The sequence below is a fragment of the Sipha flava genome, unplaced genomic scaffold, assembly GCF_003268045.1.
Source record: "Sipha flava isolate LNK unplaced genomic scaffold, YSA_version1 290_pilon_pilon, whole genome shotgun sequence".
Lineage (NCBI taxonomy): Eukaryota > Metazoa > Arthropoda > Insecta > Hemiptera > Aphididae > Sipha > Sipha flava.
In genome coordinates this window covers 1-57,553 of record NW_020272961.1, presented here as the reverse complement: position 1 = coordinate 57,553, position 57,553 = coordinate 1, and the positions used below count along the sequence as shown (strand labels likewise).

Below are 57,553 nucleotides of genomic sequence, written 5' to 3'. Positions count from 1 at the left end.
CCGGCGGACGGCGGTCGGCCCACCCACGGTGGCCACACAAGTAGACGACACCGGGGACCACACGCGAGCCGCGCCACGCCAACAGCGACGTCGTCCCGTGCGTGCGTGCGTGCGTGCGTGCGTGCGTGCGGTGTGCGCGCGCGCGCACACCGAACACACCGTACACTAAGCCGCCCGATGGGGGCACCGACTGACGGAATAATAATATAACGTACACCGCGTTCCACCGCAACATTATTATTTCGTACGTGTTGCGTATGTTACACGGTAACGCCAACGTTATGGTTATGTGTCAACTCGGCTAAACGACGACCGTTCGCCCGTCCGTCGTGCCACAGATAGGGTTATGAAATATTGGTCATCACCACTACTATTACTGCTGTCATACGATCGTCGTGTGACGCGGTTCGCGGGAAGGGATGAGATGAATTCTGCCGGTTTGATCCTTTTACCGTCCACCGCGCTTTTCTCCGTTCCGATAAAAATCGACCCGTCGATCTGTTGTACGCGTTGTATACTACACCGCTTACTAGATGGGTGTTAGCGGGTCGCAACTAGAAATTGTGTCACCGTGTGTACGTCTTAAACGACTTCACCGCTGACCGTTTATACTTGCTTAACAACGATTTCATGACCATATATTTATATTTTTGTTCCAGATAAATGATCTACCGCGGTGCAACTACTATTGTATCGGTACATACTATACGGAATCGTTCTCTGGCTCGCGCTCCGAATTTCATGTTTTCAGAGAGTAATACGAACAGATTGAGGGATGAAAAACGTGAACCGAAAACGTTCATCCTGTCTCATCGGTTTCGACTGTTACACATGTGACGTATATACATTTATTACCTGTACGTACAATATAGATGTGTATATTTACATATTATATACTATACATTGCTGTTGCACCACGTTTATATGTTACCGCTTCTACGTGTATATATGAAACCGTATTTAGGCTCGAGCCCAGGATCACAAGGTTCGAAGTGGTGGCGACGAAAAGGATAAACCGTCTTCGCGGTACGTTTTCCGATCGTTACATTAAAGTATAATATCACAATGCAAAACTAAAAAAATCCTTTCGAAATATTCTAAAAGGAAATCACTATAGTGTGTATACACGTCATGTAATAGTAATGTTACGCGTATAATTGCATTGTGTGTGCGGTACGTTGGGAACGGTCGCATCATAAAATTCGACGTGTCCCCACGCATACCGTGTACCGCAGTGTACTGGGCCGACGAGATACCGAGAGATTTCCCGGAGAGCCTTTATTAAAATGATTTAGTCAATTAATTGCATTTGATTATTTTTATGTTGAAATATTGTTTGGCAAATAATTGATAAATAATGAAAAAATGTAACACAAAAGACAAAGTATAGTTGGTGTGGAAAGATTAAGAAAAAAAAACAAAAAGTCGCACCGCGCATCTAGAAATTAATATCGGGTATGGCTTAACAATAAACATTTAAATGGGATAATTTATTTTCAAAAAAAAGTAATTTTAATGCACACTTAGTACGTTGATATATGATATTAGACTGAAATGCTGTTTACTACTTCTGAAATTCTTTGATTTATTTTGGAAATTCATTTGAAAAACAGTTATGCGATTAAAGACTTGCGGATTTGATTGGTTTTGAAGTTGGGGTGATTGAGTCGGGGATTCGAAATTTGCCGTATTAACTTAATAATTAACCGTTGAAATTAATTGTAAACATACATTTCAATAAAAAAAAAAAAAATATAAAAATCCTGGTTGATTTTTTCCCTCAGTCCGCCACCGGCACTAGTTGAAAATAATTGGTATATTCGCCAATAATAATAATAATAATAATAGTAATTACTACAATGACAGACGTAATATCCGAACGATCGTGTGCATAACTCCATGTATGTCATAGGACGTGTTCGTGACGTTTGCGTGTACGACGCGCGGGTCATTAGCGGTGGGCCATTACGCCAAAGGCGGACCTCGCGGACGTTTTTTCTTTCATTTCTAATCGCAGTCGCACGCGAAAAATAATAACGACCACGAGCAGTGTAATAAATAATAATCGCGTACGTGCGCGTCCGCTGTCGGCCGAACGCATGTCCGTGTCGCATGCAGAACCTTGTGGTAGTCGTGTACTGCACATAAGCGTGCGCAGAGTTCTCAATCAGCACCGAGGAACACTTTCGGCAAATCGTTCGCCAATGGATACGCCAATGTATGTTTGTCAGCGCTAAAAATTTCCAACATACAACCGTAAGAGGGGCATTGGATGCTATTTGAAATCAGCAGTTTAATGAGAACCTAAATTTGTCATTAAAGAATCATAATCACACTCAAAAATCGATTACGAACCATACATATATGCAAAACACATAATATGTAACATATATCTATGTTACGAGCATACTTTTACAACACAGTCAGGGTCGTATTTAGACTTACTTCTAGGGGAGGGGGGAGGGGGCGACTCAAAATCAGGCTCAAAATTTACAAGTACTATTTTTAGTAAAATTTAAATATGGTGAATCCTTAATATTTGTGGTTTTTTTTTTTAATCTAATGCTGGATCCGCTTAGAATCGACTTTTGTGTAGTTCTTTTTTAACACCTGTCTGTGTTTTGAAAGTTACGCTTGTGATTTATTTGATTTTTCGTTAAGTATGGACTCGACAAAAAGCCCAATTCAGTATTCACAGCCACGCGTAATTTGATTTCGTTATAAAATGATCCACATTAAAAAAATTTGAAATGTCACATATAATCGATTTCTTAAATACAGATTCAGAGGGGTTCGATCGCCCTTTCGCCCCTCCTAAAAGACTCTCCTGAATCGTAACGAGGTTAATTGATAATCTATTAAACTTGTAATCGTATCAAGAATATGTAAAAAAACAAATTTGGTCGTCTGTCGAGAGAATTGAGTCTGTAAATGTAAGTCCTTAAAACAATCTGGCATCTCAGAAAGAGCAGATGCAATCCAGGTTGCATATGCTGCACCCGTGAGCACACCTATGGTACTGCACGTATGTAAACGGAATACGTATTATTTTATTACCTACTTATACCCGTATATATTTATAGGTTTACTGCAGCCGCGGAACTTGTAAAGTTGTAAAAAACTTGTAAACGTGTACGCGTGACTGTTCCGACGTCTGACGGAAGGTTTGGTCGTCTCTTACTGAATCCTACACATCGTTATATCGATTTTTCAAGTCGCCCACTAGAATATTTTTTTCCTCATTTACAAAGAGGGATAAGAAACGAAAAATAAGGAAATAACCGACTGTAGTATATGCATAAACGCTCGGATTACAGGTGAAAGATCTCGTGGATTAATATAATAATATTTCCTTTTTCGGATATTCCTATCATATACAATGCTAGACTACTTGAGGCCTGTGTGCAAATCAAAATCTTGAGGCCCCTTTATAAGTTGTTCAATAGCAAGTAAAAAAATTAAATTTTTAGAGGGGGAGAAATTTTCAGATTTAAAAGTTCGAATAAAATATGATACTAAATACCTAAATAAATATTATAGTTTATTATTGAAATAAATAATTTACTCTAAACTATTACACCAAAGGAGTATTAAAAAATTTAACATAGTTAATCTAAAAGGATGCGGGGACATTGGTATTGGTGAAGTTAGTAAATAACATTGGTTTCATTCAAATAAATTATACATTGATATTTTCGTGTCAGTCATTGGACCTTTTAAGGCCCCCTATTATAGTATGAGGCTTGGGGCCTGTATGCAATGCTCACTCTGCACACTCGGTTTTTACGGTATTGATCATATATTGAAGACGAGGAAATATTGTTGTAATACATCCAAGTTATTTTCTATCTTCGTAATAGTTCATAATATTTTTATCGTACATTTAATTCACTGATAATTTATCATTATTCATTAAAGTTCATGGACTATACGCGTAATCGCATTATTATATTCATTATAAAATGAATCATGAACATGTGTATACATGGCAGATACCATCAATACCGACAAACTATAACTACTATACCGATAATATACTACGTGTTTATATCAATATATGTAACAGTCTTAATTACATATATCTACCACCCTAATTATAAAGCATAAAATCCACGTAGTGTATATTTTGCAGACCCAGTTCATTGTTTAGTACTTGACTAATATGGTTGTCATAATATCTTGAATTACAATATCTATTATTACACCTATTATTAATAGTTATAATACATTTGATGTACTATCACTATCTCTTTATCTCTTTCTCAATCTGTAAATGTACAGTTTTACAAATGTTCACATGAATACCTACAATATAATTTGATTCAAAAAATAGTCCTATCGTGTTTAGTAAACGTAAAATAATGTTATTATACCTTTTCGCGTGTTTTGGTTTCAAACGACAAATTAAAACTACCTTTCTTGTCAACATACATTCATTAAACAAATTGCTTTGGCCATATGATTACTTTTATATATGCATACTTAAGATATTTGAAATTGTTCAACTATAATATATCATGTCAGTATTATTTTTCGACGGACATTCGTCCTACTATATTTCCACTAAACCGGTCTCTTAACATCCTAATTTGACATAAAAACAATTAATTACTCATAAAGTCGAAAAAATAAAAAAGATACCGATTATTAATTATTATAAGATTTAAGATTTAAGATTTTTAATTATTATATGATACGTATTTTTAAGTAAATGCTTGTAGTAATTACATATTTTCATACCGGTAATGAGTGTTTATTTGTACATGCATAGGCAGACATTTGGTTGAATTTTTGGGGCGCTATAATAATTCAATGTAAAATAACCCACAGGGGCTTCGCCCCCACATCTCCTTCTCATGCACAAGTAAAACTTATTACTATTAAAAATATAGATATGTTTAAATTGTATTAAAAAAAATACTAAATAACGTATATTTAAAAATAATTAATATTTTATTTTAATAACAAATATCTAGTTGAATCAGCAAAGATATTAAAAATATTATCGCTTTTTATATTTTACGATATATCTTTTTCAATATATATTATTGAAAGATCGCTGAACCTTAGCCAAGTTTTATTTTTTTCATTGCACTGAAACTTCATTCGCAAGTAGCCGAACTAATTGGTATTGTTAATGCTATTGTAAATAGTTTTTTTATTATTTCTTATTTTACGATTTTCAAAAAAAAAAAAACAGATAATTATAAAAACAATGAATAACATTTCTAACAAAGTTTCGATTTTGGAGGAGCTATTAAAATATTAGGGAGCTAAACACACAACCCCCCCCCCCCCCCCCCCCCCCGATATCCGCCTATGTGTACGTGTATGTATATATATTATCTACCGCGATAAAAACGTTTTAATAACCAATCGAACACATGATGAAAAATTCATCTTTTTATTTAATAAAATATATGAATGATAACTCTGTAAATACGAACAAGTGCTTTTACATTAATCGAACGCTTCAAATTGTGTAGCGTAGAGAAAGAGAGAGTGTATAATTGGTAGTTTATATTAACTCCAACAGCTCATACTGCTGTCTTAAATCAGTACATTATTCTTCACTATGTCCATGTAAAATGTTATTCCATATTAGTCTATTATTGTAAAAATGTTATGATTGTTCAAACATATTACGTATTAATGCCGAAAAATCGTTACAGACAATTTTTTTATTTTTTATTTGCCAATAAATCAATAAAAAATGTCATATTTTAATAACCGTTTTCTAAAACGTATGACGTGATTATTGTACTGTTTAAATGACGACGATTTACACGTAATGCACGTATTCGTTTATGCCGATTGTAAAAAATTAATTCTTCTGAAAAGAAAAAAAATTAATAATCCGCATAATAATTGTGACCTCAGGCGTCGTCCCGTGAGCGTTCGGAAGTCACTAAATTTTCCCAGAAATATATTTAGCGTACGTTTTTCTTAAAACTTATCAAATTTAAATAATGCATAACGATACTCCTGCAGATGTCAATATCTAAATTGTTTCGTACGGATCGAAATCGAATCGCACAGAACAATAATGAAACATATCATACTTTGTAGTTCATACCCGCGTGAATTACAGCTGGTACGTATTATATGTACGTATACCCGTAAATGTACGAGACATTAACAACTATAGATGTACCACTGGTGCGTATACAATATGCATTGTAATAAAAGGTAATACATAATAACGCGTATACAGTGTATACTGCACCTATATAATATTATATATATATATATATATATATATATTTGGTCCGAAATATCCATCATTTTAGAATCAATTCATCATATTTTGTAAATTAACTCTTTTAATACCCCGCGGTGTTTGTACACGGCACGGCACATGACATTATTCGGTATGTTAAAAAAAATAAAAAAGTAATAATAATAAAATGAAAAGAAAAAATTAGAGATCGTCGTATATATATACACATACAATCGGTTCCATTTACGGACGATCCAACCGAATAGAAGAAACTAGTCTTAACGCCGTCTAAGTGAAATGATCGACCACCCACCTCCAAATGTGTACGTGTACGTGTACGTGTGTGTGTATGATGTGTGTATGATGTGTTTATGGTGTATGTGTGCCCTGAGTTGGGCTCGTGGAGACATAGGGAGTGAAATATGTTGGAATAACATAAACTTTCTTTCTCTTACTCTCTGTATGCGTGCATGGATTATGTGCATCACTCTTTTTTACTGTACGTAAATGTCTGTATAAAAAAACGCGTGATAATTACTGTACATACGAGCAGTGTACATCCATAAAGCCATCGTTCGCCTGCATCAATGTCGCCTATTGTCCAACTGCAGCACCGCACCACCAGATTCCTCCATATAATGTTAATGTGTAACACGTGTATGTATACGACAAATGCACCGGTGTGCATTTATCATCATCACTCAAGTACACGGTTTTCTAATGGACGCGTATAAATATCGTATGCGTGCACGACCCACATGCATACGTATACACGTATTGTACCATCTCAAGATGCGGAACCCAAAATTAATGACATTTACGCTACACACTATTTTACATTTTTATAACTCCGCCTGTACATGGATAAAATACATGGGTGTGCGCGTACGACTACTATTTCCCATCGTCGATATATGAATTTAAAAAACTCGTCAGAAATGAACGTTTCAAGCGCGTATATTATGTATCATCACGCCTCGATGAAATAATTTTAAAATAATTGAACTCGAAAATCCCATTAAATTGAAAAACCGTTTTGAAACGGATATTATGAACGGAGTGGAAGAGAATATGTTAATCTTAGAAAAGGACCGTTTGGTTTTTCTATTTTAATTTTTACACCAAACGTCTTACATATATGCACGGAGAACAGGAACTATAATCACATTATTGAAAATCTGTCCCGAATTGTACTTCGGAGCCGTCAGTTGTCGATTAGTGATCGACGAAAAACTATCTTGCGAGATAATTTATTATTATTGTTTTATTTCATTGTTCATTACTCATAGATATTTTTAATTATTCTTACACTTTTTACTTTGTGCCATTACCTTTGTTTTTTTTTCACATACACTTTCTTGTTTTGTTAAAGGGTTTACGCCCGTTGAATATTCAAATAAATAAATAAATAAATGAATGCACGCAATACCCAATTACGAGAACTAACAAATTGTGCAATAATTATCGTGTGATTTAATGTTAATCAAACCATGCGTTACAGAATACTGAAATTATCCGCGGACTTTTTCGTTTCGTGGTGCACTGCAATGCGATTTTATACTACACTATTATAGCATGTCACGCACTAACCTGACGAGAAGAGGAGGAAGGGATGATACCCCCGGGCCCGGAAATTAGGGATTACAAATTATTAAAAATTAAACGCAATTAATGATAAAAATTTAATGAACACTAGAAAAAATTAAGATGTACCCCCGGGCCCGGATTTCTCTCTCCACGGCCCTGTTTGGGGGGGAAACCGATATAGGATTTTGTTTTAAGTCTTGCGCCGCGGGTATGAGCGTATTACGGACGCGCATTGTGAGCAGATCGCGCGTGCGTTCAATACGGTGTTGCAACGGTGACATCCGAACACATTTTTATTTTATTCTATTCGTCAATTTTTTTAATTCGCAACTCTCCGATTACGTTCGGGAACTATTATTTTATTGTTCTGGGTAGAACGGTCTCGGAGCGTTACGCACACGGACATGGTTATCCTGTGTACTCATACGCCGTTTATGTGTAAAATTTTCCGCGTAATAATCGCGTATTGATAATTTTATGTAGTAGAGCTTTAAATATACACATGTGAAGACATTATACGTGTATAGTAGCGGCAACGATGCGCGTAAAAGACTTCAGTTGTGCAGTAATACACAACGACGCGTTATTCAAATCTCATTCAGAACTGTTCAGGAATCGGCAATCTCACGGATTCGGTGTAACATATTAATGTCGTCATTCATTTATTGGATTTCTTACTGATGCTGAATACGGCTTGTAAGCATATGTTACCATTAACAATATATTACGTACGTGTATTTCTTTGGACTTCACCAGGAATAAGATTCTATTAATATTCTGCAATAAAGATATTACTGACACTTTAAAGTATACGCTAAAGTATATCCTAAAAATATAGCCTCTGAAATGACTTATAGATGATTTATATATAATTGTCTTGTAACAATATATATAATAACACGTACCTATTAGATATATTTTTGTTGTTTTTTATTTTTCGGGATACGTCCTCTTCATTAATAGTTAAATAATAGTTAAATAGTTTTCCTAGGACTAATTAATCATTTAAATAGTATACGTATGAATACAACTTTTTCAATGCATGTACTATATTATGTTGAACTTATTAGTTTATTTAGAAATTATTTTAAAATGACTTTAAAATTATAAGATGTATTAATAATATAATATGACTTTTCAGTTGAAAACTGAAGTGTTGATTTTTTGCGTGCATGATTATACACGTGCGTGTGATTGAATATATTATTTTCATACTGTTAAGGAATGATGGATCACATAATCAAGCTTTAAATATAAAGGAACTACGTCTTAAAATTATTGGTTTATTCGAAAAATTATAATATATTCATATACTCGTATTATACCATTTTATGTATACGTATAAGTTATAATATATATGGACATTATGTATGATAAATAGTTTGTATTAACGATATAAATATCTTCCATCGGGTAAATCCAATGTAAATAATTATTGAACAGTCGCAAAATATTTATGCACACCTGTAAAATGCATTTACTGAAGTAAAAGATTTGTGACCGCACCTTACAAGAAAATTAATCAACATATTGTAAAACAAGTCATAATGGATACCGAAATTATCGTTAAGCAAGGAAGAAAAAACACCATGCACCAAAAAAGGAAACCGGCTGCTTTTAGTGTAAAATTATTAGTCATTATAGTAACTGCAATACTACTTTTTTATATAATTTTTTTCTTTTAAAAAAAGTTTGGCACACAAAGATAATATGTAAACGGTTATATGTTATTTTCGGGAGTCACTAAGTTTGAAAAAAATGCATGAAAATCAATTAAAATTGTTTTAAAATATTTCATGCGTTATTATACATGTTACGGTACACTTTATGAAATCTACCTATTACAGTAGTATTTTTGATTTCCGTAAAAATATTAGTAGTGAATTGTTTGCAATTTCTAAAGAAACAATATAAATTTCTAACGTTAGTATTATTTTTCTCTGTATATCGTACGTAACTGTCAATTCGATAACTTACTGCTAATTAATATTATTTAGCCGGTCTAGGATTCAAAACTACAAAACCGATTCGAAAAATAAAACTGAATTATTCTCCCAACGGAATCGTATTGAATTATCCTACCAAAATTTATTCAAATAAATACATATCAAATGGGCTTGATTAAAATTCTTCTTAACTCATTCGGAGGCTCACGCAATGGTTATATAACTTTCTTTTACGGTGCACCGATAAAATAACTCGCAAAACACCTATCATTATATATTACACCTTCACATTGCACATACGGTTTTCGTTTAAGACGGTTCGACGGTTTTCAATTGAATCGTCGTCGATTTCATGTATTGATACGTATGTGCATCAAGACAATGGTGCGCACGCATACGTAAACAAATTGCTATTTCATCGATATAGAACAATGCTGCTCGAAGTGACCTTTAGAGGAATTCCCGAGCCTGTTTTTTCGTTTATTTTTATTATTATAATGTTGTTTTTTTAATTGATTAATCATCGCCGACGTGACCGATACGTATCCCCATATTGTATACCGTTGTTCGCGTCGTTCGCGAACATAATATAATATAGTAAATAGTATAGATTGTTGTGTTGGATGCGTGCGTGGTGTAACGGCGCGAATCGTTTCTTTTTATTACGATTTAAAATCGCAAAAAAAAAAAGGAGATGTGGCGGCGGCGTCGACGGTATATATCGAAGAATAAAAAAAAAAAAGAGAGTGGTGGAAAAGAATAATAAGAAAATAAACATGGATCGAACGTCAAAATTGTCTGGCCATTTGTACATAAAATACCATTGTGATACCATCGTTTTGTCCTCAAACTTTATTATGCTGTTTTCCATGCAGATGGCTCCGAACAAATGACATGTTTATTTATGCAAACTGTTCGATCGTCTTTTACGAGGGAATAATACTCCCGCCGGTCGAGGAATATATTACTATTAAAATATATGCCCCGTACGTTCGCCAGCGGTTTCTAGAAAACGAATACACACGACCGGCTGAAAGCTTGATTCGATAGTATTTATGTTTATTATACGTGTATTTTTATTTTTTTTATTTTATATTTATATTTATTTTACTGCAGCGTATTATAGCGTTATTATTATTGGTTTCGTGCGCGACGATGAAATCTAATATCCCGCGTCGAGAAGTAAACGTAAAAAATAATAATTATTATTACAATTATACAACGTCGTCGTCGGCTTTTCTAGTAATCCAGAAACTAATTGTACAATTCCGCAGACACTCATCCGCCGCAGCAATATTTGTATTCGAAGTATTTGCGCGCATGGCAACCCGCGTATCTATACGTGCTACATTTATGTCAAGCTAAATTATTCTCAATGCACGAAGCACCTCCCAAGTAGCGTTACATTATTCAACAAACGTAATATTGAAAAAAATAACACAATAATTGTTATTATGTTGCGCTGCGAAACGTTGACTAATAAAGTTCCATGCCAGTGGTCCTTGTACACAATTTAAACCACCAACATCGCAATATCAATAAGAAGAAATCGCTGTTGCTAAAATCCGAAGAATAAAATTGTTATTTTGATAAGATCAACTACTGTTGATCAAAATCCAATCGTAGAAATAACCGTAGGTGAATAAATTATTAAACAACGTATGCGAACAACATCAAGGATCGAAAAACGTCATTGATTTTCTTCGTCGAGATACACCGTACACATTTTATGATGACCATGATACTCGAATATAACACATAATTAGTCTCATAAATTTCAATAACAATCTAAAAATGAATAATTACATAAATAAATAAAGCGTAAACGTTTCAGCGGTGCGCATATGGTTGAGTTTGGCATATGCATGCATAATTGAGTACGTTTTGCAAAAGTGATACTAAAATTATAATTTAATATTAAGCTGTATTTAAAATATTAACATAAAATTTTCATTCTGCCTTAAGGATCTTATACACTCGATAGGACTTGGCACATACCGACCAAATTTCGTGTGTTCCCAACAATATTATAAATATTAAAAACATGTGTTTTTTTTCTTGTCCAGATTTGTTAAGACGAAAAATACGCGTAGGTAATAAACCGTGTTGAACATTTATACCTATGTATACACTATCGTAAATGCCGTTTTATGGGAATTCCGTTGTTTGAAATTTGAGTGGATCTTTTGACAGTAATCGCAAAGATTTGTTAGCGAATTTATAGCGGTTGAAATTTCTCCGTCCATTGTATCATATTCACCATAATAATAATATACACTTGAGTTCTTATACTAAAACGCATAAATATATTGAAAACGTATTAATATTAATATAACCATTTGGTCTAAGACATTTATTAGTATTATTTTTTTTTCTTCCATAATAAATACATATATTTGTATAAAATTGAAATAACCGTAGAATATAATGTTAAAATTACTATGGATTGAAATGTAATCCTACATCGTTTAAGTTTACAAAATCTGTATAAACGCCCATTTACATTATATTATTATGATTTTTTCTTTACATTATTTTTAAAACAATATAAGGTTAGATTTATTTATTAAAATTTATTTCATTTTATTGTATAATAATGTGTACAATAGTAACAAATCGTGTTAAAATATAAACGCCGCAAATTAATGTTTTTTTCTTAAATAAGAATACCTAACATGATTGTCTGCGACCTAGTGATAATAATATTTTCGAAATACATACATATTTATTTTTTCTATCGACTGTAATATACAATATACTATAAGTATTATTATCACTAGCAGTGAAGCAACTATGAGGGGGAAGACAAGAGGGGTGCTTAAGTATTCCCAACTTAATTTAAAGTACTGCATGTTCCAAGTCGTTGTAAATTAAAAATATCCATAGTTAATGACATTGTTCCAGATGCGACGGAAAGTTTACGTTTGTCAACTAATGTGTACAGAAATGCTATTATGTAACTAACATATGTTTTTGAGTGGCATAAACTGTTTCTTGAAGGTCGTAATGAAGTTAAAAACAAACAAAGTGTTGCCTGTCCATGCTCATCAAAACATTTCAAAATTAATGATATCATATGAAAAATGGCGATGAACATTAGAGTAATAGCTGAAATGGTTAATATTGACAAGGAGACCGTTAGACAAATAATTTGTTTAATAAAATTATTAAATTATTATTTATTTTGACATGACAAAAGTCTGTGTTGAAATGGTTTCTAAAATCTCTCTTAGGAACAAAAAACAGTCGGCAACAAATTTGCATAGACATTCTCCAACAGATGCGAAATGAGCCAAACTTGTTGAAAAGGGTGATAATATTTGATGAAACTTGGATTCTAAAAATTAATTCTAATTAAATGGGTATCACAAGGACATACTGTAAATTAATATAATTATTTACAAGTTTTCGGAATATTTGACGAGAAGAACACACTATAGAAAGAGTAAGAAGAAAGCGACCAGAATTATGATAAAACGAATCGTGGTTTTGCATCAAGACAACGCGCCGACTCATAATGCTTTATCAATAAAACAGTTTTTAGACAAAAATCTAATTCCAGTGCTACATCCCCCACAGATCTAGATCTCACTCCATGCGACGTTTGCTCTTTCCAAAATTAAAAAGCGCGTTAAAAAGGACTTAAAAATGTACGCTAATCATATTAAACTGTCATAAAATATTATATCGTTTATCATCGAAGCAAATTAATTATAATATACGTTTTTCGTTGACAATTTACAATCAGTATTAAGTGTTCGAAGATAACGTACAAACACGGTGTTTTTTCACCTTTATTTCGTTTCACTTTCGTTTCGGCGTATTTTCAACCACCCCCGTTGAGACGCCCCGCCGCGGCGACGTTGGACTTATCGCGAAAAACGAAAAAGCAATACAGTATCAATGATTTTTTATCATTTACCTCCCCTTCACCTCATCGTCCGTCCAAGGAAAATCATAATAATCATCGTAACCGTTGCGACGCGCACGTGCGAAGAGGAGAAAAACCGAAGAGGGTGTGCGCGTCGGCCAATACGGCCGGTTGGCGCGCTGCACCGGTCGGCCAAACGGCGCGCGCTCGGTATCGCGACGCTTCCGCCCGCCGACCGCCCGCGTACGACCGGCGCACCGGCACCGGCACCGCACAGTACAAGCGTGACAATTGGCCATGGAGCATTTGCGCCAAACGTACGTCCGTCCGACCTGTACGCCACGTGACACGTGCTCGACCGTAGTGAACGACGTCGCGTAACCGTGAAGTTCACCCGACTCAGAGAGAGAGAGAGAGTGAGAGACATGATGCTGCTGTTACCCGCCGAACACTACAAACAAGTATTGGCTTCGATCGCAAAACATCGAGTTCAGCAGGTAATTGATCGTTAAATAATTAACGCGGTTTATCGATTTATTTATTTTTTTTCTCTCTCATTCTCTCTCACTCCGAATTCCGACTCCCGCGGTACCTCGCGCGTACACCGTGTAGCTGCGCGTCGTAAGTTCTCGTTTTGCTGCACTTTTTTTTTCGTATCCGTACGTACGTTTATTACTGCTCGACTGCATGCGTTTCGAAAATGTCGGATTACGCGCGGGTTTTTCGATTCAGTACGAGATACCGATGGTATCGACTGCGGCTCGTCGCGTTTTATTCGGTGCGACTGCATAAACAACGAGTACGTCTGACATCTGGTTGGAAAATATTACACGCGTTTTAGATGGATACTTAAATTCTGTACTCAAGTGTAATCATATGTTTAGAAAATGCACAAAAACTCGTACGTTTCTCTACCGAATACAATCGGCTTGATCGTATTCGTTATATTCCATAGTATATGCATGTACTATTTAGGTACATACAGTTTACACTTACACGTGAACCTAATATTACTGTAAACACACTGCAGACAAATTTATCTATTTTCTAGTATTTAATTTGTATGACACATTTATTTTTACTATTATTATTACTCATTCGAAATATATGGTATCACGTCCAATTGTTCCCGCATAAATTGTTCGTAAAAAAATACCATATATTTATGCGATTTTACATTATATATCTTAAACACCTATTTGATTGAGCGTGAAATATGACGTGTTTTAAATATGTTTTGAAATCGTATCGCTAACTTATCACACAACAATCTCACTTCTAATAGGTTCTGCAATAGTATTCATAATAATACTACTCGTAATACTAACTCACACCTGTCACAAAAATCATAGAACAATGCAGTCAGTATCATAAAATCAGTATTTTCTCAGTCTAATTTTATTTTACTGTAATAAATATTAAATTATTACGCCTTTAAAATCTGTAAAAAGTGACTGGGGTACAAATTTACTCATACAAAAAAGCCGCATATTCTACCACGAAAAACAAACGAAAACAAAAATGGATTGGAAATGTTCATTATATAAAAAAAATAAATTTTGTGATCTCAATTTTTTTTCGACTACACTTTATTAATCCAATTACCCATCAATTTAGAGATTTATACATGTACTTCTAAATAAAGAAAATATTGATAGTTTAAAAATTCAATAGCATGTCGCGGATTAAGAACCACCATCAAAAAAAGTATGTAGATTATAATAACTATAAAAAAATCGACTATCTATGTGGTGTTGCATACGATTTTCAATTACAAATATAACAACTATATACCTTCTTATTGACATCCACAAACGTAGAAAAATTCTTAACTACACTATATTTTATTTTTTATGCATTATAATATTTATCAATTATATACACGAATAAAATTATTTATAAAAAAAAAATATTTATTGACATTTTAATTTATCATTAGTTATATAAACTTAATTTGAATTAATAATACATTGAACATGCGAACAATGTATGCACGAACAATTGCAGTATTCGAATAATTTTTGCACACACTATTTTCGGCAAACAATTTACGCATATTTGAAATGTATACACGTTACACCAATTTTTTTGAAGACCAGAGATGTATACTTTTACATTATTTTAATGACAAATTTTTGCTTAAAATATTTACACCTTGTTGTTTTAAAGATTTAAACAAAAACAAAAATATGTAAGAGATATGCTGAGTTTAAAATTTTTTGGTTTGAAAAATATTGAGGAATTCCTTGAGTACTGGATATCGAGGTATCAAGATAATTCAAACGTCTGGTAGTAATACAATAATTAATCAATGCAATTTTAACAATAGCGAATAATTGCTTTATATTAGTATATATGTATTGTATTAGGGTAAATGCTGGTAAACGAGATAAAGTAATCTGCATATAATTAAAACATTTATCTTTCCATATTTAAATTTTACTTCTTGATTTTATTAGTCAAAAAGCACAATAAAAGTAGATTTGATTATATTTTAGTTCAAGAATGCACTATCTTTTAATCGTACAATAATTTAAGATTTTTAATACTTAAATAAAATAATACATTTTATTTTAAAATATCAAATATATATTATTCGATTCAGTTGATTGATTTGGTTTAATGGACATTGAATTATTAACCGTATTTCGAAATAAGGGGTCAAGTGAATACGGTCAGGTTACATACTAAATCTACGTGTAAATCGTCATTATAAGGTATTCGTATTGAAATTAACTTTTAAATTGTTTTTTATCATTTTTGGGATCCAATTTGGAAAGTGATAAAAATTAGTGGTAACTCGGTACTCCATATTTATTTTCTACTTGACATTTTCTTACAATTCAGGTATTTTATATACTTTCTGATAAGTGAGTATTTTTAGGGTTTAAAGCTTAAGCATTTAATACGATATTTTAAAAATGTTTGAAACGTTTCAATAAAGTTTTTATAATTGCAGGTATTGGTTATTAAAACAATTCGAATAAATATTTACTATAATTATATATTTTTTAATGTATTTATATAAAAAGTATACATTTCTATACTTAACTCGATTGATTTCAATGTATTTTTGGGATTCAAAAAACTAACCTTATTTATAAACTCTGTAAGTGCTGTCCAAGCTGTGAGCAGCTCATCAAGATGACTACCTCGCAATTGTTTTCATTCAAGAATACAAAAATATAATATATTACGCTGATACTTATACTTCTAGTGTACCTTTTATAATATGTATATGTTAATAGTCCATTTGCGTTTTATCCAACTTATAATAACACTCACTGGAATTTTACTATCCAATCGGATACATACCTAGTATCGTGTATATGCTGATGTTAAATACAAAATTGTTCTCGATGTTTCGCATGTATACTGCTTTTCCTACGCAGTGGGGCCGAAGTTATTATTGTCAATAGAAAGTTAATGGTCAAAAACAAAAAAAATCTAGCCAGGGCACTGAAGTTTTTGTGATAATCCTTTGTACAAAATTGACAAGAACGTGCGCAGGATACGATGATGGGGAGTGGGATCCGTCAATAGGGCAACCGTCCTAGATCAATATACCATACATCGATTCCGGTGCTCCTGCGAGCCGTATATGTAATATACTTGTGTAGTTGTTTGTACGCATTGAACGTATGTCGAGTGTCGCCACGCCTTGTAATTGATACGTATAGTATATAACTACCGTGTGTCGACGATTGGTAGTAAATTTTTTAGACGTGTACGCATAAGAAAACGGGCTACCGTGGGACGCGCACAGTGTATGTGTGTGTGTGTGTGTGTGTGTGTGTGCGTGTGTGAATAAATAATTGTATAAAACAAATATATATAGGAGATGAAAACCCAATATTATACATATTATTATAATATCCGAGTGTACTATATATATTATAATGTATACGGTATACACAAACACAACGTGCGCATAACAAATTGTGTATAAAAAGGTGTAAAACGTCTTGGTCGCGTACATGCCACACTCGAATTATTGCTCGTTGCAGGTTTACCGGCCGTCGGCACCGACTGTTTTACGACAATATATTATATTATATACCCAAACATACGTGTAAATAAATATACATATACGTATGCGAGCCTGTGCGAGTTGTCCATTTCATATTAATTAAAAACGAATTATATACATGTTCCTTATCATACGGTCCGTGTGTCCGCTTTTGTGTGTTTTTCGTATATATATATTTTTTTAATTCATTAAATCGAAAAATCTTTACCAATTTAATAAGTATCCGTTTATTATCATTTGAAAGGAAAAAATAAACTATAATACTATATGAATACCGTATGTATACCGACCACGACATTATATTATATTACGCTCCGAGTTAGTTTTGTTGGGATAAGGGGAAGGAATATAAGGAGAGTGGGGCTAACGTAGTATGCATATGTGCGGAAAGAGTGTGAAGGAATGAGCAAGAGGGAAGGAAATGTAAATAAACATCGGCGCCACTATACGTATATATATATATGTATATATAGCCACTATATGTAGTACTACTTATAGAGGATATGTATGTATATAATATATATATATATGTGTGTGTGTGTGTAAGAGGACTGCAACAGCTACCAGAAGAAACCTATACGCGCGCGCTCGTTTATCCGACCGGGAGACCACACACGTGGAACACCCTCGTTTACATTATGCCGTATACACGTATACATACGTTAGTATTTTATACGTATATATTATGTGTGTATGTGTGTGTGTGTATGTACGGTGTGCGTAGTGTGTATGCGTATAGAGCTATCTATATTGACCACCCATCTGCCACTTGTTACGACTCAAAACGCCTTCACACAATATCCTTTTAATCCTTCGCCTGATACGAATACTATATACGTATTAGTACACGCATACAGGTTATATACCTATATATTTTGTACACGCATATAGATTCGTACAAACGCGCGCGTTACACCCCTTTTCGATTCTTCGTGTTCTGCGAGTACATGGTTTATCTGCAAAGTATACGCACTACGCGCACCCCGGAAACGTGGCATTCTAGGGATAACCGTGTTGTTATAATATTATAATACATGCCATGCGAACGGAATCCCGTGATGCAATGTACATTTTGAATTTACTTCCATATACCTCCGTACCGAACAAACAAGAATTTCTGAGATGTTCATTTCGTTTGTATTGGTATAAACTCACGTGCGTACCTATTCTCGTTGTTGTTTATTTAGGCTTTTCGTAAATGTAATTCATGAAATATTATACTAATAAAATAAAATGTTCTCGTACTCGTGTGTTCTGTTCGTATTACGGACGTTCGTGATGATATAAAAAAGACGTTTGTGAAGTAGGTAGTGTTTATTTAAATCCATCGTACTAATATAATAATCGGTTATAATTTATACACGTATTTAACATATTTAAAACATTATACACTTATCGTTAATATTAAAATTAGTGGTTCAGGACGTTCCGGTGTATTGGACCACCCTTACATTCTACTACTATACGCGATGTACGTGCATTGGGTTTTAAAACGATTTATGAAACCATACATGATTACACGAATTATGATAGCACATATGAATAATATAATACAACCGAATGCATATATACTATGAAATACAAGTAAAATAAATACAAAGGCGCATGGCTGTATAGATCCAATTTGGTCTTGTGTCTTAGATAAAAACTAGAAATTTGACAGACATTGCGCTTTATAATATTAATGAGCTAGTTTCATTGTTTCATATTTCGTTAAATATATATTATACAAGGAGGTTTAAACTTTTTAGTGCATTTCGTGAAGTATAAACAATCTATAAAACGTAATATTTTTATTTTCTTGAGAAATATGGTTATGTTCTGTATATAGTCTATATACAATTTAGTTTCATCTGTTGAGGGATATTTTTATACGCACAATGTACGGCCAGGCCGTTTTATAATATTAAATATATTTTCAAGAATTGGCCTTGAAGAAATACTCGTGTACCAAATTCCAAAATTATGAGCCATTAAATGTCTATAACTTCCGTAGCTCTGAGCAACATGGCTATGGGAACCAAAGTTTTGTTAAACACTTTTTTTATTTCGTTTTTTTTTTACCTCCTGGTAATATTTCATAGTTTTGCCAAAATATGAAGGACAGCGTCCTGCTGTTGTCCTGGCTGTATGTTATAGAAATTCTTATAAGATCTATTCGGTGATCTATTTCTTTACTGGTTTTTCCATCACGCGATCTACAGAGTTAAGATTTTTTTCTAAACCTATGTAGTATACTATGTAATACTAACCGAGTGATAAACAAGCCACGAGCAACTATATATAATATATGTATAGTGAGGTGCGTGAGAAATTAACTACATCTATCTGATTACGATCAACCTGTTGAAGTAAGAACCACCCGGGAAATATGAGTAAACACATAAACCAAATCTCTAATCTTGCTTATTCAATTTCACGTTTCTAAAAAAAAAAAAAAGCGTTTTATACATTATACTTGAGAAATTTTTGATTTTTCAGTCGACCGATTTTGGTACTAAAAAATTTGTTTTCTTGTAAAGGTTAAACATATCAACTGGTGTTTAATATGTTATAAGACCACTAAAACGTTCTATTACCAGATATACATTTGATACTAATATTTTTTGAATAAGAAAATCGCATTTTCATAAAGTTGACGAATCATTAAAGCAATAAATGTCTTCGGTTTATACGTAAATTATAGGTATATCTCAAAACATAATGTTTTTTTAAAATAAACAATAACTATAAAAAAAGCTTGATACTTACACTATTATTACTGTTTTGTTCGTTGTTCTTTGAAATGGATTATTTACTTTAAAAAAAAAAAAAACGATTAAATTCTATCAACGTAGTAAACCAATAAATATATATATATACATATATTGTTATTATTATTATTATTATTATTATTATTATTATTATTATTATTACTATTATATTACTGAACGCATTCATTATATAATAATAATCTTTTGGATTACTGCACGACTTTCGATTAATGTTTGCCGCCTTACACTCATCACTACCATAATTTCGTCTTGGAACAAAAAAGTAATATACGAAATGTTTTGTTAGAGTATTTCGGCTTGTAATTACAATAAATATAAAAATATACGCTAAGATTAATAACTTTCATCAATACAATATATTTATATTTTTAATAATATAAAACTATTATGTGCGTGCATTGTTTTGCGTTTAAAATATTAATTATTGGACACAAACGACGGTCTTCTATTTTCTAAAGTCCATCCATGAATGAATCATAAGTATTGCAAATTAAATATGCGAACCGCAATAAAACTGGACATTTTAGATGAATGAATGTTGTGTTCGAAATTGAACTTATTTAAATGTTGATTTAATTTTTGTAATAGCTCATAGATGATCTAATTTTGACAACCGAATTCTGATAACATTGAGTAACAAAATAAAAAAAATAAAATAATACGGTTCTCCTAAAAAAATGACGTATACGCGACCGCGGTCTAAGCTCCGCAGCAATGGTAATTTATTCGGATTACTACCATGCTTACCTACGGCAATTTGTAGGTATGTAATATACTGTAATAAACATATTATAGTTGAGTACGATATTATTTTTGATCCTACCACATATAACATCTACCGCGTACCATCGGCTTTCAATTATAGCCGCGGTCACATTACGCGCGTTTAATAACGTATGCTGTATTATTTTCTATTATTAGTGGAGAAAAAATATGAAAAAACGTGTTGGCTCTCAGATTGGTATAATTAATGCGATGTAATGTTATATATTATTATATTCTTTTACGAACATCACTGTTGAACGCGTTATTGTTGTTTTATTTTCACGAAATGTCTGTACCGTGTGCATATAAAAACGCAAATACAGTGGAACTTCCATACAACGAAGTCTCACGGGAAGCAAAAAAAAAATTCTTAACATTGAGGAATTCGTTAAATAGAATTATATATTGATTAAAAATGAACGTCATGGTATTATACTGGAATTCTGGTTCTACATATTCACGTTTACGCGGACTTTCTCAACGAAACATTCGTAAAACGAACCATATAACTCGACCTTATGCAGTCGATACCGTAGATAACCAAGATAACCAAGATAGTTGGAAGGTTTAGAAAATATTCGAGGATGTCAAGATCCGGCCGTTGCTTTCTTATCGAAGTTAAATACCACTTATTTTTATCGATTTGTTGAATTTATTCAGTAAATATTATTGTTATTTTTGTATTCGAACACGAATAAAATTCAATCAGTGATACCGGTGAATATATATATATATATATAGAGAGAGCTTCGATAAATCTAGAACAACTGTTCACGGAATGCCGACAGCCTTAGTACGATGATAATAATGGCAAAACATTTGAGCGTACATTATTATTTATGTATTTATGTAGTATCTAGTGTACTATATTCGTGCCTATAATAATAATAATAATAATAATAATAAAGCGCATAACATTTGTTGTTCGGCGTTGATTATGGTACGTACTGCAGCGCGACGACCAAGAGGACCTGCTCCCCGCTATCCTTCATAACCGCGGTATAATACGGTATACGGTACGTGTATCCGTAGACGTGTACCTATATATGTATATATATTATATTAAGTCTTTAAAGATATGGTGGCCTGAGCCGCAGCATCCTTGCCGGTCGGTCCTAATGACTGGAAACGGACAATCACAAATTACCGTATATACATGTATATATACACATGCCGTATTTATATGCTGACAATGAATGACGGTCGGCGGCGACGAAGACACGACGACGACGGTGTGTGTGTGTGTGTGTGTGTGTGTGTGCGTGTGTGTTGGTTGTACGTGCGCGAGGCCAACGGACCGTGTCAAATGTACCGCTTTTGACGTCGAAAGCCGCCACCGATATAAATTCTTGAATTTTCCAACCGACTCCTTCTCCTTCTCCTACCAACACGCACACACGAATGCCCGCATTAATGCAGACGTGGCCTACACGAGCGTTGCTCCGGCTTGCCGGCGACATTGAATATAGTATTAAATATATTTGATCATCGTCCGCGGAAAAGACGGGTTACATCTCTTGGATATCAATCACGGTAAAATAAGTTTTCTTCGACATTACAACGTCCGTACAACGCCACGTGCGTTTTACATAACGATCTGTGCGTAGTTATATGATAAGTGTAAAAATACTTGTAAGATTTGATTTGTGTAAAGTGTCAGGGTTCTCACCGTGTGTAACGCGCAGAAAGCTGAACGTTTTAGCGTGAAGTCATCGCTCTCTTCAGCTTTTACTTTAAGGATTTTCTTCTTCTACCTAAAGCACACGGGATAGTCGAGGAAACATATTATATTCCGTTCACCAGCTTATTAATACAGCTGTCTAATGTTGTGCTGCGGGCTGATTGCTGTGCCAGTACGAAAATTCGTAGTTCGATCATTATCCCAAGATTCAATGCATTTTCATGGTTTTGTTCACTCACAACAGTGTTTTCTAATATTAAAAATTGTCAATTATATTATAATCGTTTAGTATTTTTCTTTAATTCTTTTGACATAAAAAATTAAAAAAACAGGGTTTTTTATTTGTCGCAAATTTTACAGTGATTATTGATCTATTTACCATTTTTTTTTTCGCGAATGAAGAACCCGAAAAGTAAAAAATCATAGTTCGGGTAATGTTCAAATATACACTACAATACTGATTGATAAAATACAAAATCGATTATCCCAGAATACATTGTATTTCAAGTAGTACTCCGAAATTATTTTTGTACAATTTAACCACCGTAACGTAACTTGCATTAATGATGCTAAACTATAAGACGCATAAATGCGAGCCTTTTTTCATCTCAGCCAATATATATTCCGTGAATTACTGTAATGTATAATCTAATTTCTACTATATATTCCACATTCGTTACTGCGTATAATTTAAATACATATGGCTATCTAATTTCCGGACATAACTATATAATATGTTGAGTATACCAGTACCGAAATTTTAAAACTCCATTACAAATATCAATTGTATTATTTTATTCATCACATTCGTCGCTAAAATATCTAGTCTAAAATAATATCTATTCTATACATTTCTTGTTACATCGGTTTTTTTCTTAACCAAGTAACTGAGTAGTTAATTTAACATCTGACATTTCCGACTGCCCGTTTTGGCTTTTATATACACTGACAACCCGTCAACCAATGACTGGTTTCCTGTAGTTTTACCAAAACGAGGTTCTTATTTTGTATTATATCGACACGTTATGGTGTGCGTGTGAAAGATATGATATTGCAATGATGATTTTGTGTATACGTTGTGGTATTCTCGCAAAATCGATTTGACAGTTCTGAAAAATGTTTTGCTCATGTGGCAAATAATTACGAGTTTATTTGAATTTCAGACGATAATTACACGCATTTTTTTGTCGATCGTATACATTTGGTTACATGAACATTATAATTATTATTATACTATATTGAACACATACTTATTTGTAATTACTATATGTATACACATACTATGGACACGGAACGATGTATACATACAATATCCTAATCATGAGTCATTTTTGTTATAACGATCCCCGTTCAGTAACGCCCATAAAATCGCAACCATTCTTGTTTTTAAACATAAAATATTTAATATTAACATTAAAATGCCTATTCGATGTATAAGCAATAATATTATACATGGAAATGACTCGGATGATGAAAATATAAAAAAACATTCAATCGCTATAAAATATTGTGCGCATAATTCAGTTTTTTTAAATGCCGTTTTCGTACAATACGCCTATGTACATATTATATGACTGATACGTATACAAAATGAAATATATTAAAATTGTATTTCTCGTCCATCATTTCCGCATAACATATTCTACTCGCAAAACATTATTGCTAATAAAACGGTTGATAAACAGCTGCGAAAAAAAAATAATGAATACTAATGATGCTCGAATAAAATGGGTATTTAACTGACATGTGACTATAGTACGTGCAGTTATTTATTTATAATAATATATAATATATAATATTATGCAATACTAAAAGACTACTTTTTTCTCCTTGTACATTGAGAATGCATAATAACGGTTGTGTTTATTAAATATATATTATTGACAATTACTGTTTTATTAATATTTTTGTTTATCGAACGTATTCAGTTGAATAGTGTCTTATATTATATGCATACATAAATAACTATACAATAATATAGTGAAGCAAAATAAACCTATTATACATATAGATTTACTAAAAATATGATTTATTTTTCGTATATTACGCTAGGATTTTTGATAAAACATCCTGCCATGGTTAACTTAAAAATAACAATTTATAATACATATATTTATCATAAAAAAATTAATGAAATTTCGAAATTATTATGTGTTTAATTATTTGGAAATTAAAACATCTTTTTTCCTTGTTGATTGAAATTTGTACGTAGAAAATATATATGAATTTGTTGACAGTAAATAAGTATAAAGTGTATTCAGCGTAATATAATCAATTTGTAATGTTTATTTATTGCTGCGGTCATAATTTTTTTATGCTATTGGCTATCATCAACAAAAATGTTTGCAACACTAATAAACGTGAATTAGTGTTATCAGTACCAGTATATGTATAAATAAATATTATCTATTTCACTTGAATTTATATAAGCCCATAAAATTATAACTTACAACCTATACGTAGGTTTATTTACAAGCATGGGTGCCATGAGGGTGATATGGGGATGCACCTGTACCCCTAAAGCTTTTTAAAAAAAAATTTATAATTAAAATATATATATATATATATACAACGTTTTTAAATATAAATTTAGAGACTCGTGATTACATCTGTAGACTACTATCTCTATAGAGACTGCTACTTTAATATCAGATTTTTGATTGCTCGAATTATTTTGTAGCTGTCGAAAAAAATTAAAATAACTTTTGACTGTGATACAAATTGAAAAAATATTCCCAAGTATTTAAGCATTATTTAGAAATCAGCGTACAAAGTATACCCCAGACAAAATTCCTGGCAGCACCTATATCCGTAAACTTTTGCCTGCGTTACAATAGTAAACATATATTGTGTATTGTTACACACAAGGTATCCATGGGTTTCAATAACGTTGAGTCAAGAATAATATATTTCACGTATATAATACTTTTGAAAGCAAGTATTGAGTATACACACAAAAGTCATTTAATTTTAAACTTATCATTATCTTCATAGTTTTGCACTATAAAAATTAAATGTATCAAATGGATTCGTACTCAAAAAAGGAACCCTGGAACAGGGTGGAACAGTTATTTTGTACAAATGATGTGCTGTTAGAGGGAAAAAATAAACCATCCTGTATATAATGGTTATAATGTTATTTGTTAATAAACGATTTTCGTATGTATGTATGTAAAAATATGTATGTATCTAAATTATTCATACAGTCATATTTGAAATTGTTATCTCTTGAAAATTCAAAAGGATTATTCTCCGAACACTGTCAAAACATTAACTGTGTTTTATGAAATTCTTAGGAATTATAAGCCGTTCGTGCTAATGTATATAAATATTATTAGGGAATTAAAGTATATAAAAAACTTGTTTTGATAACATAAATTTGTATTCGATATATTATTATACCGTCATACAGACACACCTAGATCGATGTTTTAGGCAACTTAAATAACAACATGCCGTACCCAGATATGTATACACACACATACATATCCCGAATTGCAGTTTGTATTTCGTTTCATTCGATTCATCTGCAGTTGTATTTTATACGTATACATATCCAGCAGTATAACATCAAGCATCAGGCGCCATTTCGATTGCTTGTGCCTTAGGCCCTTGGTGCGTAAATATTTTAATTGGCATTAAGTGGTTTTTTTTTTTGTCACGGGCGTATCATTGTACCAGTTATATTACCCTCGTATAATTAAATATCTTTAAAACATATATGTATAGAAATGCATGTGTACGTAATTTACACGTGCGAGAGTCTGTGAAATATTTGTCTTGGATAGTTTTGAAGTTCTATTACGAGCGATAATATATCTTAATGTTTATTAGAAGGTCGGGTTAAAAATTTCGTTTTCTATCCGAACTACTCAATGTAACCTTTCAAACCATTTCGTGTACCGTAAAATTGAAATATTTTAAACAATACAAGTTGCAACGTACTCCATTAAATTATGTGTATTTAAATACATACGTATAATAGTACCTCGAGCCACGTTGACGAAAACGTACCTACGTATTTCCTACCGTTTGAGTTGAAACATACAAAAATGAACGTTTGTTATTTTTTTTTAATATTCATATTTGAGGTGGCACAGTTCTAAAATCTATGGTCATGTCTCTTCTCGGGAACCGAAGGGGAGAGGGGATAGTGTCGTAGGTACAGTGATATTATTATATGCTATTGCGGATCACTCGATCTTCTTAAGTATACAGAACGCCGAATCCGTGAAATTGCTGATTTAATGAAATCGGCTATTTTTCTGACGATTTCATGGCTTCGGCAATACGACTAGCAACTATAAATTTCGGGGAGAAAATTTAACTTCTAAAACCCTCGCCCATTTACGACACTAAACAAAGACCTCGGGGTCATTTCGATTTGAAGAATTATAGAATGAAGAACACTAAAAACATTCTTTTACGTTTGACGAATACTGTTTGTAATGTTTTGATTTTGAATATATATATTTATATACTTAGTTTATTTCCCGATTTATTTCGATTGAAATAATACCGCTGCGGATGAAAGAATAGTATACTCTCGCGGCAGTATCGCCCCTTTTACCTTTCATTCCGTACCATCTTTAACAACCGTCATGGTTGTGTTTGGTTACGCGTGCGCGCGAATACGCTCGGGGTATAAATAATCGCGGGCGCGCGCGCACGGAAATCGTGTTTTCGTGGAAACGCGAACGCGAACTCGTCACGCGGCGGTGGTCGCAAGTAAATATAATGCGTTTGACCGTGTGCGGTGGCGGGTCCGGTGGTCGATTGTTTTTTTTTTCTTTTCGTTTGATTCTCTCGGAGGGGCACAACATTTTATTGCAGATGTTCCTGCGTATGATTTCACGCTTGAAAGTGAACCCCGTGAATAGGGTTCTGCTCATCGCGCACACTTCATTTCACAGCCTTTCCGCACTCGGCCTGCCATCGCCCACCAACCGTCGTATCGTTTTCGTGCGTGTATTTTTTTTTTTTCTTCGCTTTTACAATATAATGATGGCGACGTGAACGTGTGGCGATTTGACCTGTACCGACCGTACATAAAACGTTGACGATGCTCGAGGGTGTCGTTGTATTACTCTTATCACGGTGTGTAGGTACAGGGCCTCGTGGAATTGTACGTGTTTACTCGACCGTTAACCAAAGAGATGTTCGTGACGCAAATGGATTGAAATCCTGGAGTTCTAAGAATCGTGCCAATAGCGTTCGGTATAATTCGTACGTTTAAAGGAAATTGTTTGTTAATACGACGACTGTATTATTTGAAAGTCCCTAAACTAAGGGAAATCGATTAAAGAAATATCACGTATGATAAATGATTAAAAAATAATTGAAAATCGACGACGTTCCGTTTTCCGTTGCCATCTTTACGCAAATCTCGAGCATTCGATTTTCTCTACGGCAAAATGATGTTACACATGCGATCAGTTTTTCTCTTTGAAATCATTACTTACAGTTTTCGTGCGTATCCTTAGTTGGGGGAAAGCCCCCCAGGAGGATTCGACACACGCAACACCCGCTCGGCGTGCAGTAGTCGTTGCGGCACACGCGTATGAATTGCATGTATAGGCGTAACGAACATGCGATTTCTCGGGAATCTAATCAGTTTACGTACGGAAAACGTGTTGAATAGAACAATTCGGCCGTGAAATTCGCCGTTGACGGTATTGGTGAATAAAATATTATTTTACAACAATTATAAAATCAGAACCGCGTAGAATAAATTATTTCCGTTACGGCGCGTTACTTTATCGCGGTGGCACGGTAATTCTGTTCCGTCCCGGTGCCGGCACTGCTACGGTTACGGGATGCCGCCGGGTGGGAGAAATTCGGCCATCTGCCGCCGCCGCCGCCGAGGACCACCGGGATGGCTGCTGCGGCGACGGTGGTACGCGCGCGCACGCGCATCAGTGTCTTGCAGGTCTCCCGGAGGTACCTACGTTACGTTACGTACTCCCATTCCGGTACGTTCGTCCGTCGAACGTGCAACTTGGCATTCCGCGCGCCTACGACTCGCCGTCCTTTCTCGGCAGTATCGTACGTGTGCCGTTCCGGTGCGTTCGTCCCGTCGTCAGTTCACCAACCGCCGTACCGTTTCGATCCTGTTCATTGATATATTTACATATATATCATTTGTTTTTTTTCTCGATCATTCCGCGCGCGCGGTTTATTACCAGCGCGCCGATCACAAAGAAACCGCGCCGTCGCAATTGGGTTCGCATGTGGTGCGTGTGGTGCGCGCAACAAGTGAACGCGTGCCGCGACCAAGTCTTATCCGTTTCGCTCGGACTTTCGCCAGCCGCCGCCGACGCTTACATTTACCTCGCGCGCGCAGTGATCGTCGGCGTACCGTTCGCGCGACCCATCCGCCGGGTTTTTATGCCGAGCAATCGCGAATCGTTATTATTTCCTAATGAGGATACTTTCGATCAAAAGTGATGCAGTGGAGATATGGTCGACCACGACCACGTTGTACTGGACCTGTTCGTGAGGCCCACATTTCAGGATGCGCAAGTCGCTCGTAGACAAATCGAAAAGGTACGTTTTATCGACTTATCCGTGCCGTCGCGCGTAAGCCGGTCTCGGTGGACGTTTTCATAGGACGTAACAGTAGGATCGATTTCCGGCGCTTAACGATAACTCCTTGGATGGAATGCCTCCATGTATGTATGTGTAGTACCGGGGCTCGTCGACTTGCGACTGAAAACTGCAAAACCTTACAAGCGTTTTCACGCATGATCACTCTCGTCCATTACGAACCATCTGTTTAAAATATCTTTGCGTCTTCAAATCGTCCCCTACGAGCCCCCTAGCCGTATATAATTAAAATAAAATCACGATTTGTCACTCTGGCGTATTAAGAAATTTACACTACGTATATTGACCTCACGTGAGGTGTATTACCATTGTGACGAATTCCCTATCACGAAATGCATGTTACTAACTAAAATACATAATTTATGAGGGCACCCAATTGAATTATTTACTGTAGTAATGGTGTACAAGTTGATTATGATAACAACATGGTTAAATTCAATAGAACTTGTTGGGGATTGGGATTCTATGAATAACGGACTTGACATCGAAAAGTTATCGAGTCTCGGCACGCTACTGGCGTAAGGATCGGCCGCGATTTCTGCCGGGTCGGAGACACGTCTCTTCTCGATCTCTAGTTAATTCGTTATCAGCTCAGGGTTATCGTCTCAGTGCAGCGTACGTGTTGTTTTTAATCCCGGACGTCCGGTTTCCGGTACTCATCGTCGTCGGTACTTACGTGTGAAATGCGAATTATATTTTATTGCCGTCTTACGCTGTAACTACTTGCTGGTGTTATCAATTACTGCGCTTGTCTGGTAATTCCTCCTTATTTTGGCACTAAACCGTGATGAGTTAATAGGAAAACACCATTTAGAACTTGTAATTAAATTAAAAAACTGTCCCGTGTATATGCAACGAATCGCATATTATATTATATTATAAAGTATTTCGTAGTCTGCCGCATTTTCGCGATCACCGTCGCATCCACTATTGAAATCCACACCATCGGCTGCTGCTGCGCGTGCATGTCAAAATACACGACGAGTTTTCAGACCTCCCAAATGCAAACCAATTATATGCGGCTTGTCAGAATTCCGTTTTGGTTTGTCTTGTGTATGTCCTTTGAAATGTGTCCTGTGCGACGAAAATCGCTCGGGACGCGGATATACCATTTACAATGTGTCCGATTTCGTGTTTCAATATTACACACTATAGTTGTATACTATGTGTGTGTATGAGTACGTGTATCTCTTTGTGTCGAATGTCGGAAACGTGTGCCGGTTCATTAAACATACTATTTATCGTAGGTTACCTACTTTTCATCTTTTGAAACGTTAAAATCTTCCGACAAACGTTAGTCGCGCCGGTCTGATGGTACTCCGAAGACCCCTTCCGACATGCGCCTGTGCGTGGGTAGAAAAATAAATTACCTGATATACATATATATATAAATTTATGTTATACCGGGTGTTATACTAAATGGTGGCATTCGTCTAGGCCTGCTGTAGTGCTGAATGTACCTTCGTTATTATACATTTAATAAGCTATTTTGAACGGAGTGTTCAGTTTCCCAAAAACAATTGAGATTTTTTTTATAAACGCCCAAATGAAGTTTTTTAATTGCTCAATTAATTGTTCGATCAGTTTTTAATGTTATTTTCTCGAAAACTTGGTAATTTAGACGTCTCCAAAGTGTGCTCAATAATGTCAGTACAATTTGTGGTTCACTATTGAAATTTTTACCACCCCGAATGTCAGTAGTATAAGGCGCGATCAAAACCACCATACGCTATTGTTCGCTTAACAATAGCTCCTTCGTTCCGCTTAACATCTGAAAACGTATTAATATCTTCGATAATATATTGTTATTTGTAAAATACCTACATGTCATATATTTCCAACTTTGAACGCTTATAAATAACAAAACTAAAAAATTAAACTAAACAGTGAATCTCTGAAACATTTTAATATATATATAGACACTACATTAAATTATTAACTTTATATCAAGTCTGTAAATTAAGTTAGCAAATACGAATATGATATTAATCTAAAAGAACAGCTCATTTTCAAAAATTTGAATGTAATTTAATCCAAAATGCTCTATATTTATTGAAAACTTTACTACTTTAGGAATTTTCAAGTCTCTAGAACTGTTTATAAGTTAATTTAGTAATTTACTTCGCCACCTGTAGGATTCTGTCTTGATCAGTTTTGAATATTTTTTCTATAATTTATTGGAAGCTGTTGAGAGATAACAACTTCTTCATTGTTTCATGTGGTCCGATTTTTTTATAGTTAAGGTTAGTTAAGTTTAGAGCAAAGTACTTAAAAAAATGATAGTATGCATCTCTTAAACAGTGCATGGATCTTTTTCAATTCAGTGTATTTAACTAGTTTTTATATAAACGAATGTATAAAACATACATGTGAGTTATAATTTCTATTAGCTATTAAATCTTCCGTAATAATATGATAATAGTTTCATTTTTTTCAAATAAAATATTGCAGTTATTTTGCTGATGAATAATAATAGTTTGATTAGACCATTTGTATCTGCTATAATAAAATTATGTGCGATTATTTTATTTTTTGCCTTGGATAAATATAATACTATTTTACCATTGTGTAATCCATCCTTATTGTCGTTACTTTATTAGAAAAAAAAGTTTAAATATTCACTGGAAAATATAACCGAATAAAAACTCCTTTCGACGAATGTGTATTTATTAAATACATTTTTAAAATTGGGTTATTTCGTATACAATCTAAACCTGTATAAATAATGTATACAAGCACCTAATAAGTACTCTAATTCCAACGAAACTGAGAAATAAGCATTATGGTTTCAGTAAAAATATTGTCCCAATAAAATAGTACACGAAGACTTCAACCACGGTCTGTGGGTACTGCACGATGAGCATATTGCGTATCATCAACATCGTATTAATCGATTACAGGTGTATACTTACCCATTCTTAGCTTACCTCTTACAACCTATACCTTAATATTATATTCTTTTAGACGTTTTAATAACCCATTAAATACGGATTTACAAACGTTCCTGTATATATTATAATAACCGCAATTATATAGTCATATACGGACTCAAGTTGTAATGACACGCGGATAGCCGTAATAATTTATAGCTTTTAAAACAGGAAGGTAAGTGTAGGTATTATTATTATTATTATTATTTTTTATTTTTTTTTTGACCCAAATCTTAAGCGTTCGGCATGTTTTTAAAACAGTCATTCTATTACACACACATACACACACTTGCGCGCGCACGCGGTGCATCAGGACAGCTCATTGCTACCAAGAATGATTATATGTTGCAACCAAGCCTCCAGCCTCTCTTTTTTCCTTGCGATTGAGATGTCTGGGTGGTCCTCGTGACTTCACACAACACAATGTGGTCCCCATATATATTTATATTATACGTATGTGTATACACTAGCGTCGAGGAAGTAACATCCAGCTGGCACATTGCTCCCACTGATCGTGAAACAGTGGTTCTCATATTCTATTCAAACGAAAACATATTTTTTTGTAATATTTTATACCGCTTCGATGTCGAGTGAGATATGTTCATCTTGTTTTATTCTTAACATATGCATTTGTTTTAACCGACTGCCGTGATTAAATCGGTGCACATTTCCTTTGAACATTGTTCTTTAAAAACGGGAGGCCGTTAAATATATATGTATTTATAACGTATGATGTGCGATTTACAGGGTAAGGCTGCTGGACGTTTGTGCGCTGTGCGGTTCAGAGCTTGGCTACAAGATTGCCTGGAGCGATTGGGCAGGTCAATTCATCGCAAGACACATGTATACTTCCTGCCCCTGTTGTTGGGCCTCGGAGTTCTGTTGGCCGGATTCAAAGCGTTCGACGGAAACTCCCAGTTTAATCAGTTATGGGTTGAATGTAAGCTGTTGTAATTTTTGACACATAGATTTCGTGTAACGTGTATATGTGTAATCAAAATCGGGTTATATCTAATTATTATGTACAGCGGGAGGACGTTTGGAAATGGAACTACAATACTCCTATAAGGCGCTGGGAGAGACCGAAAGCGCCATACATGTGTTGGTCACGCAGACAGCCAAGAAGGGTACTTCTCCGGAAATGCCTCAACAGCGGCTTCTTCATAGAAAAGCCCTGCTCTCCCACCTGCAACTCCTTAAAAATGCCGCCCATGTCACAGTCAATCTGTTTGACGTGTAAGTATACTACGCTGATGTTATCTCCGAGCTTTGAATATATTTGGAAATATATTAATGGTTTTCTCATTTTAACAGGACATGGGGTCTTAAAGACATTTGCTTGTCGCCCAGCCCACCGGAATTCGAAGTTCAATATGTAGATACTGTAAGTGTATGCGTTTTTTTAGCACGGTAAAAATTAAATAATTAACACATTTTTAATTCCCATAGATTTTTGAAAATATGATGCCTTGTGAAATAATAACTCCTTTAGATTGTTTTTGGGAAGGTTCTAAACTTTTGGGTCCAGAAACTCCTGTAGTAGTCCCGTAAGTAACATGTTTAATCTCGTTATTATTTTTATTAAATTATATTTATATGTAATTATTTTGTTTTTATTTCATTTAGTGGTTTTGGAACAGGTCTTAAATGGACTAATTTAAATCCTCAGAGTTTGATGAAATCTATAAGAGCTATGGGAGACAATAGTTTTCCATTTGATATGTTAGAAACTTACATGAAACGAGTAAGTATCCGGTGTTAAATTAAAAACACAACATTATTATATTGTACTATAAAAACAGTACTTTAATATTAATTTACATTTAGGCGGGAATCAATTCAGGTTACCAAGATAAACTATGCTTAGATCCGGAAGATCCAGACTGTCCAGAAACAGCTCCAAATAAGAAATCCAAAAGAGTAAGTTAAATACATTTATTACATAAATGAGTACTTATTATGAAAAAAAAGTTAGTTAAAACTAGACTTATTTGTAAGCAATTGCAATCATCTTAGTGCTCAATAACATATATATTAACATGTTATTTTGTTTTTAATTCGACTCGTTGGGCTGGTACTGGCACATAATCTGCATTATGTATTTTAAGTGTAATTCATTGCAAACTAACGGCTATAAATTATTACTCTCAAGTATTTTGAGTATTAATTACCAAATACGCGTAATTACACGCAATGTGAGGTAAATCTTACGGTAAATTAATTTAAAAAATGGTTTTTTTTCCTATTTTGCATACTAATCGAATATTTATAAACATAAACATCGATGTGGAAGAACGTCTGTAGTTCATTATACTAGTAAAAATAAATGGGAACTTTTTCGTATAGGCCGCCTCATTATTATGATTTTCTAGGTCAATCATTTTTAAAAAGGAAAAGTATAAGTGTGCTGCAACGAGCGTCATTTACTCGAAACATCTATGCATTATATTCGTGTTGTATGTTCTTCTTCTCGATCATAAGTTGTATGTTACTTATTAGGTAGTGTATCTAGCCAATATGTAACATTTAGCCCCTCCAGACAACATATATGTTTAACTTATTTGCATAACAAAGACCTCTTGGGAGGCATTGTGTTCGCCGGAACCTATTCATGTCTTGTCATAGCCAAACGCACATACTCATACACACACACACACACACACACACACACATACACACGCACGCATATATAAAAACAACCAGACTCTCGCTCGTTCTCCCCTCTTTCTTTATTCTTCTCTGGTGCCCAGGGTAATTGAAGTTGGTATACCGGTGAACCCGAAGACCACACACGCCACTCTGGAGCCATCATTCTTGGTCGGTGATGCCTTCATTACGGTTAAGGTATTATGCCTTGGGCTGTACACAATGCACAACACCCAGACATTCCTTCGCATAAAAAAAAAAAAAAAAAGAAAACCATCGATATCACCTTACTTTTGATTTTTATTGCGGTATTCGAAAAAATGCGTATCCATATAAATGTACACGTTTTACGAATCGATTGAAACGTTTCGCTTTACGCGTTCAACTTATCGCCAGATTTATTTATTTACTCGTTTTCGAAAGAAAAAAAATTGTTGTGCTATGTAAGCTTGTATTTGTTGTTGTTTTTTTCTAATTAAACACGTTCAAAAAAAAAAAACCTTTTGCATCGGAATTTGGTAATTAATTTGTTTTAAGCGCTAAATAGTAGCATTCTGCGACGTACGACGCAGATGCATGTCGAACGTATAGGCTGTTTGAGGTGGTCTTACGATACTGGTGGGCTAATTTGTTAAAAAACAATTTTTTCCATTCTTCGCGACACGTTCACGCAGCACGCGGAATCGTAACAATAAATCACAATAATATTTTATATTATTTTTGGCGTTTGTACATGCCGAGTAAATGGCAACTCAGCGCCGGTTCACTCCGTGGGAGGTCCTCATCTCTTTCGGTTTGAGCGCGCGCTCTCGCGTTTGTGCGGTGCGCATGTGTATGTGTGTGTGCGCGTAATGAAACCCGAACAGCTTCGTCCTGCTCCTCGAATCTTTATATATTTTTATTTCGGTATTTTCTTAGAACGACAGTCAGCCTCCCCCCCGTTCGTAACACTAGCTCATGACTTACCTGATCATAATTTAACGGCCCCCCCTTCCTCTTCTCGATCTCCGCGTGCAATATAAACACCCGCGTAAAAAAATATACACATATATATGTGTAACGAAAATCGTCCGTTCACCTGCCGTCGTCACTGCCGTGTTAAGTCACATTCTTGAAGGGCCTATATCATGCACCGTCGCCGGGGTCTTCTTGTCCCGTCGACCAAACCTCATATGAATGGAAAATCTCACAAAGCGAGATTTCACATTGTGAGTCAGATCGAGTTACACCGATGTATAATATATTGCTTAATACATTATTATTATGTATACGCATTCAATCACCGTCGTGTGTGTGTGTGTGTGGTGTACACCACGGAGTAACCATATAATGTGAAATTTTGCGATTCTTAACAATTTGAAAAAATGCCGACGATCTTTATGGTGGTTCGCGCCTCGTTTGTTAGTTCACTTTTCTTGTATTCAGTTCTTGATAAGCACAAACGACGTCTTACAATCGCTTTATCGCTGCAGTCTCGGTCAACATGAAGAACGACATTTGACGTTTTCTGAAAAAGCCAAGAACGGAAGAACGTATAAATTGTCACTTTTATAATACAATCGATACAATAACGTACATTTTAATTGAAACATATTTCAATACGCCGTGTAAAAATATTTGAAACTATGATTATAACCAATAATCTCCATCTCGTGTCTTCGTGATATATTGGGTTTACCTACTACGAGTATTCGTTTCACAGTTACGCTGTATTTTTATATGTTTACTGTAAAAAAAAAATAATAATAATTTACAAAAAACTCCACTTTTGAACTTACCAAGTAGTATCCTATAATAATTTCATAATTTTATGTCATATTATTAAAATTGTTTTCTATACAATTTGAAAAATTGAACAATTGAAGAACATAATAGTTTGAGTATTACGTCAAGTTTAAATTATTATTATCTTAAATCCTTAACAGTTTTATATTCGTGTGTGCTACATTTATACAATGCACTGTTATTTAATCCGTTCACAAAAGCAAATAGTACATATACTCGGTATACGCCGATCGTGTAATATAATTAGAACATTATTATTCTAACAAGGCGTATATGATGAAGGGGATACGATCAACGCCCACATTTCCTGCACCCACATCCTTGTTGTAAATGATAACTTTATTATTTTTATTAGTAACAAAACTCTGTAATACTGTCGTAGGGGTAAAATATAATGATTGAAAAAAACGAACAAGGTTATTATTTAAGGTTCATAGTATTATGTATTTTTCGAAACTATATTTTAATACTATAATAAATTTACAGATACCAGATATTGGTGCAGAATTGGCGAACGGTTGTAGAGGATTTGCTAGTAAATATATGCATTGGCCTAAGGAGTTGCTTTTGGGTGGTATTACTCAAAACAAAACTGGATACATTCAAAAGTAATTATTTATATAACACTTACAATTAATTCTCTACAATTATTGACGGGTTTTTTTTTTAAATATACAGTGCTGAGGCAATTCAATCTGTGTTACAACTTATGGGTGAGAAAGAATTGTATGAATTTTGGTCGCAAAGCTATAAAGTCTTACATTTTTCATGGGACCAAGAAAAGGCTGCTTTGGTGCTCAAAACATGGCAAAAGAAATTTAATGAGGTTAGCATAGATTTTATAATTTAAATGTCTAATTAGTTAATTCTAAAAATGGATATATTTTGGATGATTACAGGAAGTAAAAAAAATGCTCAAACAACCTAATATGCAACCATATGACTTCTATACGTTTTCAACAATGCTACTCAATGATTTATTAAGCCAATATGATTTCATGAATCCAAAATTAATTTATATTGGATGTATTATAATGGTAAGTTATTAATGGTTTTTCAGAAACTAGCATAGTTTTATTAATTAAATTTTATCAACATTTTTAGGTTCTCTATGTTTGTATTGTGCAAATAAATATATTCGATGCTGTCAGATCTCAATTAGTCATTGGTCTTTTCAGTCTTTTATTAATATTGTTATCAATTGCATCTGGTATTGCTTTCTGTTGTCTAATTGGAATTCAAATTCATTCCGCCACCATTGCTGTAAGTCTAATATATTTATTATACATATATAAAATAATACAATATATATTAATGTAATTAAAATTATTGTATGTGCAAATGTATTGAGAATAAAAGTATTTATAATTGTATAGGTTGTTATATCAATTTCATCAGCCGTAGGAGTAAACAACATGTTTTTGTTAATGTTTAGTTACAAAAGACTATCAAATCGTGGATTCATTCATACTGTAAGTACACTATACTAGAATATTATTTTGAAAATATTTCTATTTATATTTCTAATGTCTTTATTATTTTTATAGGCACAAAAATACAATGTTCATATCGGAAAAAAACTTGTGGGCTTAGTATTAAAAAATACTGGAACAAATATACTAATGACATCCTTCATTATAATATCAATTTTCCTTACTGCTGCTATTGTACCAATTCCTGCATTGCGAGCATTCTGCTTGCAGGTTGCCATATTGGTCTTATTTGTTTTGGTTACTACACTTTTTGGTGTTACATCTCTCATCAGCTTTGATATACGTCGAAGAAGAAGTGCAAGAATTGATATATTTTGTTGTTTTCCATCTGAAGATCTAAAATGGCCATTTTTTAACAATAATAATTCTTCAAGAACAGCAAGTACAATTGGCGATCAAATGCTACAATTTACTTCCAAATCAGATATGCCTTCCCACACTTCTTCAAATTTGTTATTGGTTAGTAATTTTATTGCAGTTATATTAAACTCAATTAACTATAATAATTTCCTATTTTGTTTATTAGAAAGAATTTAAAGATTCTAGTTCTGATTGTGAAGATGGTTTGCCAATGGTAACAAAAACCCATTGTTGTAACTGGACACCTAAAGATATTGCCCAGAAATATGTTCAACATTTGACAACTGGTTCATGTCGTACTCAGGTCATCTTAGCATTTATTGTAATAATGGGAATCAGTATATGGGGTATTACCAAGATACAAGCCGGTCTAACATTGCCTGAAATGGTGCCTAGTGGCACAAATGAGCAAAAGTTTCTGGGGACATATGGTCAGATGTTTGGCTTTTACAATATGTATGCAGTGACACAAGATGATTTTGAGTATCCAACCAACCAAAAATTACTGTACGAATATCATGATGCATTCATGCGCGTTCCTAATATATTGAAAAATGATAATGGTGGTTTGCCTCAGATGTGGCTAACCTTGTTCAAAGAATGGTTATTAGGTAATTGATTATTGTAATAATAATGAAGCATTTATTATAATTAAATTTAATTATGTTTTATTAAATTTAATATGTTTGATTTGCCTGTAGGGTTGCAAAAGTCATTTGATAAAGACTGGGCGAAAAAATGCATTACTCAAGAAGGATGGGAATCATGTGCATCGGAAAATGGCATCCTAGGTTACAAGCTTCTCGTCCAAACGGGCAATAGTGATAATCCCATTGATAAATCATTAGTATTAAATGCTAGACTAGTCAATGAAAATGGCATTATAAATGAAGAAACATTTTACAATCTACTGACTGCCTGGGTATCTAATGACATTTTAGCGTATGGTGCATCGCAAGCCAACATTAGGCCAGAACCTCGTCATTGGACACACGTAGCCAATGATTATGATTTACAAATTGTCAAATCATCACCAATAATATATGCACAAATGCCATTTTATGCCAGCAATTTGTATGAAACATCTATAATAACCAAATTTATATCAACTGTCCGCGGTATTTGTAAACATTTTGATGAGCGTGGACTTCCCAACTACCCCTCAGGCATTCCTTTTGTATACTGGGAACAATATCAAGAGCTCCGTCAATATTTATGTGTGGCCATGACGTTTACGTTTTTGTTTTTGTTTTTAATTTGTATACTGTTCCTATGCAATGTCAGAGCTGCCCTAATAACTTTATTCATGTCTGCTGTATTGGTCATTCAGATTTTGGGCTTTATGGGATTTGCTGATATAAAATTCAGCGCCATATCTGTTGTGCTATTAATTGGTACCATGGGTACTGGAATAACATTCACTGTTCATCTTTCCTTGGTAAGTGTAATAAATGATTAATGATTACAAAAATTGAAAATTAATTTTATAATTTTATAACAGAGTTTTGTCACATGTATTGGCGACAGACAAAGACGAACTCATTTGTCGGTAGATCACATGTCAAAAATAGTTCTTCAATCTGGAGCCACATTAGTCGTTGCAGTTATAATGCTAATTTTCCAAAACAACTATGTGTCAAAGTAAGTAATTATTAAAAAATGATTGCATGTTCCAGAGATCATATTTTAAATGTTTGATTTTTTTCATAACAGGTCATATTTCCTTATGTTAATTGCCAGTACTGTATTTGGCTTGTTTAACGGCCTTGTATGTTTACCAGTATTCTTATCCATGTTTGGCCCACCACCAGAGGTTTGTTCAGTGTTTCATTAAATAATAATAAAGTTTATTTTATTATAATATTTGTCCATTATAGATAATACCATTGAAGTATACTGACAGAATAAGTACACCTTCACCAGAACCAATCAAAAAACATGCTCGGTATACTAGCATCAGACAATCTGTACCTCCGCCACCATCTAATCGATCACACCATCAGCAAAATCACCACAAAAATCATCACCAAAAACAGGGCAAAAAATTTACTCGTCGATCATTGTCTACTATTGCCGAAGAATCAGGTTCCTATCATTCCACATCTCTAAATAATGTGGAAACAACCAAGTCACAAGTAAGTAAAACAAAACTTGATATGTTAATAATCTAAAAATATAAATAAGCTAATATTAATAAATTAATTTTGAGTATTTGTATAGATTTCTCGATACTTATATTTCTACAATTAAAATCCAATATCTCAATATTTTATTTTAATTTTTAATTTTAAAATCATCACATTTATAATTTATAGAATGAAAAAGTACATTAGATAAATAGTATATAGTATTTACATAGATAAGAGCTTTTGAATGAGCTTAAGTTAATATCAGTTAAAAACAGCTCTTAAAAATTATTGGGTTTGACATTTTATTTATTTTTGAACATATAATATTTCTGAATATTTTCTCCGAATAATTTATATCTGTTTAAACCATATATATATATTTACTTATTTTTTTAATTTTCAGCAATCATCAAGAGCACCATCACCATCAAGTCAGTCCGATTATAGTACAGACAGTGGATCCGATATTGAAACACCACAACGAACTCAGTCTGTGCCTACAGTGTCAACTCAGGCTTCTCCAGCACCAACCAGGTGTGTAGTGACTGCCAAATTTGAACTTGAGCTTGATGGCAATGTGATGAGTGCCGCTGCACAGCCGTGTGTGCATAAATCGTCATCCAAACATCATCACAACAACCGTCAACCAAAAAGGCATAAACGCCACCATAATACTAGGTACTGATATAATTGTGCAATTTGTATTGTTTTTTTTTTTTTTTTTTTTTTAATTTATTTTTATTATTAACAAATTGATATAATTATTCTTGACTAGTAAAATTGCTCAAAATACTGTGTACATGTTAGTGTATATTTAATATATATTTATATAATGGCGATTCGAATTTGACTTCCAGAGGTAGTTATGTGATTGGATAGCTCTCTTTGTAAGCCTAAAAGACTGAAGAATAATGAGTTTAGTCTTAATTAAGACTTATTGTTGAATAACTGCTTTAATTTTTATGTTTTTTTTTTTTTTTTTCTAACAAATTTTAAATTTGTTTAAAACGGTTCAATTATTATTATTTTTATTATTATATAATGTGTAGCTTATAAGTTAATTAAACAAGGAAAGTCCTTTGCCTCCTTACACTTTAGAAGAAATACTGATCCGATTTGATTGTGTATCCTCTAGTTTATTGTAATCATAACACGATATTCGGTTCAAATTGTATTTTGTTAAGATTCAAATAATTCTAGTCAACTAAATAAAATAAATGAATAAAAATAAAAACCATAATTTAATTTATTTATTTTTGTTCTACAAAATAAGTTGATAATGATAAAACAATAATTGTTCATTTTTATAACTACTAAACACAAAAGAAAATATTGTATTTTTTCCCCTTCCCATCCCACCCCCAATATACTCTGATATTATGTACAAATTGTTCCTAATCGTTTTTATTATCGCCAGTTAAGTGAGAAAACTTTTATAGTTCATTGTATTTTTATTTTTTTTTTTTTTTTTTTTTGTATACATTCCTCGCATAATATTTTATACAATTTACTGTTGTGTATTGCTTTATGTTTCGTCAATACAATATTAATCAATTGATTGAGTAATAAGTGGTTGACTGATGTAAATTAATTCTAGGTAATTCTGAAGTATAATTATTTTTAAGCCACTCGTAATTCACGCATACATGTTAAGTTTTGTATTAATAATATGAATAGTACATAACGATGGTATGCAATTGTATTTCAATTCACAATTCAATAATTGTTGTTCTTGTAGAAATATTTTTGGAATTTTTTTTTTACCACATGTACTTTTTTAATTTATTTATTTTTGTATTTATTCAAAGTGTACAAATATTGTAAAAAAAAAGGAAAAAAAACATTTAGTTCATAAAATATAACCAAAGGTACATTTATAATTTGTTCAAAGAATCATTTTTAAAAATTGTAGTTTCTACACATGTTTTATAATAATAAGAGTAATATGATACATCAAGTTGAAGAATTAAAAGACCGTTTACAAATTGAATAATATTTGAACAATTGCATTTTTTGGACAAATATTGTCAAAATTATTCTTATCATATTTCCTTCAACATCCCTGTAAATAATTAAAATTTTATTTTCTTGGAATATGACTATACCCTTTTGTAATTTAATCCATTAACAGTGCTATTCCTGTATTTTAATTGTTTATAAATTGTGATGGAAAAATCTATCTAATCATCGCACTGTGTTATTTGTTCTGGTGATTATTGGTTACCGCGACTACCTAGCTAAGAGACGTATTTAGTGGTGGTTATTATTAGTATTTGTGTGAGGATTTCTTTTAGATAAGTAACATGAGTAACAACAAGTATCTTGAGACAGAAAACACCAAATGACTGTAAGATCGGTCTTATGCTCTCATTGATTGTATCTCATCTTTATAAATATTTTTGATTTTGGCACAGAATGAAGATTATTTATATTGATATTTTTTTTTAAATATCAATATAAATAATATAGTATAATATTGTAAGGTTCGATAGTGTAATAAAATGGAATATTTGCAAACGTCCATTTGGTTTGCCCATCACAAAATATAAATACTAATAATTATATAAATAAAACCTAAGTTTGGATGACAAAAAAAAAAATGAGACTATAAGTATTTTATCTCAACCAAATAATACAGAAGTAGTACACGGAGAAGACAATTTAGGAAATAAAAAACAAAAACTTAAAAACATGTTTAATACAACATATGTTAAATATTGTCTCGTTTAGAATAACTTGATGTACCAATTGAAATTATGTTTGTCATCTGTACAAACTACATTATTATGTATAATAAATACTAAATGGACGAGTGGAGTAAAATATAAGAGAAGGTAGAATAAGGAACGAATATATGAAAAGTAGTATTGGTGTGGCGTCTATAATGAACAAGATGAGAGAAAATAGACTGAGATGGTTTGGGCATGCGATGAGACGAGAGATGAAAATTAACGTTGAAGGGAAAATAGGAAAAGGAAGACCAAAAAAGAAATGGTTAGATACGATTGAGAATAAACTTGTTTAATAACGATTCGTGAACAACCTATCCCGTTGTTCGATTTATTAATGTAATATATTTATTCCAATGATGTGCTCTGAACTTGATAACGATTCTCTCAAATAATATTTAAACCCAAAAATGGAAATCGGTTTATCTTCGAGTATTATTCTTTCTAGCAGTGTAGTGCACGAACATATAACTAATAGCGATTGTTGAAATGGTTCTCACAAAAACGTCATTTCGTTCGTATTTCCCGCCGCTATTGTTCCGTGCTGTTGGTACACATGCGAAGGTTCAACCGTTGGCGATGATATTTTTTTTTTTAAATTTTTTTTAATGTTTTTTTTTCTAGCAGCTGCTTTTGAGTTTCTTATCACGATTGGTGTGAGGACAATCGATGTGAAAAATTTTCTCTCCTACCGATCACGGTGAAGGGCAAGAAACCCGGAGACAACACATCTTACTTGCTACGCTCCAAATCTTGAACATTTCATTTCATAAGCCCGTCAACCGAACGCCAGTGAAATGACAAACTTAGTTACCAGAAGTTCCTTAGTTCTAGAAACGCTGGGCAAGACGAGTCCCAAGGTAAGTGTGGTGTGAAGCCGATCTCTGACCGTCGTACGACTTGTTTTGTGATATGTGTCTCTTTCCGTAGTTGCTTACAGCCTCGTTACCCGCATGCCCCATGTGGAATAAGAGCCAGCAGCGACGTAACCTCAACGTCCATGAACATGTTAGTTATTCGCTGTTGAAAGGCGCTGGCATACCGGTGCCTAAGTTTGGTGTGGCCAAGACCGGCAAAGAAGCAGCTGAAGCAGTTCAACGTCTTGGGCTCACGGATATTGCCATCAAGGCTCAGGTTTTGGCCGGTGGCCGTGGATTAGGTCATTTTAAGAAAGGGTTCAAAGGTGGTGTGAAAATGGTTGATACGTAAGTTATTTTTAAAATTTGTTTTCTGCATCCATACAGTTCCTCACAGTAAGTATTATGATTTCAGGGCTGAAGAAGCTGAGAGTGTAGCAAATAATATGTTAGGAGATTTTTTGATTACTAAACAAACTGGAGAGAAAGGACGTATTTGCAATGCTGTTATGGTTGCTGAAAGAGTGTATGCCAGAAAAGAATACTATTTTGCTGTCATGATGGAAAGAGCTTTTGGAGTAACTATAAATATATTAAAACAACTATTATATTAATTGTTTTATGGATATTTATATTTAAATTATTTACAGGGTCCAGTTTTGATAGCATCTTCTCAAGGCGGTGTCAACATAGAAAAAGTTGCAGCTGAAAACCCCGAAGCAATTTTTTACATGCCAATTGACATTACCAAAGGTAATATTATGATAAATTAATGCTACTTGAAATGAAGGTTGTTTCAATAGTTATCTTTTTTCAATTTTTATTAAGTTATTAATATAAATTACTTATTATTAAATACTTCAATCCTAGATAAACAAAAAATAACTTTATTAAAATAATTACTACTTGAATTTTGATAAGACTAAAACAATATTTATAATTAATTATTAAATAATTCAGTTAATTATCTTTTTTAAAGAAACTTACATTTTAATTATATGACTAATTATATAGATTATAATGTTATTTATGAATCATAATATTTATAGTTGTAACAAAATGTGTTCAAAGTACAACATGGATCATTGATTAATTAATTTATTGTGATAGTATTTTTAATCTATATATTAACTATATTCTATACATAAAGCATTTATATTTTTGTAGTTTAAATTGAGTTTACTATAAAATTAAGTAATATGTAATATTGCTTTAAATTACCATAATTAAAATGAGGTGATAATTTAATAAAAATTACCCCTGTGATGGAGATCCCAGATTTATTTTTTTTTTAAACACGGGACATTTTAAATCATACTTGTACTTGTAATATACATAGATATTAATTAGGAGTTGGTAGTAAGGTGGTTTCAAAATTAAAACATGATTTGGCTATACTGTTATATAAAAGTTAATTTTTAATTTTTAAATAGGTTTCAGCATTTTATACATTATAATAAAATAATAGAATATCTTGAAAAATTGTTTTTATTTATTATTGAGTTTTATTATTATAACCAAATGATAATGGATGATAATGGAAGTATGGTGTAAGAATAGAAAAACTGGAAAGGAATTGAGAATTTGTTGGTGCAAATTAATAGAAAACAAAGAAATGGAGAAGAAAAAGTAAAAGAAAAAACTATGTAAAATGTTGAAGAAAATATAAATTGGGTTTGGAAAAAAATTTGTGTTAAGAATATAACAAAAGAGATTGTTCATGAAACCGAAAGTAATAAGCCAGAAGATCAGAGAAAGAGTTTTATTTTACCAATATTTATAAGCAAAGAAGACATACTGAAATGTAGGAACTATATAAGATGACTAGAAGAAGGAAGGAAGAAGGAACTATATAAGCAGATGAGTCATAATATGATGATTTGGGAAAAGATTATAAAGAAGAGAATAAGGAGTGATACATTAATATCAGATAATCAGTTTGGTTTAATACCAGGAAAATCAACTATGGAGACATTATTTTGTGTTAGACAACCGGTAAAGAATTTTAAGAAAAAGAAGAAAAAATTATGCGTGGTGTTTATAGATTTAGAAAGGCTTATGACAGAGTGCCAAGAAATGTTTTAAAGTGGGTATTAACGAAAAAAGAGACTGTTGATGTGTATATAGGTGATGTAGAAAATCAAAGCAAGTGAAGGTTAAAGACAAGGGTGGACAACCCCAAATAGTTAGAAGAAAGATGAAGGAGGAGGAGGAGAAGTTAATTTATTTTTATTATTAATTATTTTTTTAGGTGTATCTAGAGATTTGGCTTTAGAAGTGGTCACTAAAGTTGGATTGACAAAACAAAAAGATGAAACTGCAGATGTAATTGTGAAGTTATATGACTTGTTTCTACAAAAAGATGCTCTCTTAATTGAAGTTAACCCATATGCAGAGAGTATTTCTACTGGAGGATGTAAGTAAGATTTAAGTGCATTCAATTATGATACTTTTCATAATTTTTATAATTTATAGATTACTGCTTGGATGCTAAATTTCGTTTTGATGACAACGCTGAATTCAGACAAAAAGAATTATTTGATTTGCGTGATTGGACTCAAGAAGATGAAAAAGAAGTAGAAGCTTCGAAGTTTAATCTTAATTATATTGCACTTGATGGTATTTATTCAAAATTAATAAGGTTAAAAAAAATATATTATTAAATATATTCATATATTTTTAACAGGTACTATTGGTTGTTTGGTAAACGGTGCTGGTTTAGCAATGGCAACTATGGATATAATCAACTTGCATGGTGGTAATCCAGCTAACTTTTTGGATGTTGGAGGTGGCGCTACTGCTTCTCAAGTGAAAGAAGCCTTTAAAATCATTACATCTGATCCTAAGGTAATATTTATTTTTAAAAATGTATATTTTAAAAATTTGAATCATAAAACTCACATGATAAAGAATCGATTCTCAAATCATGGAGTTTTTTTAACAGATATTATATTTATAGTCATCAAAAGCTGTAACTTTCTGTTATTTCAGATGCAATAAAGAAATGTATGCATTTTCTATTTACTTTGTACCAATCCAGTATATTGATTTGATTAATATTTTGAAAACTTATGTTATAAAATCTTAAAAAATGTCTTATTTTTTTCCCCTCTAAGTTCACCAATGTTCAACCAAAGTTTACAGATTTTAGATTTTAGTTTTTCAATTTTAGATTCTGAATGAAATATATTAGTTTTACCATAGTGTAATTAGTATAATTTGAAAGGCATTTCATAATTTTTAAAGTAATTCAAAGAAATTTGTGCTGTTTATAGGTACTTGAAATTTTTGTTTTTTCCCAAATTTTCATTGGTTATGGTTTGCTATCACTATGGAATGACATAATAGTGTAATGTGTTTGGGGTAACCAGTTAATAATGATGTAACAATTGTTATAATAGCATTATATTGTATTTTGTATTTTACTTTATTGTATCTTACTATCTACTAAAAACCATTCTATTAATATATCAATGAACCCTAGAAATATAAACTGATTCACCCAATGTCTTCCATTCAGATTCTTTGTTTTTCAAGAGCATTGAATAGGAAAATAGTATTTTCAATAAATACTTAAATAAATTTTATAATTCTTTATAGCTTAAATAATATAAATTTGTATTGTTTTTTAGTGTAAAGTTTATTTTGTGATTTGCTTACCTATGTACACAACATAAGAATTTTGTTTGGGGCTTTTAATCTAGTCATTAAATCTAGTATATCACCATAACTGATATCGTTAAAAATCATTTTTTCTTTGTGTTATTAATATACGCTTTAAATAATAATCAAATTATTTTTAAACATAAATTCTATTTTATAAAAATATACCTCAAATTATTAAAAATGAGTAAAATTATTTTATGTGTTTGATTGATTTAAAATTAATTTTTGAATGTAGGTTTGTGCTATTCTGGTAAATATTTTTGGAGGAATCATGAGGTGTGACATCATTGCTGAAGGAATAATTGCTGCTGCTCAAGAGTTAAATCTTAGTGTACCAATTATTTGTCGTTTACAGGTGAATATTTTATATTAATTTTAATAGTCTGTAATAAATTTTTTGTTAATCATTTTCATGGATATTTACATATTTTATTTTGCCCATAGGGTACAAATGTGGATGAAGCTAAATTACGTATTGCTAATTCTGGTATGAAAATATTGCCAGTAGACAATTTGGATGAAGCTGCACGACTCGCAGTCAAATTATCAGAAATTGTAAATCTAGCTCGTGAATCACATTTAGGTGTTAATTTTGAAATGCCTATCTAAAAATTAAATAAAAATCAATCAGTAATTTATTGTATAATTAGATAATATCCTGCTACAGTTCATTTGCACATTTTTCTTATAAATACACAATACTAAAAAATAAATTTTTATATCCTGACTTAAAGCTATAATTATTTAATGTAGACTTAAATAGGCTTAAATGTACACTTTTTACTTATATTTGTAGTCTGAACATATAAACATTATTTTTGGTGAGTATGTTTTTGTTAAATTACATTTTTTTAATTATGTTATAGTTATCAAGTTATAAAATTAACTAGATATTTATATCCACCCAAAAATTTAATATCTATTATTAAATATGATTTTGTATTATTGTTACCTTTATTATTAAGATATACTAGTGATATAATATAACATAATTAACATTATTGAACTAATTAATAAATCAAGACGTTTTTAATCCCAACAATGTAACAAGTGGGTATAATGCTTTTCACTAGTCTTCTTGAATTATTATGAACAAACAGCAATGTTTTAATAGCTTTTAATGTGAAGTTGCATTAAAAAGTCCTACTTGACATATTCTGTAATTTTAATATTTTATTATAAACAGAAAAACCAATCTGTCAATGTGTTTCCTTCATTTGTATTTCATATAGTTCCTTCTTTTAAAAACCATTGATATTACTTTAACAGTTTTATTATTTTCAAATGAAGCTGTTCTAAGTATCTAAAATGATTAAGTACCGAAAACTATTGTCTAGGATCTGTACTTAGACTATCATTACCTTATATTATTATTATTATTATTATTATTATTATAATTATAATTGTTGTTGTTTATCTTATCTAACATTGTTGTATATTGTCGTAAATGTAATAAACTATTGTTATAATTTAAAGATCAATGATTACAATATTATTTTTGTTTTGAGTAGAGTTTAGTTTCATTCTTGTTAATATTACTCGTATAATTAAAAAAAAAGATAATTACTTAATTATAAAATATGACATTTCATTTATTTTAAACAAAAATTCAAATCTCTGTTGAAAAGTATTGTAATTGATGATTTAGGATATATTATTAATTAGAAAACATATGAAATAACATATGAAATAACTAAAATAAAACTGTACTTCATTTTTAGTAAGTTTGATTAAATATATATGATTTATTTTATTTTTTTTTGCGATCGTGAACATACAAAATAAATATATTTGCTTTCAAAAGTTGAATTCAAATCTTCATATACTTCTTCATAGTACACCTGTTTTGGTTCAGTTTACGTTAATTCATTATTCGGATAAAAGTAAAATATAACAAAAAAAAAAAAAATAATTAGTATCACATAGGGCAATCTTAAACGATAAATTTCGTGAATCGGGGGATAATATCGTTTTTAACCGTCAGAGCGAGCAAGAACGATAACCGTTTGGTCTTTATAAGTCAATATAAATACTCGTTTTCCTTTTCTTAAATTGTAATTTGTATATTAATGAAAATAACAAATTCGGTTATTGATAATTCTAATTCCAATTAGTGTTCTTAATTTCGTCGTCCTCGAGCAGCAACAACCGTGCCGGGAAATGTTCAGCCACAACTAAAATCAAGACCACGCTTACAAAAAATAATGCCTCACCATCTGGTTTCAGTATCGTCGGTAAAAACTATAAGATACTTAAAAATGCCAATAGTCCAATATCGCCTAAAACATAAATGAAAATCTACCGATACATCCTGTGCTACGTTCAATTTCAATAACGTAACCGATAATTTGGCCGACTCAAATATACTTGTTGACAAAGGAGTAATTGTGGGGGGGCTGACAATTACTGACCCCCCTGACAATTTTTTGAGAGATAAAGGTATAATTTTGCCCCCCCCCCCAGATAATCCAACAGTAGCATCTTTTATTAATGAACTCTTATGGGTATTATTTAACAATATTGGTACCTAGTACCTGCTAACTACAATTTATGTAAATCTAAACCACAAAATGAGTTAAAAGACTTATGTAAAATCAAACAATTAGATTTAGTGTATAAAATACATACAATAAAAATATGTTTTTATTGGTGAGGAGGAGGGGTGTCAGGGTTTTGGTAATAATAAAAATATTATATTGCCCCTCCTAGATTTTTTTCCAGTTACGCCACTGCTTGTTGATAATCAATCTAATAAGCATACACCCAACGTTAGCTTAAGCATAAAGATCTTCGTCGTCTCCATTGCTCAACACAAACAAGGCTGGATTAAGGGGGGGGGGGGTCTAGCCGGGGCTCTCTCAAATACCTAAGTGAAAGGGCCCCAAACATTTTTAAGCCGTTACACATTTTTTATCGTACTAAAATTAGTAGTTTTATAGACATAAATTGTGTATATACCTATTAATTTTATTATTTATAATGCAATTGACAATTTGTGAATGAGTTAAAAAAATGTATCGTTCTGCGAGCATCTTTGTAAAGCATGTTTTGTCAAAAGGACCCATATAAAATGTCAGCCTCGGGGCTCAATAGGTTCTTCATCTGACCTTGAACACAGATATTAATTTGTCTACTAATAGAAACAATAATAATATTCTACTTCATTCTTTCACACCGGACTATAACGGCCCTATAACAAGGGCTTACCCAAGGGAGAGGGGGGTTCGGGTTCGGACCTCCCCATTGAAATTTCTATACACTCGACAGTTTAATAGTAAATAGTATAATAATAGTATTTAGTGTATTTTAATTTCCCATTATCTTCAATTTACAAGGTTTATAGATTATATAATATACCTATAGTGTTTAAACCATACTATAGTATATTTACTGTAGGTAGTTATTTGTTGGTATTGAATTAAACTATAATTTTAATTAGAGAACAGATAAAATAAAAATGTTGAACTCCCCCCCCCCCCCCCCCCCCCGTAAAAAATTCCTGGGTACGCTCCTGCCCTATAATAATACTAGCCAAGAGCATTGATCAAAATAAAAACGTAGGAAATTGGCATCCCATCACCAACATCAAGACAGCTGACTAAAAAAGGTCAAAATCACTTTCAACACCATTATCAATGGTAATAACTGCTTAAATTCTGATATTCCGCGCGCGAACGGCTTTCTCGTGTAAATAGTGAAATTCGCGTAAAGTCCTAGCAACCTTATACATTCGTTTGGAGTAATTAAATCGGATAACAATTTCTCCGAATAAGAATTTGTCGAAGGCCACCGTTCCCCTGTAACAATCGATGCTTCTAAACGCATTTCTATTCAGAAAGACGATAAAATTAGACACACTCGCATAGTAGAATTGAAATTTATAGCACGCAAATCATCATCCGCCATTTCTATCTACAATATCCTATTCGAAGTAACACTAAGCATCCGCTATCCTATCCAATGTAATCGTTGCCCAAGATTCGGGCATACTCAAAAATACTGCCGTACGGACACCAGATGCAATCACTATGTCGAATCGAAACACTCTATAGAATATTATTGGCAACACAAAGCGTTACAATTTGATTGGATATATTAACGTGAAGCATCAGAAGTTACAAAAAAAATTGAATGAGAAATAGTGCATCAATGTTATGAATAACAAATAAATCGCTATATTGATCCTTCTATTCTCGCACTCACTAAAGAAAAATAGTTAGAAATATTTAAAAACAAATAAATAAAAACGACATTCAAGTCTTCAAAACCTACAACATACCTTAGTATTAATCCGGTTAATGTTTTTTTATAATTAAAATAAATTGTTGTACCTAAATAAAAACTTCTACATTTAAATAATATTCCGTGACACACGGATTAACACATCGCGAGGAAAACAATGATGAGGCAGATGATCTATGTCCAATGTTTTTTCGTTTTATTTTATTTGCGTTTGTTAAATCATTTCATTCATACAAATTACATTTTTTATCGTTTCTGCCGATAGTATTTGAGTATTAATATTAATAAAAAAAAAATAAAAAAAACTACGCCTTTTTTAACGTACTTCTTTCATCACCATATAATTCATTGTAAGTATTTATAAATATTATTTATTGTTATAAGACATAATTTTTAATATTTGATCCATATTTCAAATAACAATACATTGTTATATTTGTACATGATTATATTTTAACATGCGCTATGGCCTAATAGTTTTAGTAAAAATCGTTTTGAAACTTAAATGATAGTGTATAAAAATTATATCAACTTTAACAGATCTCAGTATTCCATCGGTTAATGTTTTAAAATAAATTGTTGTAAATAAAAACCATTTAAATTTAAATATTTTTGGCGGCATACCGCGAGGGGAGCAACGATGAGACGGATGATCTATGTCCAATATTATTTGCCTTGTTCCATTCACGATTGTTAATTATTGTCATTCTAACAAATTACATTTTTCGTAGTTTCTGCCCATTGTAATAATAAAATAAATTATTATTTATTTTTCTTTAATTATTAAAGTGTAATTAATTATTGAAATGAAATATTGTATTTGTTCTTTTTATTAGAGTTAACAGCCGAAGTATAGGTGCCGATCCAGAGTGAAATGAACTAACGAGTGACAATCACTTATCTACTTACTCCCAGGAATAACGGTAAGTCGTTTTTATTTTGAATAACCACTGTAATTATATCCAAATCGATTTAATTTTTTTAATATTCGAATCATTTTTTTATATTTTATTCATTAACTTTTTAAGCATAAAATAATTAAGTATTCTCTGTTATGTAAATAATATTTTTCCACTACTTAAATACATTTTTTTCCTTTCTATGTTTATTTAAATTATTAATACTCAAATTTATAAATTAAATTTTAATTTATTTGAATTGGTATTTTTTTTTTTTTTTTATTAAATATTAAAATATATTTTATATTTTATATAAATATAAAATTTTTGTGTTTCACTTGCATGAGTAATCTCTAGACCCATTTTCATTTTTTCTTTTGTTATTAAATTATTCATTTTTATTGACAATTTAAAGTATAATGTTGTTAATAACATTTATTTATATTATTTTTAATACATAAATAATGTTTAAAATTATGACACAATTTATATATTCCTCTGTCTCAAGGAAACTTTTTTGGCATACTTCTTTTATCCCGACTGAAAAATATTTAAAAATATGATTTTTACGTTATAGTATACCTATAGTATATTTTTAATATTTAATCCATAAATAAAATAAAAATACATTTTTGTATTATTTTGTAGATAGGTACTTATATTCTAACACGCGCTATAAAATAATAATTTTAGTAAAAATTTTTTCGAAACTTAAATGAGGATGTATAAAATTTTTTTTCAACTTTAACAGACCTTAATATTTCATTGGTTAATGTTTTTCATAATTAAAATTAATTGTTGTAAATAAAAAATATTCACATTTAAATAATATTCTTTGGCGGCACATCGCGGCAGGAGCAACGATGAGACAGATAATCTATGTTCAATGTTACTCGTATTATTATATTTATGTTGTAATGGATACTATACGTGCACCTATTTACAATTTATTTATTCACTGGGATTAATTGGGCACCAATTTGTAGACTTACTGATTACAAATAATTGACCAGGATTTGGTGTTATGTTAATTCTATACATTTATTGATATGACATAATTGAGAGAATTCACAATATTTATATATATGTTTTCAATAATTTTATATAATATCGAACATAATAAATAATAATGTAGACGTTATTTGACTCGGCAAATATCAACTAAAGAAAACAATAGTAATTTCGCAGAGTACCTAATTATATAATCTTAAAGATCCATTCTCAGTTATAACTATTCGTTTATGTACTCACGACTGTGGTACTAGTGTATACTAAAAGGGCGTATTTGAGTTGGGACTAAGGGGGGTGGGCGAAACAAATTTTTCTACATTACAAACTTAAAAATAAATTATAACTCATTATCTACAGCTAATGTTCCTGTTATAATGATAGACTAGTAATTTATATTCTTAATTATTTATAAATTACATTTTTTAAATAAATCAATAGGTATATTATATTCAAAAAAATATGAGCCATGGCCTCTTTCACCCCCCTCAAATACGCCCTTGGTGTACTAATTAGGGATGTCCAAATTTATCGATATTTTTTATCTATATATTTTATTTAATATATGTTACGGGTAGAGTACGAAAATCGGGTAATGTATACATCACCCGGGTAATGTGAACACTACCCATGCCTATTGGATAAAGTAAACATAATTGTAAAAAGTTTATTTTGTAGGTAAATTAACCGAGTAATTTATACCTTTGAGTGGATAAAGTGTTTTCATAAAATAAAATATGACAAAATATGAATTGTAGATAATATTAATAAAATACGATAAAATATAAATTGTACCTACATTATGATAAATCGTGTGCATTGATATTGTACCGATATAATAATTTTAAACTTTAGTACGGTGCTATTGTTTTTCGAGTTCACTTGTTCGGTTTATTAATGTTTGATAATTTAGTAATTTTAAAAAACAATCTTGAGTTTTCATAAAAAATTGAAATTTTTTGAGAATTTCAATAAATTATTTAATGAAAGGAATGGAAATTTAGTAAATTTAACGGACTCAAAATATTATAATATATTATGTACAATGAGAAACGTGAATAAAAAGAAATAAATAATAATGAAACTTTTATAAATATTTTATAATCTATTTATTTTTATAATCTTTTATATTCTACAAAAGAATCTTGTGAAATAGCTAATGTACAATTTCTTTTCGATCATCGAAGTTTTAAAAAATGTTTGTGTAAAATTGATCGTTTAACAAATAAATGTACGGGTAAATATAAATCTGGGGAGATATTTTGCAACTCAAATTGCAACCCAAATCTGAACTGTTCCAATATATAATTATATTTAATTTTTCAAATTTTTTATACATAAAATAATAACTTAATAATCAGGGCTCGAGACTTGTAGCACTAATAAATCATGAAATATGCGCTATTATATGCACCGAAAAAATGTAAAATATGCGCTATAATATGCACTAAAAATATGAAAATATGCTTTAAAAATTATTTATTTAAAATTTTTATTTAGACATTTATGAATTTATAATTATTAAAATTTAAAGAAAAATTTTTATATAATTTTACAGTTATAATTTTCTACAAATAATGACTAAAAACTCTTTCCTGTTCTCATTAATTTGTATGTGTCGAATTTTGCCAATCTGTAAAATATAATTATTTCAAATCAACAAATCATTAAAAAGTAACTAACAGTTTGTACCTTCATAATTGCACTATATTATTATGTGTTTCCGAATATTTTTAAACTTGAAAGATCTGTTATTGCTTAATAATGTCTTGTACAACAACAACATTAAGATAAAAGATACGATAAACACAATATTGACTTGCATTGGGATATTTTAGGAATATTTTTTTCAATCGACAATGAGTTTTATAACGTCCCAAAACTGTTGATCACTGATGAGTGGTCGAAATATGTATTTTTGCAGGACTCAGTTTTCGATTTTTACATTAATTAGCAATAAATAGCAAAATAGTCGAAAAAATAACAAAATCTCTAGAATATGCAAAAATATGCACTAAAAACTTTTAGTATTGAGTTCATTTTTGTCTGAAATGGATTTATTGCTTACTCTGCTATCTTTTCATAAACTACAAAAAAATATGCAAATGCTACAAGTCACGAGCCCTGTTAATAATACATAATTTAGGTACTTAACATTTTTTTCTTCGAATTAACTTAATAGCATATTGGAGAAAGTACACATTTTACTATTCATATGAATAAGGTGTACTTTACCCAGGTAATTTGTTAACTACCCATTTTCAAACTATCCGTTACATGAATCGCTAACTGCAGAAACGGGACAAGTCCATTTTTATCAAATTTGATTTTATTATCATTTTTTGTTAAGTACGCGTAAATACATCGTTTACTGTAGAAAGGAGTCAAACCCGACTATCCAAACGCTAAATATAGCGTTTGGAAATTTTACTTTACTGCAGAAAGGGAACATATCATGTTCAGTTTTTCATCATTCCTGAAAAATTAGGTAAAGTGGACTTGTCCCGTTTCTGCAGTTAGCTATTCACATATCGATAATATCGATATGTTTGTTCTGAATATTGATGACATTTTTCCTCATTTTTATACAAAAAATTTAAATTAAAATTAAAATTTAAACTTAATTTAATAGCAATACCTACATATATCTGTGCATATATCTACTTATTTTTTATCGATATTTAGTGGGCAAAAGTACCCCAAATTGCAGTTTTTAATCTATAATTCATACCACTAATAATTAATACGAAATAAGACACTATATAACTCTTAGTTCGTGGTATTACAACTATTAATTACAATACCTATTTATAAATTTAAATTAGAGACAGTTATTAAATAGAAAAATGTATTATCATCACTAAAGACAGGCCCGATTTAGAGGGCTGAAAAATGATATCGGATAACAAATATAAATAAACATTTTATTTTTCTTTGTAAAAAGAAATAAATATTAATCTCAATTCACACAATTTATTCATTTTTTTAATTTACATAATTAAATACATAATTAAGTACATAATGTACATAATTTTATTTTATAACCTATATTTTGTTATTTAATACAAAGAAAAATACATTTTATAAATTAGGGATTTACTAAATATTATGTAGTTTATTTTTGGACTTTTGGTGATTAACTAGGAAGACGACCGGTGTTAATTTAAAAACTACAATATGTTTGAATCAATACATTCTACAATCAATAATATAAACAGTAAACAAAACAAATAATATCGTTATTAATATTAAACTGATAAAAGTACCAACTAGCATTCTGCATTAGTTAAAAATAGTATTTTGTAGCATAATAGCACTTAGTAACGTTC

General features: G+C 32.0%; 2 protein-coding genes across 3 annotated transcripts; both read left to right on the top strand.

Annotated features, from left to right (window-relative positions):
* Positions 1–13,891: 13,891 nt before the first annotated feature.
* Positions 13,892–41,622, top strand: LOC112685782 (protein patched). 2 transcript variants are annotated; one of them, XM_025557766.1, is made up of 19 exons: positions 13,892–14,121; positions 33,158–33,350; positions 33,439–33,646; positions 33,725–33,794; positions 33,860–33,957; positions 34,037–34,154; positions 34,238–34,330; positions 37,328–37,449; positions 37,520–37,667; positions 37,741–37,878; positions 37,946–38,104; positions 38,218–38,313; positions 38,389–38,793; positions 38,861–39,305; positions 39,396–40,132; positions 40,196–40,335; positions 40,408–40,507; positions 40,572–40,829; positions 41,227–41,622. In XM_025557766.1, the coding sequence occupies exons 1-19, from the start codon at positions 14,050–14,052 to the stop codon at positions 41,506–41,508; spliced, it is 3,882 nt and encodes a 1,293-aa protein (XP_025413551.1). In that variant the 5' UTR covers positions 13,892–14,049; the 3' UTR covers positions 41,509–41,622. The 2 variants fall into 2 exon arrangements, with proteins under 2 accessions (XP_025413551.1, XP_025413550.1); XM_025557765.1 differs by lacking the exon at positions 13,892–14,121 and adding an exon at positions 29,334–29,420.
* Positions 41,623–44,193: 2,571 nt separating this feature from the next.
* Positions 44,194–48,802, top strand: LOC112685781 (succinate--CoA ligase [ADP-forming] subunit beta, mitochondrial). Its single transcript, XM_025557764.1, has 9 exons — positions 44,194–44,412; positions 44,483–44,757; positions 44,825–44,987; positions 45,060–45,162; positions 46,661–46,825; positions 46,885–47,028; positions 47,096–47,256; positions 48,311–48,430; positions 48,520–48,802. Exons 1-9 carry the CDS (start codon positions 44,350–44,352, stop codon positions 48,682–48,684), a joined length of 1,359 nt encoding a protein of 452 aa, XP_025413549.1. The 5' UTR covers positions 44,194–44,349; the 3' UTR covers positions 48,685–48,802.
* The last annotated feature ends 8,751 nt before the right edge of the window (positions 48,803–57,553 follow it).

Excerpts from the sequence above, each read along its gene's own strand:
- LOC112685782 (XM_025557765.1), top strand. The coding sequence starts at position 29,334 with ATGGTCGACCACGACCACGTTGTACTGGACCTGTTCGTGAGGCCCACA. Across the intron at positions 37,879-37,945 it reads ATATTGGATGTATTATAATG|GTTCTCTATGTTTGTATTGT; the intron begins GTAAGTTATTAA and ends CAACATTTTTAG. Across the intron at positions 40,133-40,195 it reads TCACTGTTCATCTTTCCTTG|AGTTTTGTCACATGTATTGG; the intron begins GTAAGTGTAATA and ends ATTTTATAACAG.
- LOC112685781 (XM_025557764.1), top strand. The coding sequence starts at position 44,350 with ATGACAAACTTAGTTACCAGAAGTTCCTTAGTTCTAGAAACGCTGGGC. Across the intron at positions 44,413-44,482 it reads TGGGCAAGACGAGTCCCAAG|TTGCTTACAGCCTCGTTACC; the intron begins GTAAGTGTGGTG and ends CTCTTTCCGTAG. Across the intron at positions 47,257-48,310 it reads TCATTACATCTGATCCTAAG|GTTTGTGCTATTCTGGTAAA; the intron begins GTAATATTTATT and ends TTTTGAATGTAG.